At 42.7% G+C, this 50,939-nt stretch overlaps 2 protein-coding genes across 3 annotated transcripts in view; both read left to right on the plus strand.

Moving 5' to 3' along the window:
* The first annotated feature begins 634 nt into the window (after positions 1-634).
* RNF185 (ring finger protein 185) lies at positions 635-32,710 on the plus strand. Of its 2 annotated transcripts, XM_012731203.1 has the most exons (8): positions 635-726; positions 13,419-13,672; positions 18,851-19,067; positions 21,534-21,552; positions 23,962-24,074; positions 25,445-25,499; positions 28,260-28,377; positions 30,290-32,710. In XM_012731203.1, the coding sequence occupies exons 3-8, from the start codon at positions 18,898-18,900 to the stop codon at positions 30,385-30,387; spliced, it is 573 nt and encodes a 190-aa protein (XP_012586657.1). In that variant the 5' UTR covers positions 635-726; positions 13,419-13,672; positions 18,851-18,897; the 3' UTR covers positions 30,388-32,710. The 2 variants fall into 2 exon arrangements, with proteins under 2 accessions (XP_012586657.1, XP_012586656.1); XM_012731202.1 differs by lacking the exon at positions 13,419-13,672.
* A 5,022-nt stretch (positions 32,711-37,732) lies between these two features.
* The window catches only part of LIMK2 (LIM domain kinase 2), a 55,962-nt gene continuing 42,755 nt past the window's right edge, over positions 37,733-50,939 (plus strand). The window contains exons 1-2 of the mRNA XM_004690920.2: positions 37,733-37,796; positions 49,103-49,202. Coding sequence (XP_004690977.1) covers positions 37,781-37,796; positions 49,103-49,202 — 116 coding nt within the window. The 5' untranslated portion in view covers positions 37,733-37,780. The remainder of the gene's footprint in view (positions 37,797-49,102; positions 49,203-50,939) is intronic.

Consider the following 50,939-nt stretch of genomic DNA (forward strand, 5'->3'; position numbering starts at 1 on the left):
ACACACACACACACACACACACACACACACACCCCGAACCCAGGGGCCACCATCTGTAAGAGTCTTCGGCTTCAGCCACGGGTTACAGATTCACTTGTTTTTTCAAGATTACACCTCTGTAAAATTACTTTTTTTCCCTTTGGAATCAATAAACAATTTACTGTGTGATCATCCCGTTCCTTTAGTTTTAGCTTTCACTATCACTTTTCTAGCTCCACCATGTTTATCAGTTGGTATTCTATTAAAGTCGTATATTGCCTTTATTTATATCAATAGAAATTCATGCATTACCAGTCCAGAGTTATACTCTATTACACAAGACCATAGAGTTTGAAGCTCAATTGGGAGGTCTCCTTTAATGTATTCCCATCAGTCTTAATACCACCATCCTGGTGCCACAAGCAGTTTCAAAGTCTCATGGTCTTTTCCTTTCCCCTAGCTAGCTAATGCTTGAAACACTGACAAATACCATCATGTTCCTCGGGTGCTAGCCCGCCAGCGGAACCTTGACGCCTCTCTATTCGGTCGGAGAACAGCGCAGAGGACCAACCTTTTCCGGCTCTGGCCGGAAGTCCGTTGGAGGGGGGCGGTTCTGTGTCAGGTGATCGGCGTTTGCGTAGGAGGGACCCCAGGTCTGGCCGGACTGAGTAACCCAGTCGACCGGCTGGCTGACGGGTCGACGGCCGGGTAGGTGGTGGACCCTTCGGAGGCGTTACCTGAGCTGAGGTAGGTTCATGAGCGTTTTGAGCGGCAGTTACAGCCGGTTATGTTTGAGGGACGGGGGCGAGGAACCGGATATGTGCCTTCACCCCAACGGCGGGCTGCGATACCTGAGCGCACGGACTCGGAGACTACGAACCTCGCTCTGCTCTGGGCCCTGTGTCCCAGAAGGGAGATTGGGCTGGCGTCTTGACCTTTCATTGTGTGATTACAAAGGGGTGAAGAGGCCCCGAGAAGGGAAAAGGGTCCTACCAACTATCCTTTCTAGGCTGGTACTCGTCCGAACTCTTGCCGTCTCGCTCTTGGGGCCGTTTCTTTGATATGGAGGTGCTTCTCATGAGTTTGCCCCGAGTGGAGATCCCGAAGCCCAGAACACAGCTGAGCTTGAGCGTAAGACCTGGGTTCGAGATTCCGGTACCAACAGGGGCTGTGCGTTTGAGCGACGTGCTTTCTCGGTGCAGTGTTTCTCAAATGCCGTCTACTTTTAAGTGCCCTGGTGGGCATGTTTTGCTGTGCGACGCTCAAGTAAGACCTCTGATTTATAATCTGTGTAGAAACCTGGGAAACTGCTATTGGAAAGTCCTCCCAGGGCTCCTATACACGCTGGCATTTGAAGCCCACTGCGAGTAAGTGCTTTCCTGCTGTGAGGACTAGATTATCTGTTCTTTGCCTCGTGGCAGCTGGAGTGATTCAGAGTCTTTGAAAGAATGGGGATATTTAGCCCATAAAAGAGCACTGGAAAAAAATTTTCTTTACAAACTGAAAAAGGTTTTACATAGTCTTTGGGACTGAAAGTGGCAAATCTAGGACTACTAGAGGGATACTTAGGGGAAGGCATGATTTTTACTAAATAGGAGAATTTAATGCAGGTAGGAGGTGGCCAGCAGTAGATTGGATTGTCTCTAAAGGTAGTGAACTCTGTGTGGGAGGTACACGGGTATGTAAGATGGTCCTTTCTAACCTGAAAGTATCTGATTTTCAGTGAGACACTTGGAATCTTTCTGTGCTGACTCTGCCCTCAGAATAATCATGAATTCTTTTTCCTGCCCTCTTCTTAACACCTCCATCCTTTAGTTAATATCTAAAAACCTAGTGTAATCTCATTCTGCTGTGTACCACCCCTCCTTTCTAGGACTTTGAAATGGCCCATCAAATGAGGGGTCCTTAAATGTTTGCTGAGTGAATAACAAAGCAGGTTCTCTACCCAATTTGGTTGTAGCTCGTTTTCTTAGCATCTTCAGATTTTGTGTTTGGTGGGAAGAAGCGTTTGAACTCTGTATCACAGAACTGAGGCATCATAGTCAAAAGGGCCCCTTGTGGTTATTCAGAACAACCTTTCCTCCCTGGAACATAAAGCCCTCTTTAATCCTTTTTCCAGTAGTTTGTTTATTGTACAATTGTCATGTCTGAGGAGAGTATTTTTGTTGTTGACTAACTTTCAACCCAGCATATACAACTAGTACTTTATTTTGTGAACTTGCCAGTTCATCACTTTTACATTAATCTGCAGATGTTTCCAGCATTTTTAATTTTCTAAGTATCAGAGTTCTTTGTGATTTACAGAACTTCAGATAGATAATTTTTTTCAAAACCTGTTCGAATGCTTACGTTGCCATGTGGAGTAGATTATGAGCCATATTATGAGCCAACTCTGCTGACATACCTACCTATGGCCCCCAAAAAGAAAAGCCACCTGGGTTGAGTCAAGACTTCCTGTGTTTTCATGCCTGTTTTTATCTACTTGTTTGTGTTTACTAAAATTTTTTTTTTAAGTTTTGAAATGCTTCTTCAAATATCCAAATGTTAGGTAAAATGGTTTTCATTTGATGATATCTTTAAAGCTTCTTAATCTGAAATTTTTTTTAAAAAAAAAACTACCTAAATCAGGGTCTCCCTTATGGCCTAGGAGTTAAGTCTCAGTGCTATCATCTTTAAAGCCTGAGTTCAATTCCTGGCCAAGGCACTAATCCACATATGGTACATGCAGCAGAGCTCTCCTGTCTTGCCTGTTCTGCTCCCCACTCTGTCTCTGGTGAATTCTCTCTCACATACATACACCCCACCTCTGGCCTACAGCCCAGTTCTTCTATGTATGCATGTATATGCGTTACATTACAGGTACTAAGATGACGTGCAATAAGGAAATATGCCTAATCTTGTTACTGAGACTTGTGCAGCCAAATGCATTTGATTTTTTTTTTTTTTTTTTTGGCACACTGGCGAATTCTGACCTGAAACCGGAGACTGCAACCAGTGCCCTGGGGGCCACATCCGGCCCCAGTGCCTGTTTTTGCTTGGCTTGTGACCTAGGATTGGTTTTTATAATTTTAATTGGGAAGTAAATCAAAAGGAAGATGATTATTTTGTGATTTGTGAAAATTACTGGAAAATCAATTTTAAATGTCCATAAATTTTATTTTATTTTGGAATATAGCCTTACCTATTTATTGTTTTGGGTAATAGAGTTGGGTAATTGCCCCAAATACCAGTCCACAGTTCACTCTATGTATAGCTCTTTACAGAAAGAAAGACCCTGACCTGCATCATACATTTTTTAAACTTCTTATTTTTCATTTGCATTTTTTAAATTTATTTTTTTATGCATACAGAACTGGAGTATAGGCCAGAGGTGCAGGGGTAGTGAGAGAATTCACTAGAGACAGAGTGGGGAGCAGAACAGGCTGACTGATAAAGAACAGTGCTGAGGGGAGTAGCAGGCAGGTCGGGAGAGGTCTGCTGTGCCATGTGGGTCACCTCTAGGGCAGGCAGGGATGGAACTCATGCTGAAGTGGCTTTAGCTTCTTTGTGCTATGCTTTAACCTTCTGCGCTACCAAGGAGGGCCCTCATTTGCATTTATTTTATATTGAGGTAGTATTGCATCACAGCAGAAAGTTCAGGGGTATAAAATGAACTTGTATATAAACTACATTACATTCACTACTAAATTCAACTTTTTTTTTTAAGATTTATTTATTTATGCATACAGAACTGGGGTACAGGCCAGAGATGCGGAGGGTGAGAGGATTCACCAGAGACAGAATGGGGAGCAGAACAGGCAGATCGACAAAGTACACTGCTGAGGGGAGCAGCGGGCAGGTCAGGAGAGGTCTGCCACGCCATGTGGTCACCTCCAGGGCAGGCGGGGATCGAACTCATGCGGAAGTGGCTAAGCTTCTTAGTGCAGTGCTTTAACCCACTGTGCCACCAGGGAGGGCCTAAATTCAACTATTTTAATGAAAGACTATGAGCAGGATTAGAAGATGTGTCTTGATGGTATTTACTATTGTGGTTCCTATATTTTGTTTATTTTTATAGATTTTGGATATTTATAAAAATTCAGTGAAAAAAAATCTGTTCCAGAAATCCTGTTTTGAAAGTTTCTTAATTTCTGGTTTTTTGAGAGAGCTCCTTTACTGAGAAATGGACATTTTATAATTCTCTTTTTCTTTATTTTTTTATAGAATTGTTACATCTTTTTTCCTCCAGTTTTATTGATTTACCAACTATTTACTATATAATTTTCGGATTGCAGTGTCACACCTGCTAATCGTCTTTTACTTTCTGGCTTACTTTGTGAAGTATAACCAAGATTATCCATTTTGTCCTAAAAAACACTATTTCATCTTTTTTTAATAGCTAAATAATACTCCATTGAGTATATATGCCACAATTTCTTTACCTAATCTGACTGTAGGCAATTAGGTTGTTTCTGTGATTTGGCTGTTGTGGATAATGCTATGAACATAGGGTGCATAGATCGTTTTGTATTAGTGTTTTCATCTTCTTTGGGTAAATACCTAGCTGGATCATGTAGTATTTCCTTTTTCTTGAGGGAGAAGAAGAGGAACCCCTGTATCATTTTCCAAAGCCTGCACCAAGATAATTCCAATGACACTGCATGAGTACTCCTTTTTTTCCATATCCCCATCAACATTTGTTGTTTGCAATTCTATTTTTCAGTGAATCTATCTTAAAGCTTCAGCTTCTCTTGAAAATCTTTTTATTTTGAAATAAAAATTTCACAAGTATAATACACAAACTTCCTATGTACCTTCACCCAGTTTCCCAATGAAACATTTTATATAATCAGATTAAAATGACCTAAACAAGGAATTTAATATCAATATAATACTACTAACTAGACTACAGACTATTCACCACCCTGGCCAGGGATCTAACTCATGCTTCAGTGGCCGCAGGTAACTTCATAGTGCTGCTCTTTAAACCCCCTGTGCCACCAAGGAGTGTCCCCCTTGAAGCCCTTTAAAGTATCTAAGAATGAACTAAACTGCAGAATTGAGTTAGTGCTGATCTCTCTCTGATCTGCATGTAGTTGGGTTTAGACATGCCAAAGCACAAAATTGTTCATTTGAAATTGCTGACCATAAAGAGCTGGGTGAGCATGGTCATCCAAGCGGTCCTGCAGGCTCATCTAAGATGTGATAAGACCCAGGGGACCTGCATTTGGGAGCTATTCTGATATTTGTCTGGTCACAGGCAAGATGTAGGAGTTGGTGGTAGTTTGGAATGCTGGAGACTGGCCATAGCCTTGGGCAGCTGCCTTGATAGCAGACAAGCTGGTGTACCCAAGTCTCTCTTGACCCTGTAGCATTTGGCTGTAGCCAGACCATCTTTTACATACTATTTTTTTTTAAACAGTAACTTTATTTGTGAAAGTAATGTATGCCCATTTTAGACATTATGGAAAAGACAGAAACCCCCCTTTCTCTCCCATCCCAGACACCTTTAGATTCATTATTTAAAGGGTTTTTTTGTTTTTTTGTTTTGTTTTGTTTTTAAGATTTATCTGTTTATGCTTACAGAACTGGGGTACAGGCTAGAGGTGTTGTAGGTGAGAGGATTCACCAGAGACAGAGTGGGGAGCAGAACAGGCAGATTGACAAAGTATACTGCTGAGGGGAGCAGCGGGAGGATCAGAAGAGGTCTGCCATGCTATATGGGTCAGCTCTCTGGCAGGGGATCAAACTCGTGCTGTAGTGGCTTCAGAGAGCTTCGTAATGCAGTGCTTAAACACATTGCACTACCAGGGAGAAAACCTAGATTCATTATTTAAAGAAAACCTGTGTTAAGGTTGCTTTCTTCTGTTTCCTCCCACTATTATAGATCATTCACTACTTAGTTCTATATCTTTCTTTTTCCTGTAAACATTTAAATGCTAACATCTCCATGTCTCTTCTGTAAGCTTTACTGCTAATGCATTTACTTAACCATTCACTTATTCAATAAATCAATAAACCATTAATTCTTACTGTATAGATACAATGTATGTACAAACACCATGTTCTTGTAGATAGAAATACTGCTTTTTTTAAATAAGGAGAACAGATTTCAAACAGGAACTTACTGTGGTAAAATACACATAACAGAATTTACCATTTAAATAATTTTAAGTGTACAGTTCATTGGCATTAAATATTTACAATATTGTGCAACTATTTCCTCTTTTCAAAATTTTTTCATCACCCCAAATAAAACTCTGTAACCTTTAAGTGAAAAGTCCTCATTCTCCCCTCATCCTAGCTCCTGGAAACTGACAGTCTCCTTGCTATCTATGAATTTGTCTTACTTCTACAAGGGACTCATATGACAATCTTTTGTAGAATTGTAAGGCTCCCAACCCCCATTTAAAAATTGTGAAATACATGTAACATAAAATGGACTGTGGTAACTGTGTTATGTATTTTTACTAATAAGCATCCCTTTACTGATGTCACTACAAAAGGTGATTAAATTAGCAAAACAATGTAAATCAGTGACAGTTGCATTAAGTACATTCACATGGTCAGGGAGCCATCTACCTACCACCTTCCATCTCTAGAACTTTTCATTTTTGCAAAACTGAAGTTTTATGCCCGTTAACTGGTGCTTCCCTTCTCCCACCAACCCTAGACCACTGTTCTCTCTGTCTCTGATTTTGATTAAGTACCTTTCATAAGTGGAATCACACATATTTGTCTTTTTGTGGCTGGCTTATTTCACTTAGCATAATGTCCTCAGGGTCCATCCATATTGTGGCATATGTCAGAATTTTGATCCTTTTTAAGGCTGAATAATATTCCATTGTATGCATATGCTGCATCTTAGCTATTATGCATAATGCAGCTATGAACATGGGTGTACAAATAGCACTTCTGGATCCCACTTTCCATTACTTTGGGTTTATACCCAGAAGTAGAATTGCAAAATCTTATGGTAATTATATTTTGAGAAATTGCCTTTACTGTTTTTTTTTCCACAGCATCTGTACCATGCTACATTCCCACCAAAAGTGCACAAGATACCAGTTCCTCCACATACTTGCTTGTTATTGTTGAGTTTTTGATAATAGCCATCATAATGGGTGTGACATAGTATTTCATAGTTTTGATTTGCATTTCAGTGATAGTGATGTTGAGCATCTTTTTCATGTTTTTATTGGCCATTTGTACATCTTCTTTGGAGAAGTGTCTGTTTGAATCCTTCACCCATTTTTTAATCAGATTGCTTCTTTATTGTTGATTTTTTAGGAGTTCTCTGTTTTTGCTGGATATTGAGCCTTTATTAGATATATGACTTGTAGATAGTTTCTCCCATTGTGAATTGCCTTTTTACTCTGTTTAAGTGTCTTTTGATACATGCAGTTTTCAATTTTTCGTGAAATCTGACTTATTTTATATTTTGTTGCCTTTTGTTGTCTTTGGTGCATACCCAATAAACCATTGCCAGAAATACAGCTTATAAAGTAGGGAAGAGATGCTCTGAAGTGACCCTACTTGCTGCGTGACTAACAAGAACCCTACTTCTCTACTCCTCACATCTACTTGGGATAACATGGGTTTTCTCTTCATTTTGTTGAGCAGTGGGAGCAAAGTACCCCTGAGTTGTGTGCATTTGCTCCCCCACCTGACTTGAGAACTTGCAGAAGTCAGAAGCAGCTCTTCCACCTGATCACTGAGCCAGGCCATGCCTGCTGCTGTGCAGATAGCCTAGGGGACTAGCTTGCCATTCCACCCTAGAACCAGTCACCAGTTTGACTCATGGTAGTCTCTAAAGCACCTGACTTTAATATTCATGTTCCCCTTGTGCCTCAGAAGCACCTGGTGGTACAGGTATAGCAGGATTTTTAAAGATAGCAAAATCCGGGAAATTAATTTTTTCCCTAAAACTGTCCTCTCTGCAGAGGCATTTCTCAGTGTGAGGCACTTTTTAAAATAGCAGTTAAATTCTGCCTTGACCATGGACTCCTTTGAAGACTGGAACTAGAACCTTGTCTGATTTATTTATCGTTGACCTAGTTTTTGGCATTCTTAATGTTTCACAAACTTCACTGACAGTAAACAATGAATGGAGATGCACTGTTTTTTAAAGGTCAACATTAAAAATTATTCCAAAAATTGCTTTTTTTTCCCTTCAATTTTTTTTTTTTTAAGATTTATTTATTTGTGCATACAGAACTGGGGTACTGGCCAGAGGCTCAGGGGTGGTGAGAGGCTTCACCAGAGACAGAGTGGGCAGCAGAACAGGCAGATCGACGAAGTACACTGCTGAGGGGAGCAGCGGGCGGGTCAGGAGAGGTCTGCCACGCCATGTGGTCACCTCCGGGGCAGGCGGGAATCGAACTCATGCAGAAGTGGCTTTAGCTTCTCAGTGCTGTGCTTTAACCCGCTGCGCCACCAGGGAGGGCTTCCCTTCAATTTTTAACCATGAATGGGCTTTCCTGATGGCCCTCCTTGGAACCTCTTATTTACTGGACAAGTGAGATTGTTTTGTCAAACAGATGCTATGTTACTGAACTCTTAGAAAGTGTTATCCCTTGTTGGTGAAATCTCATCAACCTTACTAGTTTTCTTTTTTTAAAGATTTGTTTATTTATGCTTGTTTATGTTTATTTAAGAACTGGGGTGTAGGCCAGAGGCCAGAGACAGAGAGTGGTGGTAAGCAGAACAAGCAGATGTATTGAAATACTCTGCTGAGGGAAGCCGTGGGGAGACAGAAGAGGCCTGCTGCACCATATGGGTCAGCTTACTGCCTGGCCTGGGATTGAACTTGTGTTGCAGTGGCTGGCAATAGCTTGATAGCATTGTCTTTAACCCCTGTGCCACAAGGGAAGTTCTCATTTTCTTTTTATAATCTACTTTTGGAGTATTCTTGAGGTCTAGCTCAGATAAAATATGAATTAATGAGAATTCACTATGTGAAACAAAAGCAAAACACATATTTTGAAAACTTAACTGATAACCAAGGGAGGACAGAAACAAATTGTCCCTGTTTGCAGATGAAGACCCTGGTATAATAAGTGGAAGAGCTGAGCATCAGACTAGGTGTAGCTACAGATTGTTCCCCTCACTGGATTATGCTAGAAATCCACAGCTATTAACTGTGGAATGTAGCCAGTGTGAAGATCTTTCTTTTAATACAATGTTTTACCAATTAACCACCACTCATTAATATGCATTTACTGAAAATCTACTGTCAGACTCTGCTTTTGCTAACTTGAGTGTCTAGCTTGAGTAATTATTCAGTAATTATTCATCCTCCTTGTGAGTAGTGTTAGCTTCAGCAAAGGTGAGTACCGTTTGGTAAATTGAACCTTTTTCTAGTTGCAGATCCCTGATTTTTTTTTCATTTAAGAGTTTTGGACAATATTTACTTTTTTTAAACCACTCAAAAGGACAATGGAGATGGGAAAAGGCACAAAATGATGTAAAAATGAACTATTATAAAAAAATACACATTAAAATTTTTTTAATAAAATAAAATAAAAAATAAATAAATAAAAAATTACTCAACAGGGGCCTCCCTGGTGGCACAGGGGTTAAAGCACAGCAGTACAGTGATAGGCAGCTGCTGCAGCATAAGTTTGTTCCCTCTCCAGGGAGGGGAGGAGGCCCACATAGCCAAGTGGACCTTTCCTGTCTCACCCGCTGCTCCCTCAGCATTTTGGTCGATCTGCCTGCTCTGTTCCCCACTCTGTGTCTGATGAATCCTCTTACCCCTCGCACTTCTGGCCTGTACCCCAGTTCTTCCATGCATAAATAAATCTTTTTTAAAAAATAAAAATTACTCAACAGTAGTTACATAACATTTCTAATTCTGAAAAACATAATCACTGAAGGATGTCTTCAGTGACATAGGATATTGATTTTCCATAACATTATTTGATTAGATTGATTCATATTGAATTGCATAGTTCTGAGTCTCCTGGGCATCAGATCCATCAACCTACGCACATTTGTGAGGTGCTCCAGAGGTGCCTATCCCTGTGTTGAGTAAGTCACCTGGAAGCTGAGTTTTGGGCTTGAGACAAAACAGACAAATGCATCACTAAGCGCTTTGGCTTGGGAGGTGGAAGTTTTGCCTCTGACTGACTCTGTGACCTTGAGCAAGTGACCTAACTACTCTGAGCCTTAACATAATATCCCAGAAGTGATATTAACAGTAGAATAGTAGTGTTTACCTCAAAGGCAGGCAGTAAAGATTAAATGAAATAATTCATGTATGGGGGTGAGCAGATGTTACTCATAATGATATTCATAGTGATAATAAATATAACAAATGCCTCCTAATTTTAACACTTTTGGGGAAATTTTTTATTTTGCCTGCATCAAGCTTACGTGTGTTTCATTCTGGATTTCCTCATACATAATTCTGATGTCTCACCTCCTCTAGCTTCAAGGAACGATGTTCATTGAGAAAGAAAAGTACTGACTCATTACTCAACAGAGTAATCAGATGTTGACTGCTTAGCTCTGTGAGGAATATAAAAAGCAATGTACCTTCAGTTGTGCTCTGTGAGAGACGTCATAGTGGAGGGAAAAGTAACATTTCTTCAGCTAAGCACTTGCTGTTTAATCTCACAACTATCCTGTGAGGATGTAGTAAACCTCTTTCTCACAGATGAGTAAAACAAAGTCTCAAGAGAAAATAATGAGTGAAGTCTCAGAGTAAATGGCAGAGCTGAGATTTGAGCCCTAAGCCATAAGATCCCACCATCTCTTGCTAGTTTTTTTAGGGGTGGAAATCCCTAGGAAGTTGAGGAACACTTTAAAGCCACGATATTGAGGATGACAAAGATAGTCTTTTGAATGACTTAAAAATCTTGTGCTAGAGCTAGTTGAAATGCTGTTTTTTGAAAACCTGGTAAGTTAAGGAAAATGATTGAAATGTAAACACACAAAACCCTTTTTAACTTAGAAATAGTGGAAGTTGAAAATCTAGAAATAGCTGACTCTAGAATTCTTGTTCAAGTATGTACTTACATTTGGAAATTGTTCTCTAAGACCTAGAACAGTACATGGAACATCATAAATTTCAATAACTAATTAGTGGATGAATTAGTACATTTAAACTATCTTTACAAGTTTGCAAAATTATACTATCTTCCTCTTGTGACTTACATTTTCTTTTGAAAACATGTATGTGATTGGTAAGGATGTGGAAAATAAGCACTGTTATATATTTCTAATGGCATTAAAAACCTGGCACATCATTTCTGGAAGTTGTTTGATGCTATCTGTCAAAATGACAAATAATCATACCCTTTGACCCAGCAGTTCTATGTCTGAAGTTTGTCCTAAATTTGTATCAGTAACAGTGGTCTCCAGGGTAGGAAACAGGGTGAGTATGTTCCAGGGTTGAGACTTTTCCATCTCTAACCAAAAAGATGAGCAAAGATGTGAATTTTGTACAACACATATGAATGTTTGTTATTTATAAATCTGTAAAAAATCTCTGAGAGAATTATGCTAAGGATGATCACACCCTAGTGTGAATTTCCTAATCAGATTGTTTCCCTTTTTGTCATTTACCGAGATCTGAAAGTATGGGATCTTTAACATTTCCCAGTATTTTTGTGAATATTAATGACAAAGTACTTACTACAGAAAAAGTGGCAAGTACAGATAAGTATAACAAAAACATTTAAGAAATTTATTCAAAGACTACTATACTTCTATTTTTGGCCTTTTTTTTTTTTTTAAGATTTATTTTGCATACAAGAACTTGGGTATAGGCCAGAGATGCAGGGGGTGAGAGGATTCACCAGAGACAGAGTAGGGAGCAGAATAGGCAGATGTACTGAAACACACTGCTGAGGGGAGTAGCAGGGGGCAGGGGTGGGTCAGGAGAGGTCTGCCACACCGTGTGGGTCACCTCTGTGGCTGGGGATTGAATTGGTGCTGCAATGGCTGTGATAGCTTCGTAGTGCTGTGTTTTAACCTGTTGTGCCACCAAGGAGGATCCCCTTTTTTCCCCCAAAATTTTCAGTGTTCTTTATCTGTTGATATTATATGTATGTTCAGTTTTATATCTTGATTTTTTTTCATTTTTTTCATTACTTTCATATTATGTAATTAAAATTCCCATATTTCTCTATGGAAATATTTTTAGTGACTGTATCTAGCATGTTGGTTTATATGTTTACTTAGGGGGTGGGACTGAATGGAGAAAGGAAGACTTTGATTTTGGAGCTTTTTTCAAGGTTTGGTGCCGAGCAGAAAATGCGAGCCCAGCTGATGAGGGTTGAAGGGCTCCAGGACCACAAGACCTTCCTGCATCAGCGTCAGCTCTTACCACCCCTAAGATACCACCCCTAAGTCCAGCAACAATGGATTCAGCCAGTGAATTGTCCACTTGTGTCTACACCCTCTTGTGTGTCCCCTGCCCTCACACTCACTACACAGTTCTGTCAGTGCCCCGCACACTGGACTGCCTTGCTAGTCTGTCTGTGTGCTGTCCTTTAGTCTAAAACCCATTATTATATCTGTATCCAGAATGTCTTGCAAACAGGATTGTTAAATCAATCTTTGAAGGTAGGAGGGTGTTGGTTGAACAGATAATGAGATTATATGATGCCAGTGAAAAGGACCAAGGCAGCTCCCAGGAAAATAGACCATTCTTCTCTTTTGTTCTCTTAGATCCAAAAGGACATGCATTCCCTTGATCCTGCATTTGAGGGCCAGGCCTCTGTGAGCAGAAAACAAATGAACACCATTGAGACTCTATAACTTTAGAGCTGGGTTTCTCTGGACTGCAAGTTCCAGTCAACTTACTCAGATTTCTTTCCACTCCAGTCTTCTGTGAGTGTGATGTAGGCATTCTCGGAATGTGGGTTCTGTCCATGTGGCCCAGGCACAGCCCAATAAGCAGCACTGACAGGCTCAGGCAGGCCAAGATAACTGGTAGGAAACTTCTGTTTGAGCAAGCATGTGCCCACAGGAATAAGACCTCTTTTGGGTTCCTCCCTTCAATCGTGCAAGTTTTTTGTCATCCAAATTTATGATCTTCATAAGTAGGATTAACATTTCTTAGATGCTTCTGTGTCCCCTAGCCCAGGATTTCTTAGAGATAAAGCAACAGAGAAGGCAGATAATACCAGCAGCAGATACTGTAACACCTGCCTTCTCTAGAACCTGAAAACTGAACTCAAGGATGTTACAAAGAGATTTCTTCATGGGGTCCGGCTCCTTCGTGGTTCCTGCAAGGATATGCATCTCTTACCTTCACTTCCTTGCTGAGTTCCTGTGAGGTTGCTGGTTGATTAACTTCAGGTGTCAAGCCCTGCATTCCTGAGGGATCATTACGCATTTCAAATCTCCTTAGTCCCATCACCATGTGTCCCACCCTAGGAACTCAGATTTAGTAATCTTTTTCAAAGCTGGGTGTGAACTTGTTTCCTAATTTGTCTGCTCTATTCCAGGTGGACCAGGTGCTAGTGGTTTGAAATCTTAGCAGACTTGTTCCCCACTCCACCCCCATCTCCAAGTTTATCTGACCTCTGCCTACTCCCTGTGGACTGTAACTGAGAACTGTGCATTCTGAAGGACAGTCTCTGGGGTTACTGACCCACCTGAACTCTGCACTGTGCTGTAACACTTTGTGTTTTTGAAAGAATTTTCCTCTTCAAGAGCTGAGTTTCTAGAACTCTTCATCAGAGACTATCTGGAGTGAAAGGTGAGGATGCTTACCAAAAAACACAGTTTTTTTTTTAAACATTTACTTATTTATTCATACAGAACTGGGGTACAAGTCAGAGGTGCAGGGGCGGTGAGAGGCTTCACCAGAGACAGTGGGGAGCAGAACAGGCCGATTGATGAAACACACTGCTGAGGGGAGCAGCAGGCGGGTCATGAGAGGTTTGCCACGCCATGTGGTCACCTCCGGGGCGGGGATTGAACTCATGTAGTGCTGTGCTTTAACCCACCTTGCCACCAGGGAGGGCCAAAAAATATAGTTTCTTGATGAAGCTTTGGATCCTATGTAAATCACTGAAAGGGCCTGGGAACCAGAGCCATGGGAAGGTGCCTCGTTTAGGAAATACAAGCAAGTTTGATGCTTTGAGTCTTATAATTACCCATGTGTCTTCATAATCTCCTATTCTGACTCTAGAAACTAAAACCAACCTTGCTCTCCTTTGTAACCCCTACCTACCCCCCAACCTCAACACACACAGTTGGTAGTACTGGACCTTAAATGTAGTTGGTATTGAAGATCTGTTTGGTTGAATGAGTAAGAAAATGAGTGCTGTGTTTGTTCTTTACTTCAAAGAACATAAAAGTTTCAGCATTGCTTGATGTATTTGAGGGAAAACAAAGACCGGCTGTTTAATTTTGTAAGGCTGTATGTTAAAGGGGTGATGTGTAAGAGTAATAAGGATGGTGATAATGTATTGGTAAGTCTGAGTTTGGCACAATGGCCTTGGGCAAGTCCTCTGACCTCCCTGGCCTGATGTCCTCGTTTGTAAAATGGAGTGGGGATCAGAATTAGTAATAGGAAAAAATGTGCTTTTAAAACTGGAAAATGGATTCGTGTCAAGTATGAAGAATGGTCAAGGGCAGGGAACAAGGTTGTGCATGGTCAAGTCCCTTAGCCTTATAGCAATCTGAAAAGATTTCAGTAGGATGCCAGTGTAGGCAGCCCATGCTCAGGACACGCTTCCCTTTTACTCTTTCCAGTTCCTAGACCTACTGGTCCTCTGTCTTCTAAACCATGATCCCCCTCCTGCTGGTCCCATGAGGCTGTGGCCACTTCTGTTTACATGCTTAATGGACAGTCCCCAAGAAAACTGCTCATCTCTGCCATTCTGCCCTGGTGTGGCGAAAGGTTCCTTTGTATGAGAGTGGGAAGATGAAAGCAGGCTCCAGGGATGGCTTTGCAGCTCCAAGGCCCAGGAAGTATTGCAAAAAGAGGTTTGTGACTATGCAACCTGGGAGTTGGCCAAAACCAGTCGTGCATGCCTGCACCCCCCTCACTCAGCAAATAATTGAATGCCTACCAGGGTGTCTCTAGAGTCCAACTAGGGACCTCTGACCACACCAGGGCAGTTTTCTTGGGGACTGTCCTTTAAGCATGTACACAACAGAAGTGGCCACAGCCTCATGGGACCAGCAGGATGGGGATCGTGGTTTAGAAGACAGAGGACCAGTAGGTCCAGGAATTGGGCAGAGTAAAAGGGAAGCGGGTCCTGAGCATGGGCTGCCTACACTGGCATCCTACTGAAATCTTTTCAGATCTCTATAAGGCTAAAAGACTTGACCATGGTCAGTCTAGTAAGAATTAGAGTGAGAGTATGTGGTCTGCCTCAAGTTACGACAAGCAGGCCTTTCCTAGTTTCTGACCAGTACATGGCTGCTGTTAACGCTGATCTCACCTATTACTGTCCCCTTACCATTCTTACCCTGATATCTACCTTGACCCTGATTGTCAGTCCCCTCAGTGATATGTCCCCTCTATAGATAAGAGAACCTTGATGGATCCAGGAAGTAGAGAGGGCAGGGGACCACAGTTAAGTGGCAACACAGTCCCTTCTTACCTTGCAGGCCCTCCAGGTCACTATGTTATCTCACAGGGCTGCCTACACAGCTCTGCAGGGCTCATTTACCAGGTGAGAAAAGAGATTGCAGCTCTCAAGGGATCTGCCTAGGGCCATGTCACTAGTTAGTGGTGGAGCCAAACTTTTCAAAATTGAAAGAAACTGCAATACTGGGGAACCATTTTTAAATGTATTATTATTCTCTTGTATGATTTCAAAATTGCAGTTTTATAAATGTGAAGGACTTAGAAAGGAAAAGTAACTACTTCTAAACCCCATCAATACAGAGGCACTGTTGTAAACAGCTTGGGGTATGTTTTTTCACATGCCAAAAAAATTCATTAAAAGAGATTTTCTTACATTTTATTCATTATCAATATAATATTATACATACATGGTTATAGTTTCCTTCTTTTAAAACCTTAATATAAAACTAACATCTGCTTATCATAAAATATTAAACCAAAGTAAGAATATAAAATTTGAGTTCCCTAACCATCATAATCCAGAACTAGTTGTTAATAGTTTACTTTGTGCCTTCTGAACATTTTCTTTGTGTGTATGTGTATATTATATATATTTTGTTTTTCCCCAGATAAATCCATATACATATTCTTCTACAATCTGATTTTTTAAAAAGAGATAACTTTTTATTATGGACAGCTACAAGTACACACAAAAATAAACTAAACATTGAGCTCTCATTCATCATCCAACTTCAACAACTTTCAACTTCACAGTTACTTTTCTCTCCACTTTGACTTTGTACCCCAGGAGCATTTTTTTTTTTAAAGATTTATTTATTTGTGCACACAGAGCTGGGGTACAGGCCAGAGGCTCAGGGGTGGTGAGAGGCTTCACCAGAAACAGAGTGGGGAACAGAACAGGCAGATCGACAAAGTACACTGCTAAGGGGAGCAGTGGGCGGGACTGGAGAGGTCTGCCACACCATGTGGTCACCTCCGGGGCAAGCGGGAATCGAACTCATGTGGAAGTGGCTTTAGATCCTCAGTGCTGTGCTTTAACCCACTGCGCCACCAGGGAGGGCCCCCCAGGAGCATTTTAAAGTAAATCCCAAACATCTATCACCCCTTCATAAATGTTTATGTATCCCTAAGCAAAGAAGAATTTATTTTTAATACCACATAATGCCATTTTATACCCAGTAAAATTATCAGTAACTTCTTAACATCATCAGATACCAGGCTAACTTCAGTTTTTGTCAAGCTTCTCTCTCAAAAATGTCTTCTTAGAGTTTTGTTTCAGTCTGGTTCCCATGAGAGCCACACAGTGCCATAGCTGGTAAGCCTCAGGTTTCCATCTATAAAACTCCATGTCCTATATATACCTTTTCTTTTTTTGAGAACTTGGATTAGTATATCAGAAGTCCCACGTTGTAGATTTTCTGATTGTATCTGCAGCCCCTTGGCATTGTTTAACACATGCATCTGTGCACTATATTTTCTATGAACATAGAATTTGTGTTAGAAACTTTGTGGATTGGTATGTTTCAAGAGTGCTTCCTTGTTGGCTCTGTGTGCTTCCTGTTGCATCATATCCCGAGAATGTCAGTAAGATTGATCCATGAACCTGATTGTCTTTATGTTATGTTTACAGTTGACTTTCTACATTTGTACACAGTCCTTAATTTTTTGAAGTGCTTTGGGGTTTTATTATTTATTTGTTTCTCTTGAACAGAGGTGTCAGGTACTTAAGCTGGAACAATAAAGAATAATGCAGCCCTTAGAAGCAGGCTAAGAAGAAATGAGCACATATGTATTGAGAGAAGGAAACTCTGGGTCAGGGGGACGGTCTTGGAGCCAAGGCCATCAAGACATTGGAGCTGCCAGCAGCCAGCTGCCCTTCTGGGACATTATGTAAAATGATGTAACAGAGTGAAAAAGTGGCGGTGAGCCGGCCTTCTCTCCCTGCTCAAGTCTCTGAGCTGCTATTGTAGAGAGGGATGTTCATGAATCCAGAGTACTCAGTAGGTAGGAAGGCTTCTTGGTCTGAGAAAACTGTCGTTTTTTGGTCCTTACCTTCCCATATTTTGGAAGCTGAAGTAAGGGGGTCTTCTGAGCTGCAGTGGTGAGTCCAGACTTGCGGGAAGGGAAGGGCTGCCTGCTTTGGAGAGTGGGTGAGATGATCTGAAGCAGCAGTGTCAGAGCTGGAAGGGGACACCTAGGAGAACATGTAGTCCAGTACTTTAGTTTACAGATAGAGAAAATTGTGGCCCAGAGAGGAAAAGTTTCCATAACCATCTACCAAACTGAAAACTACCATCCAAACCTCTGATTATTTGATAGTCAACCAGCATTTCTGGTTCGGAAATTCTGCAGAGGTGAAGGTGGCCAGATCAACCTCTTGACAGATTCTTAGTCTCCACCCAGAATTTCTGAGTATCCCCTGGAGTAGCTCTTGTCCTCTTTGAACTCCTGGTGTTTCTTTGATTTTGGGTGGTAGCAAGCAGTAGGCTCTTTCTTCCAGCATTTGGTGGCCAGCATGGTCTGTTGTGCTCTAAATACAAACTGGATGACTTAAATCCCAGTCTTGACTCCACATTAGTTAGCAGAGAGGTCTTCGACTACAGTTTCCTACAGAGATTGGACTAGGATCAGGTTTGTTCAAAGCATGGTCTTGATGTGCTAGGTGATTTCAGGGGGTATGAGGAGAAATAACTCTTCCATCATAGCATTTTATATTTATCTTTTATTTATAAGTAATGCTGTTTTTGTTTGTTTGTTTGTTTATAGCAGTGTTAGAAGTCCCTTCTGTAAATGTTATTAAGGCTAAAAGTTGGTAGATCAGACAACATAACACAATTGTCAGAGGGAGGAATGCAAAAGATTGCAATCTGGAAGACAACAGAGCATGTGGCCTTTCTGGTCCTTCTGTCCTCCATAATCTCTCACATCTATAGGGTTTTCCTTATTTCTGATAAATACCAGTCAGAATTTCCTGACCTGAGCAGATTCACCACCAAGTAGAAGCTGTCCAGAGTCAGAGGACACCCTGTGAATGCTCAGTTTGTTTGAGGCTGTGTTTACCACCTGGGGTGGTTTCCTTGGGAGTCTGTAAGGACAAGAGAGACGGTGCTACAGCTTGTGATTTCTGAAGTACATTCTGGATGATGTACCTAAGAAGTTTTTGAGTCATTTGCTTGAGTCACTGTGTCATTCTCTGCAGACTCTGGGACCTGTCCTCAGGAGTTGGATCATAATCTGAACTTCAGGAGCTAAGGACAGATGGGGCTTTTGGGCATGGACTCTGTGGGGAGTAGACAGCAGAAATGGGCAATCAAGGACTCTCTTCCCTTTTAGGATTTCCCTGGGGAGAACCTTCATTCAGAGTTTGCTGACAGCCAAGGATGGCGAGCAAGGGGCCCTCGGCCTCTGCATCCCCTGAGAACTCCAGTGCAGGGGGGCCCAGCGGCAATGGTGCTGGAGAGAGTGGAGGTCAGGACAGCACCTTTGAGTGCAACATCTGCCTGGACACAGCCAAGGACGCCGTCATCAGCCTGTGTGGCCACCTCTTCTGGTCAGTAACCCTATCACTGTCCCAGAGGAGATACAGAGGAATTTTAAAAGTCTCTGGCCCTGAGCAGTTTTGGAACAGATAGTTTCCCACCCACTTTAGGATCTTGATTAACTCAGATCCAAGAAGCAGGAGACCTGGGTTCTTATCCCAGCTTGATGAACTAAGTGACCCTGCTCAAGACTTGTCCTTATTTTGGGCTCTAAAGTAATGATACCCACCATTTAGTGAGTACTAACCATGTGCACTTGCTGTACTGAACCAAGAAGCAGTATCACACAGTAGTAATGAGCAAGGACTGTTTAACCAGACTGCCTTGTTCTGAATCCAGGTTTTACCATTTCTCCACTGGATGACCTTGAGCAGATGATTACACAAGCATTGTCTCATTTTAACAGAATTGTTTATGAGCATTAGATGTCTCAAATAGGTAAAAGAAGCACATCTAAATAGGTAGAAGAGCACATACTATGAGTAAATACTATGTGTTGCCTGTGATCCAAATAACTGTCATCATAGTTTATGTATAGCAAAATGGCAAGATCAGTACCAGTGCAGTCTCCATGGTTTTGAAAATCCCTCCTGGTCCTGAGAATGTGGGTGGGTGGATGTTGAGATTTGATTTAACTTTTCACTTTGATCTGTGCCTTTAAGGGTGAACTGAGTTGACAGTGCCAGGAGTGGTGAAGAGCGTGTGTGAACTCAGGGCGGGCAGTTGCTGGGCAGCATACGTGCTGTTGGGCTCCTCTGAACCTTGAAGCTACCCTGTATTCAAGAGTAATGGCACTCTGACTGGGAACCTTTAATAAACAAGAATGGCTATAAGGGAGTGTTGAGCCAGATGATCAAACCCCAATTTGGCTGAGTAGGAAATCAAACTATGGAATAATCTTGAGGAGAGCAGTGATGTGAAGAAAGGGTCATTTAAGGGGAGTTTAAATTGGCAACAATGAAAAAGATAAATTTGTTGGTGAATGAATAAAATAGGGCAAAGGTTTCTTTTCTGGAGACTATTGCCCTAATTATTAAGATTTCTACAGAAACTCCTAGAAATTGGATATATATTCTGGGGTATCATAAAACCAGGACTGGAAATGAGTGACAAAATGAGGAATTCAGAGTCATGATACCTACCGTAGGAAAGAACACAGACTCTAAAATGAGAGAGTTGCTGACAGTGGCATGGTTTTTCCCTGGGCAAATGTACTGTGACAGGGAGATAATTGCACTTTCTCAGAGCATAGCACAACTGTTTAGTGATATTAACAAATGAAGGTATTCCGCCTCTGCTGGCACATAGTAGCTGCTTGATAAATGGTAGTAATCACTATTATTGTTACACTCCTGGACTTCTCCTCCTAAGGTGAAGTTACCACTGCTTCTCCCCCACATCCTTTGAGGAGAGTTGCCAGTGGAGATCCGCCAAGCTTTGGGGGTGTACCTTTAGCTCCATTTTAATGGTATTACATGGTTGGAGTTAGATGCCAAGTGTATTGTTTCATCTCCAGGGTTTTCAGACCTGGGTTATGAGGCAAAATTGAAGTTTAAGAATTAAGAAAATAATTCTCCCCCCAAGTCTTAATTTTACTCAGTGAGAGTAGAAGAAGTTATATGAGGGATAGAAACCATGTCTACCCTTCCCTCTGTCCTGGCACACAGTAAGTTACAGTAGGTATTTATTAGATGAGTGAATGGATAAATCAATCAAGAATGAAAGAAAAATATAACTCTGGAGATACGATGAGGAACTTGTACTTGAGTTCTGTATATAACATTTTTGCTCCCAGTACTGGGTGATAAAAAGAGCAGTAAACTGGAAATCAGGTCATTTAATTTTTCAGTTCTGGTGCTGTAGGCAAGTCAGAGTTTTTTGAGTTTGGATTTCTCGTTTGAAATATGAGAGATTGGGCAGAAATAGTATAACTCATGAAGCTGAAGATAGCACTTTCTGACAAGCAGCATCCCAGTCCTTTGCATTACTGGAAGATTTTTTTTCCAGTGTATATGAACTTTTAAATTATTTTCTACTAGCATAATTCTCAAAGCTGAGGATAACTTAGAGATTATTAACCTTGTTAAACTGGATCAAGATCAAGACCAAGATCTGGCACCACACAGTCCTTTTGAACATGAGGAGGCTGTGAACCCAATGAAATTGAGTCAAATAGTACACCTATATGCCCCCACTTATTTTTTGTGCACAGTCTCCTTACTGGATTTCTCCAGAGACCATAACCTCACAGAAGTTGACTTGTGGAGAAGCTGAGAGTGATTTTAGCCCAGTCTTTTCAAATTTCTGATGCCAGTGGCCCTTCCCACAGACCTGTAGTGGATTGTAGTGCTTCATACTTTCCCTATTTTCTGCTCCCACTCTACCCTCTACCAGTGTATTCTGCTAATGAAAGCATTTTTTCTTCCTCTCCCTTTCTCTTTCTCCTTGATGACTGGCTGCCCTGGGGACTCTGGCAGTTGGCCGTGTTTACATCAGGTAAGATGTATTTCACTTTACTTTGTCTTTCATCAGCTATGATTGCACAAGACACCCCTAACCTCAGGAGACTGCTGTCAGAAACTGCAATCTCTCCTGCTTGGGTTCATTTACTTACTGTCCCCCAACCCTCTTTACACACCTGTTCACTGACAGGCACTTGATGAAACAAAGGATCAGTGGCGGCTCCCCAAATTCTCCTGACTGCTACTGATGGCTTTCAGAGCTTTGGCAGTCTACCACCTCTCCGCATTTCAAGTCCTCGTTTGCAAATTGGGTCGGATTTGATAATAGGTTAGGTTTTATTTTTGAGATTTTGCCTCTATAATGACAGGATTCCTATCATGACAACAATCCGCCTATCCTTAAAGATCTTGAAAATATGTCAAGAGGCAAACATTTTTGGTCTTTTGCAAAGGGAAAAAAGTATGTGTTCCCAGCTTTTGATTATTATGAAAACCACTTATTACATAGTCAGCATCCAGGGACCTGCTTGCTGTGAGACAGAGCAGGGCCTGACATTTACAGCTGATGTGAATAATCACTGTGAGCGGACTGTCCCCACAGTTGTTGGCAGTAGAGCCCCATATGAGTAGGTGGCTTAGGAATGTGGGGGAGAACAAGAGTTCCCCACCAACAGAGCCTCAGAATCTGGGTGGGGTAGGAGAGACAGACAACAGGCTTCCTGTTATGTTCAGTATTCTGACTCCAGTAGAACCTGGTAGAACATAAACATGTAAAGAGCACATGACACAGAAATTTTGGCACTTTAAGAGTAAGATAATGGAAATAGTGTATAAAATTCTTAAATACTCTAACATAAATGTTGAGATCTATGTACATATACATACATACACATACTCAAATTATTTAGTATCTGTAAAAGCAGTATAAGCACCTTGTTTTACCATTTTAGTCTGTTTTTAGAAAAGTTAAATATTTTTAGAATAACCTGGAAAATCCAAAATAGAATTGTGATGCTTTTAATATTGAAAGAAATAGTAGAATCCAAAAAATAGTAGAAATTACATTTTAAAATCTAGCAAATTTAGATAACAAGCAAAATCTATCCTTTAGCATATAGTAAGTCAACAGAAAATGGCCAGCCTTGTCTAGATGTATGGAAAGTGCTTTTAAAAATGAGAAATGGGCCCTCCCTGTGGCAACGGGTTAGGATGCAGCACTGCAAGTTAGCGGCAGCACAGAACTATGAAGCTACCCAAAGCTACTGCAGCTTGAGTTTGATCCCCAGCCAGGGAGCTGACTCACATGGCACAGCAGACCTCTCATGTTTTGCCTGCTGCTTCCCTCAGCAGTCTATTGCAGTAGGTCCACCTGTTCTGCTCCCCGCTCTGTTTTTGGTAAGTCCTATTGTTAAGTAAGGGGAAGGATGTCCTAAAAGAACTCTACCACTACTCCAGCTTTTTGGATTCCACCCCCTACTCCAGGGATTGGAAACTACAACTCCCAGCAGTACCAAGGAGAGAACTGTGAGGACCTAAGGGCAGAGCTAAGCAGGAATTCTGGGACTTTGGGAGATAAAATAGTAAGCGGTTCTCCAACTGTCACTCTGAAGAGGTAACGGTTCTCTCTCTCTGGAGCAACTGCTCTCAGACCGTGTGACTGGGGCTAGCAGCCTTAGTTTGGGACTAGAGCTCCAAGTTAGCAGCTCCAAGTTTACCTCTCGTGCGTGCGCGGGTGAGGCCCCACAGACAGGCAGCCCAAGTCCACTCTGTAACACTATCACCCCCCAGCTCTTAATGCATAAATAAATAAATCTTTTAGTTTGTTTTCATTTTTTTATTATTATAATGGTTTATTTTTACATCATTTTGTACCTTTGTCCATCTCAGTTGTAATCCCTGTGGACTTATCCCCGTGGACTTAGCATCGCCTATTCACCCGTGTGCCATCACCATAGTCCCATGCATCCCCCCTCCCCACCATTTTTGATCCCATTCCACCCCCATAAAATGTCTCTGGTATATAGTTGTTCATTGTTAAAATAAATAAATCTTTTTAAAAAAAAAAAAAAGAGAAATCACAGAAAGAAACAGAAGACATCCAAAAAAATTTGTCTTATTCATCAGGGAAGGTGAAGATATAAAATTTGTTATATGTATCTTAAAACTTAAACTGAGACTGGGTTTGTTGACATAACCCCAGGCTTATAGTTCCTTCTTGTTCTATTGCTGAGAGAACGAAGCATGAAGTCTATTTAATTATGGTAGGATTTGAAGGTAATCTTTATTTCACCAATATAAATATTATAATGAGTGCCAGGAAAAGGAATCAAATTCAGTTCTTTGAGATTGTCCCTGCCTGTGCTGCTGTTTCTCTGTCTGTTGTTTGCCTGATGGCTCTGTGGTGGCCTTGGGCCATTCATGTGTTGTGTTCTCCTTTTTGCAGTGGTTGGAGACCAGGCCTAACAGACAGGTGTGCCCAGTTTGCAAAGCCGGCATCAGCCGAGACAAGGTCATCCCACTCTACGGCAGAGGCAGTACTGGGCAACAGGACCCAAGGTGAGGCCTATGGCACCTCTTATACCCATTCCTCCCCTTGGATGTGAACTCACTTGCATTCAGCATCCACTCCCTGCTCTCTTTACTTAGTACTTGCAGACCCTTAGTTCTGAGGCAGTTGGAATAAGGAAAAAAGGGAAACAAATCATTATAAATCAGTCAAGTTGCCTCTTGCTGGATTGTATTACAGATACCTACATGTCTGCCAGCATGCAGGGGACTGCACAAATGACATGAAGTAGCATGTCCAACAAGCAAGTCTGTGAGGATTGGGATCAGAGCAGCAGTGATCCATAAAATGTGGGGGTAGAATGGTGAACAGAGGGTCTGAGAGGCTTTGTAATTTGAGTTTTCTAGAAAAGAAGGTATAGATGGTCTGGTGTTTTATGAACATGAATACTAAGAATCATTTTATGATGATCTAGCACCTCTTCTACTCTAGCAGTGAGGTTGCCTTCATGTTACCTTTGCCAGCCTACCCCAGCATACCCTGTACATGTTGGACACCTAAGACATAATGAAGTTCTCTTTAAAGGGACTTAATCCTTTCACATTTATGAGGCCTTGTAGTTGCTATCCTCTGCTCGTCCACCCTTCCCAGATCTGCTCAATCACTTCCACCTCCTTTAACTTCTGCCTATCTTTAATAAGCAGCTTTAAAGTACCTCCTCCCTAGAGTGGCATTTCTTTCCTACATTAGTTGCTCTTACATGTCCTCCCGTGACATTTAGTTCATACCTCTTTAAAAGAAGTCCCTTCCCAAATGTATCATGAGTGATTGTAGTTCCCTTTAAACCATGAACACCTCAAAAGTAGGCAGTCATCAGTTTTAGTTTTTGTAGCATCCTGCTAAGTGCCTAATGATAGTCCAGAATTTGTAGGATAAGTGATGTAAGGGGTCAGGGCCCAGACGCAGAGAGAATAGAATGCCTGCCCAAGAGTAGTGGGAACTGAAGCTCAGGCAGTAGTAGCAGATCAGAGAAATATTGACTCACAGCGCCCTACCTGACAGGGCATCCTCTGTTTCAGTTTGCATTTAGGACTTTTTCTTTAATCGGTGACCTCTGCCTCACACAGTTCCGACAAAGGTGTCTGGCTGGGAATCATAATCATTCTGATTAAAACCCTCTGTGAAAGAACTAGGCTATCGTGTAGTCTGGTAAAAATCTCATTACAAGCTGATTTTCTCTAGCTTTCTATAGTTGGGAAAAACGTTAATTGCTGGTAGATGAGTAAGTATTTGACTTAATTTGGCATAGGTGCTGTACAGGAAAGGGGGCAATGGCCTGTTGGTGAAGAGCTTCCACTCCACTCAAGGAGCAACTCAAAGCATTTTGTAATAGATTAATTTTACACTGTTTCTGTTTCAGAGAGAAGACCCCACCCCGTCCTCAAGGTCAGAGGCCAGAACCAGAGAACAGAGGGGTGAGAAACATTTTAGAAGAAACAGATATGAGCCCAAGCCTTTAGAAATGTCCCTCTTTGATTAAAAAGTAAAACTTATAAAATACAGAAAGGAAAAAAGGAAACAAATCACAATCAGACCATCTAAGGATAACCACTAAAAACATTTTGGTCTGTTTTATTTTCTGTCGTGAAAATTTTGTAGATCTATTTATTTGTGTGAATTTTATAAATAGGTACATGTGTATACTTGTGTTTTAATTAAGCAAAATATTTACCCATAGTACCATATCCTAAACAATTATATTTTCATTTCCTCATTTTTATCTTTGTTTGTCTATATGCATTTTTATATAGCTATCACTATTCGTTTGCTTTAAAACAGTATTTTCCATGATACCCTGTAGGGTCCTCTTTATTTTTAAAGGCTACCATTTAGTCTGTTGAATTTTGATAATTGAGATATTCCTAAGGACCTTTTAGTTGTCTCCAGATTTTGCTGTTATATATAATGGTGCATTGATTATCTTTGTATATATATATTTCTTTCTTATTTGAATTGTGTCATTTCCTTAGGACTCCCAAGGGCAGCATTATTAAGTTAGGGATTGTTATAGAAATAGAGGGTCTCTTCTCCAGATTATCCTTAAAATAGCACTTATTCATGATCATTACATGCAAAAACTATATGTTAAGGACATTATAGGCACAATCTGTTTAAGCCTTACACCAACCCATTTAACAGAAGAGGAAAGTAAAGCCCAGATATCTGAGTCACACAGGATTGAAACCCAAATCTGACTGGTAATGAAATCACTGCTTTTGGCTCACAAGAAATACCACTTGACCCGCCCCAGACTCCAGCCTTTCTCTGAATATTAGCTAACCCCAGCATAAGTAGGGACACAGGGAGCCAGTGTCCCTGGCCTTGAGGCACACCTCTAGTATGTGTGGGCACTTGCAGCTGCCACTGATGCTTTTCACCTGCTCTGCCCCTGGGAACATAAACCCACTGAGTGTGAGGACTTACACATTGAATAGGTGTTGCTTAGGTGGTTAGGGGTCAGTCCTAGGACTGCACTGAACAAAGTGGTGCACTGATGAAACAGTTGCACCTTCCTGGGTAAGGTAGCCTTGGTCCCAAGAGCCCTCAGACTCCACCACTATAGTTCTGAGTACAAGGCATTTCTGCACTAAGGAGATGGAAACCAGTTGTTTTCCTTCCCTATAGGTTTATTCTTATTAAGCAGTTGTTAGGCTTTATAGGTAGTGACACCGAGGAAGTTGTTCGGAGCTAAAGTCAAGGTTGCTTGGTGTGAGATAAGAAGTTACCAATTTCATGGCTAGCAAAGACTCACAAGTGAAAGCCAGCCAGCTTTGTGGAAAGCAGTAGGCCCAATAACATTTTAGTATTTCTTTTTTTTTTTTTTAATGATTTGTTCTAAAAATCTACCCAGGGACATGAGGAAAGACAAATTTTTTTTTGGTAAGATACACACAGTAATAAAAGCATTGGTTTTGGATCATAGTGACCTGGTTTTAGATCTAAACTCTACTCCTTATTGTGGTCAAGTCATTTCACCTCATTAAGCCTCAGGTTGGTCCTCTCTGAAAATGTGGGTGATGCTAATGGAAGAATTAAATGTGTCTCCAGTATCCTGGTGATTAATACAGTGTCTCGCCTAGAACGCACATTTAGAAAATAGGCGTTACTTATTCACAATTTATGATCCTTCATGAAAGATGATGCAGTGCCAAACATGTATGGGGGAGCTGCTGATTGTAGTCACCAAGGGAGAGGGGTGTGAAGAAGTGGGTGAATAAGGAAACACAACCTTCTGCCAATCTCCCTGTAATGTGTGAATTTCTTTCAACAGCATATTTACTTTGTAATCAGAATAAGATAAAAGTGGTTTTGAATTTTTAAATTTTCTCTATTAAAAGAATATGTCAAGGGGCCTCATTGGGGTTAAAGTGTCAATGCTATCAAGTTATAGCCAGTGACCGCAGCATGATTTAGATTCCCAACCAGGGAGCCGACCCACATGTTCCAGCAGACCTCACCTGTCTCACCCGCTGTTCCCCTCAGCAGTGTGTTTCAGTCAGTCCGCCTATCTGCTCTCCATTCTGTAAGAACTGGCCTACACCCAGTTCTTGTATACATAAATAAATCTTTTTTTAAAAAAGAAAGAAAATATTGAGGGAAAATACCTACTTATTGTCATGTACTTGTGACTGTAGTGTTCAAACAGTTTTGTCTGATGATGGTCACAGGGCTTCCCTTTGTGACTTCATAATCAGTGTCATGGTTCTTTGAGCCTGTGTGAAGATTTTGATCATGACCTCTTGTTGTCTAGTTAGGGTCTCACTTTTTGCTATTACAGGTAATGTGTTGCTTGTTCTGACATGCCTTCATCACTAGACATTGGAGTTATTTGCCAGTTTTGCTGTTACAAAGCATATAAGAAAATTTACTGGCTAGTGTGAGAATTTGGGAAAGGACTTAGAGCTCTAAGAACTCTGACTTGCATCAACAGAGGGTTTAGTTTGGGTCAGAGCCAGTTCTTTCTAACATTCACCACTCCTTCACTGGGACCTCTGAAAGACTGGAAGCGCAGAGGGTTCCTCTGCCTTGGAGTCAAGATGAAAGGAAAAGATGTTCCCCTTAAAAACATGTGGCCCAAGGTAGACTGGGGAGGTGAGTGCCTTAGGTATGATGACATGTTTGACAGTTGCAGGAGATATCTGTTTGTCAGTCTTCTTAATTGATTTCTTCCACAGGGATTTCAAGGTTTTGGATTTGGAGATGGTGGCTTCCAGATGTCTTTTGGAATTGGAGCATTTCCCTTTGGGATATTTGCCACAGCATTTAATATAAATGATGGACGGCCTCCACCAGGTGAGACCCTTTTCCCTAGTAATCCTGCTTGTGAACTTGGAATTGGGCAGTATATAGGTTATGGATAATTGCCATGGCGGGGATAATCAGCTGTTTCAAAATGTGCTGAATTTTCAGAATATTAGTATTCCTGATCATAATATTCCATACTTACCATATAGTAAGCATGTTCAGAGTGTCTTTCAGTACAAACTCGGATCCTTACAACAAGATAGTGGGGCAAGTGTGTGATTAAATTCTACTTTTCAAATTGGAAACTGTTCATTAATGTTACCCAAGACATACCCATGCCCATAGAATTAAAAAGTATAAACCATACCCACTTGAGGGACAGCTCCCTGGCCAGAGATCATACTCACGCTGCAGTGGCTTCGGATGCTTCATGGTGCAACCCCTTGCACCACCAGGAACCATATATATATGCACATATATCCCCACTTTGATTAAAGGTGGGAAAAAGGGGCAAGGTGACCAACAGAAAGTCAGTACCCCTCCATTCTCTGGTGCATCTGTCTTAACTTCCAACACCCCAGCAGCCCTTTGTGAACCCTGCGTAGGTCTCCCAGCTGTATTGGGTAATGATAAGCAGGGCAGTGAGGTGGGAGCCTATATTCTTTATCACTGGGCCAAGATTCTTTTTTTTTTTTTTTTTGACATATTTATTTATGCATACAAGAATGGGGGTACAGACCAGAGATGCCCTGGGATGTGGGGAGGTGAGAGGATTCACCAGAAACAGAGTGGGAAACAGAACAGGCAGATTAACTGAAATACACTGCTGAGGGGAGTAGCAGGGGGTAAGACAAGAGAAGTCTGCTGTGCCGTGTGGGTCAGCTCCCTGGCCAGAGATCAAACTCACGCTGCAGTGGCTTCGGATGCTTCATGGTGCAACCCCTTGCACCACCAGGAACCAAGATTCATACCGTAGCTTGCCAAGGTGCTAATGCCGGTTGAGCTCTGCTTGCACTCATTGGAGCCTTGAGTGCTGGCTGTGTGGGGTACAGATTATTCAGCGCACAGTTCTGGCCAGGACTTAAACTTGAGGGAAGAAGACTTCTACTGGATTATTCCAGTGGTTTCTTGCACCATCCTGGTGCTTGATGGTTAGCAGGCAATCTGTAAGTCTTTGTTGTTTGCCTTCCTGCATCCATCTTCATCCCTAGAACAACAGTAAGACACTGCTCTTCCTTACCTCATCTATCTCAAAAGTTTTTCTCCTTTGTTTCTGAGAGGAAAGAGACCCTAGAGTACAGAGTATGTCGTGCTCTATTAAGGGACCTCTAAATAGTAACTAAACCAGAGAGGTGTAGAGACCCAGGTTCTCCTCCTACTTCTGCCTCTACTTTGCAATGCAGGGAGGGAGAGAGATCATATTTCCTGTCTAGGCCGCAGTTCTCCTCTCTGGAAAAAAAAGACACTCCATGTAGTGACCTTTGAGGTCCCTCCTGGCTCAACAGAGCCAGAACCTACAGGCTCCTTGGTTTAGGAGGCTGTGTGCTGACAGATGGAGAGCATGACTGTGGGGCTCTGCCACTAACTTATGACTCTTGTGACCTTAGGCAGGCCACTTCACTTACTGTATTTAGGTTTCTCCTTATACAAAATGGGAATAGTACCTACCAAGTAAAAATTATACATAACACTTAGCACATGGATGATGCTTAGGAAATAGCATTTCCCTGCCCCTCCCCCAATTTCTGTCTTTCTTGCACTTGTAAACCAAATCCTCTTAGGATAAGTGGTCGATTTACAAAATATGACATATGAAGACAATTCCATTTTTTTTTTTTGCTGATGTCATTTGGGATTTAGACATCTTTATAGTGTCAGGATACAGATTGATGCTTTTGACTTCTGGCCTGAATGGACAGTTGCAGAGCTATAACAGTCTTTTTCTCTCCTGTCTCTCCAGCTGTTCCTGGAACACCTCAGTACGTGGATGAGCAGTTCCTGTCACGCCTCTTCCTTTTTGTGGCCCTCGTGATCATGTTCTGGCTCCTAATTGCCTAATGCTGGACTCCCAACCTGCATCTGGCAGGACCTCTGGACTGGTGACATGTCACACCCACATTCTTGGTGTTCGGCTTCCTGTCTAATCCTGACCCTGGAATCAGTGGGGTTGGTAACACATTGAGGAGTCTTCTTCATCAGAGCTTTGGGACTCAAGAGCAATTGTTGAGGACCCTGGAGCATGGATACTGCTATAACCTCAGGCCTTGATATTGAGTTGTCTTTCATGGATGACAACATGAAATACTGTTCCAGCAAGCTCAGCAGGTTCTGACCGCCCAGGGAAGAGGCAAGAAGAAGAACACTGTCAGAATACAATTTCATCTGAGTTTAAATATCACAAAAACAGGGATGAACCAGATGACACTTAGGGAAATTCACATCTCTTTAACTACACCTTGGTAAAATGCCTAAGTTGGTGGGGCTCTTCTGCAAGAGGTTCACCTTCCAGATCCCAGCGCTGCTCTTTCCTATTTCCTCCTCCTCCTCGGCAAAGAGGCAAGAAATTGCAGCCCTGTAAAGATCATAACTGCAGCAGCTGAAGCTGGAATTGCTTCATGAAGTTACCAGACCCAAAGATCTTTTATTGACTCTGGACCATGCTGATTGTCTTTGGCCCCAGAAAGTTGTTTGAATGACCTTCTGGTTTCTTGGCATAGATTATCCCCAGAGACATGTGACTTTACTCACAGATTTGTCATTAACTTTCCCCCAGAAAAACTATCTGCATCCTTCTCCTTGCCAGAGGGCACACAGCCTAGATCACTGCTGAAGCTGAGACTGCTGCATATTAGCAAAGACTGCAGGCAGGACTCCTGCGGAATTTGGACCTCTGATGCAGAAACAAATAGCCCTGCCCCCAAGGCTACAGAAGCTCCAAATGCATCTCCCTCCACCACCCCCACCCCTCCACTCCCAGATTTGCCCAAAAGGAACTAGGGGCTTTATACGGTCAGCCCAGTGCATGTTGAAGACTATCCTCCTCAGAAGCCAAGTTACCCTTTATCAAGAGGCAGGATTGTAACCCTGATTTTCATATGGCTTGATGGACTCCCCTGAAAACTCCTTGTATGTGTGCTAGAACCAGGGAACCATGTGATTGCAGAGCAGGCAGTCCCTGATGACTTGTAAAGCCAGGCAGCAGGGCCTGGGGAGTCCCAGCATGATGATAAGATATGGTCTTCCTGTGGAAGTCTTCCCCTGGAAATTCCCAGGGGGATCATTTTTTCCCAAGTCCTTGATTTGTTTTTTGATTTCACAAGTTTCTTCTGATCTGATAGAGGCAACGTGGTGCCAGGCAGAAAGACAGTTTACTTCATGGTGTAGTTTTCACTTTGCAGGTCAGGCCTCTTCCAGAAGACCCCTGTGATGGAGGAGACATACTTCTTCGGGGGGGTGGGGGAGGCCTCTGTCACTATGCCACCTAGTGCTTTTTTCAGATATGGCTCTGTTTAGCATGTGGAAACCAAGACTGTGAGGGTGATAATGGAAATCGTCCTTTTTCATAGCCCTCATCCCTTCCCCTTTGTTCTGGTCAATGCCAGAGTTCAGTATTTAAACAGACAAACTGTAAGTATTGAATAGGTGGTTCATTTCCCAAATCCATTTGATAGGAATACGCCACCAGTTTTCAGTGTGTCTGATGGATTTTAAACATTCTTGGGGCACCCACTCGAGAGTGCTCGATTGCCTAGAAATCTCAGCTCAACAGGATTAGTAGGATTCCTCAGTGCAGTGGCCCCCCCTCGTGGGGGGAGAGAGGACTTCAGATGGGCCCAGAAATTTCAAGGGCTGGGTGGAAAGACAAATCATTTGTACTCTAATGAAATGGAGTGAGCACAAGAGATCTCCACTAGTGAAGGTACCCCAAGAACCTGTTAGCAAAGTCAAGTTGGCCATGCACCCTTTGATTTTATACCTTGTAGCTCCCCTTTCCCTCTGCCAAGAGCTGGGGCAGGGAGCCAACTTGGGACGGCTGGCCCAGTCCCAACAGGAAACCCCTTTCCCACCACCCCTGCAGGCTCATCACCTTTACCCCTCTGTCAAGCCAGTTCTCCTTTCTTTGTGTGTGTGTGTGTGTTTGTGTGTTTTCTATGCTCTTGGCTTCCACCCCACTTGCCACCTTTGTGGATTAGGACCAGGTCCCAACCACAGTCAGAAAATGGCACCATGTACAGTGGCCCACCTTGACCAGTCACTAATTTTCACTGTTGTGAAAGTGATTTGATTTAGAATTAAACAAATGGTTTTACATTACTGTAAGCTGTGGGCTTGTCTGTGTCATGGGGGAATGAATGTTGGGGAGGAGTCACTTTTATGGCCTCTGGAAAGCCCTGTGGTGTGTGCATCCTTGAGAATGTCACCATGAGGATGAAAGTCTTCAGATACCATGTAATTAGAGATGAGAAGTGTTGGCTAGGACCTGGCTCAACCTGTGACCTAACAGGCAACAGGCAGCCCAGTCCTGATAAGCAAGGATACCTAGGCTTGCAGGCAGCCACGGTAGAGTTCAGCTTGTGACTAATCAGAGCTTTGATAACTATCAGAGGTTATTTGGTGTCCTTACCTCTCCAGGCTATGAGCAGGTGGACCGCTACCTGGAGCATGGGGTGTGTGACTCACTAAGGTACCTAAGTAGCACAGTATGTGAAAGATACTGGTGAGGTTACAAAGTTGGTCCAGCCTCAGGCTCCCCAGAGCCACAGGTCATCCCTCTGAAAGGAGCTCACCTACCTCTTACACTTTGACCTAACCGTTATCAAATTGAATAGCACCAAGATACACTGGGAAATGCAAAGTTAAAAAACTCTGAAGTTTCATAAGCCCAATATGAGTATAGGGTTTTTGTTTCCATTGGAAAATAAAACATACACAGAAGTACAAAAAGTAAGAACTCCATATACCAACTGCCCCACACCCATAGCCATCAATCCTGGCCCAGTACTGTTTAATCCCCTCCCTCATTACTGCTCCCTTGTCTTCTCCCTGGTCTATTTTGAAGCAAATCCTAGTCATGTCATCTATTAAGTATTTCAGTATGCACCCCAATGATAAGGGTCTTTAAAAAACAGCCAAAATACCTTAAATACCTTTTTAAAATTAATGATATTCCTTTAATGATATATATCCAATCATTGCTCAAATTTTCTATTTGTCTCAACTTTTCTGTATTGTTTGAAATAAGGTCCATATCACATCCATACATTGCCGTTGGTCTTCTCTGAAGTCTCTCTCCATCTATCCCTTATCTTTCCCTTGCAGTTTGTTAAACCAGCTTATTTGTCCTATAGAGTTTCCCAGTTTCATTTTTGCAACTTGCATCACTGATATTATTGGATCACCCATAAGTTGTTAGACTTAGAGATTTGACTGGCTTCAGACCTGATTTTTGTGTCGTGAGACCATGTCATAAGTGATAGTACATATTTCTTGTTGCAGCATATCAGGAAGCACATAATGTCTGATCCCTCCTTGTGATGTTAGCAGCCATTACTGATTGTTGCCTAAACCAGCACTACCCCACAGAATTATCAACAGTGATAAAGGTGTTCTCTATCTGCACTTTTCAGAGTAACCACTAGCCACATGTGACTATCAAGCAGATGAAATGTGGCTAGTGGACTGAGAAACTGAATTTTTAGGCTGTTTCATTTTAAGCAGCTGCAAGTATTTAATTCATAGGGGTTGTAAATTGATGTAATTGAAAATTGTAAGTATTCAAAGTTTAGAAACATAACTATGTCTGAGGTCTCCCTGGTGGCGCAAAGGGTTAAGTCTCAGCACTATGAAGCTGATGGCAGCACAAGTTTGGTCCCCAGCCAGGGAAGTGACCCACGTGGCACAGCAGACCTCACCTGTCTTCTGGCTTCCCTCAGCAGTGGATTTCAGTAGATCTGCCTGTTTGGTTCCCACTCTGTGGTGAATCCTCTCACATCCCACACCTCTGGCCTGCACCGCAGCTCTTGTATGCACTTCTGGGCAGAGTAATGCAACAAGATTACAGAAGGCATGGTGAGAAGTAAATGGTAGTGACAGTGATATAAGGGCAGAATGTATTAAGGAAAAAGCAGAGGCTTATAGTTAAAGACTCGGCGAGAAGGCTGCAAGGTGAGATGTAGGGGGCCTTTTCTGGTTTTTAATGTTGAAGAGCTGCTGAACATTTTCAGCAGAGGTGATGAAACTTAATTTTGGAAGAGTAATGTGGTATTTTAAAAGGTATGATTTCAGGGAGGAGAGAGACTAAAAGCTCAGTTTGAAGTAATTGGAAGTGACAGAAGGAGAAGGTCTGGCTAAAGATCCATAGTCCAGTTCCTTCAGGAGGGCAGCTATTGCACCTTAAGATGGTCTTCAGATCCAGGTTCTCATCTATAGGTCTGGACTGCTGAGGGAGAGTCAGTAAGATCTGGCCTCATGACTGAAATAGCAACAGTCAGATAATCAAACTGATTAAGTGACTTGAGTGCTAGAAACCCAGAAGGTCTCCCTGCCTAAGCCTTTTCTGCCCTCATATATCCCCCTCCAGTTCACAAGTGATTTTGGAATAATCTTAGGCCCTTACTAGAAACAGATCTCTTGATTACATACATAATTTTTACAGACTTACTCTCTTTATATTTCAACTTGTATTTCCAAATTATCTAAACTTTTCTGGGAGGGAATTGGGGGGAGTTGGTTATACCCAGTCACACTGGTAAAGACCATGAGGTTGGACTAGGGCGGTAGAGAGAGAGAAGAGACCCGAGTGCCTTGCTATCAGGCAGAGGAAGAGGGAGCTAACCAGAGGACTTGGTACTAAGGCTTCCAGTGTCTAGATGCAAGAGAAAGAAAAGTGTAACCTCTTTTCACGTGCAGGGTCAATAAAATATTGACTGTTATCTGGCTTGTCAGGGGAGTCTTCTGGATCACCATCACTTTATTATTTTTTAAAGATTTATTTATGCATATAAGAACGGGTACAGGCCAGAGGTGCAGGGGTGGGATGAGAAAATTCAGAGACAAGAGTTGGGAGTAGAACAGGCATTTATATGTACTGAAATATACTGCTGAGGGGAGCAGTGGGCAGATCAGGAGAGTCCTGCGGCGCCATGTGGCTCAGCTCCCTGCTCCGGGATCGAACTTGTGCTGAAGCTGCTGCGGATACCTTCATAGTGCTGCGCTTTATCCCATTGTGCCACTAGGGACGATGCCACATCACCATCATTTTAATTCATTACACAATCTGTGGTTACTATAAGCAGAGCAGAGGTTTCCTCAAGACTTTGTAAAGCCAACTGCTGAAGAGTTTTCCCAGGAATTAAAGTCAAGTACAACTTGACTGTTCCTGCCAACACTTGCTGCACACTCAGGACGACAGGAGCCACCTGCCACACCCAGAGAAGAAAACTGACCTGCATCCAGGTTGAAGTGCATAGTCAGGGCAGGAGAAAAGAAAATTGTGTTTACCTTTGCTTATACAAATGTGGCTAGTGGACTGAGAAACTGAATATTTAGGCTGTCTCATTTTAAGCAGCTGCAAGTATTTAATTCATAGGGGTTGTAAACTGATAATAATTGAAAATTGTAAGTATTCATATTAGAGCAGCCGGGTTGAACTTTGTCCTTTTGGGGATGTCATGATCTATTCCTCCAGCCCCATCCCTGTCCCCTCCTAGTCAAATGGACACTTTTCCCATGACCTAAATCTGATCTAAGGAAATAACAGTTGCCAAAGACCCAGCACAAGAGAATTACATAGAAGGGACCTCAGGGACCAGTCATTATGACCTACCCTTCATTACCCCAATTCCCTCCCAAATTCAGAAGGGGGAGTGGTTTTCAAGGCTGCAAGAAACAAGTCAGCTACCCTTATTTCCAGTGCTCGCTCCTCCACAAAGAAACGTGCAGGGGAAGACCAATTCACAGGCATGTTTCCGTTGGCCTACATATCATTTTCACAATATTATCAGATTTGTAAAAAAAAAAAAATTTATGCATACAAGAGCCAGAAGTGGGGGTAAGGGAGTGTGTGAGAGGATCCACTGAAAACAGGAGAACAGGCAGATCAAATGAAATAGGATCTGCAGCAGTGGTTGAGACAGGAGAGGTCTGCTGTGCCATGTGGGTCAGCTTCTGGGATCCAACTCATGCCTTAGTGGCTGCTGGATAGCTTCCTAGTGCTGAGACTTAACCCTTGCACCACCAGGGAGGCCTGTACCAGAATTTTTTTTTTTAAGATTTATTTATTTATGCATACAGAACTGGGGTACAGGCCAGAGGTGCAGGGGCGGTGAGAGAATTCACCAGAGGCAGAGTGGGGAGCAGAACAGGCAGATGGGCGAAGTACACTGCTGAGGGGAGCAGCGGGCGAGTCAGGAGAAGTCTGCCACGCCATGTGGGTCACCTCAGGGGCAGGGGTCGAACTCATGCTGAAGTGGTTTTAGCTTCTTAGTGCTGTGCTTTAACCCGCCTGGCCACCAGGGAGGGCCCTCCTACCAGAATTTTTTTTTTAAATAACAGTTTATTTTTACATCATTTTGTACATTTTTTTTCATCTCAATTGTAATCCCCGCAGGTTTCCCATCACCAAGTCACCCATGTGCCATCACCATACTCCCGTGCACTTCCCCCCCACCTCCAACCCCCCGTTTTTGATCCCATTCCCCACTCCACCCCTACAAAATGTCTCTCTACCAGAATTTTTAAAAATTTCACATAAATACCAGGGTTTTTGACTAGTCCTGAAAAGTTGGACGATCTGGTGTGGTGGGTTCATTTATATACCAGTATGTCCTCACTAATGATCTGCCTCGGGAATGCAGTTTGGGGTTGCATTACCGCCATAGCATTTTTGATCTAACGGCAATGTGAGTGTCAGTTGACTGACAATGGTACAGAAAAGCAGCTTCTCTGGGCAGGGAGCTTCTAAGTGAAGCCCACTCTTAGTCCCCCAAAGCTTGTGGCTTTGAATAGGGAGAAGCCCTATTCTTACAGGGAGTCAGGACACATGGTTCCCAGCCAAGTTTAGATCCTAATGAACTGAGCCATTTGAAGGTAGCAAAACTTCTCTCTGTTCCTCAATTTGCCCACCTGTGAAATGGATCTCCTGTGTCGCGACTTTAGCGTGTGTACACTCACCCTTTCCAGCTCGATCACCCAAGGAGACGCCGCGACTCGCACTTGGAGGCGCCAAGACTGACCCAGAAGGGCATGTTGGGGGCGGGGCGCCGAGGCGGCGGGGCGGGGCGGGGCTTCGGCTCCGGGTCACGGTTGCCAGGTGCCGTTTGGTCGCCCCGGCGCGCCGTAGGTGGTGCATCCCGCTGGCTCCGGGGGCTGAATTCGAGCCTGAGGCGGCTGCGGTGGCGGAGAAGAGCGGCTCGGGCCCCAGCCTCCTCGCCATTTCCGCGCCCCCCGGACTATGGCGGCGCAGGCGGGTAAGCGAGGGCTGTGGCGTTCGGTCCCACCGTTAGTTATCTCGGAAGCTGGGGCCCAGACCCCTGAGGGGAATCGGCGGCGCCTGGGGTCTTTCGAGTTCTGTGGCCCCTCGCGAGCACAGCACTCCCAGGAGACGCGGACGTTGTGGGGCTTGGGGACCCGAGGGGCGGGAGAACTGGGGTCGGCGGGGCACGCGGGTCGGGCAAGTTCCCGCGAGGTCAGGTCGCTGGGAGGAAGAGATGTTGGCCCCGCCGGGAGCGGGGGCAGTTTGTTGGGAACCTGGTAACTGGGGGACCCCAAATTAAGGAAGACGAGGGGCCTCGGTTCTCTTCGAGTGAGAGTTTTGTGGAGTTTGGGGAATATGGGACTCTCAGACTTCCATGCATTTAGGAGGGGATGAGGGTCCCCCGGGTTCTGGGTGTGCTGTGTGGGAGTTTAACTTCCCCGATGGGATCCTAGTCATGGTGGGAATCTGCTTGCCGGATGCATCCCCGAAGGCTGTGGCAGGACTTGGGAGGCAGTGGGCTTCCTGGGAGTGGGGAGCGTGGGTTAGTGAGGGAGCGGTTGGAGTGTTGTAGTGAAGGTAGGACCCCTGGGCTTCTGGACCCGCCCATGGAGCCGGGAAGGTCGGACCTTCTGGACCTCCCGAGACTTGGGAGGGGTGTGATTAAGCACCTCCTGAAGGAAGAGTGGTCGAAGGGTACACTAGCCTCAGGTCGGGTTAACGGGGCCTGCAGTCCCCTCCCAGTCAGCTCTCACATTCACATCTTGCTGCAATTTCCTGCCCCCTTGACTGGTCCCCCAGCACTAGGCCTGTGTTTTGCAGCCACCTGTGTGGGTGACCCAGCTTCTGGGTCAATGTCCAGAGCCTTCTAGAGGTGGCAGGAGGGAAGAGTGGAAGAGGGAGGCTGTCCTGGATATCTGCCCCCACTTCCTGGCTTTCAGCCTGTGGACAGTCATTTCCTCTATCCTGAATACAAGGACCAGGCCACCAGTGGGTCACTTCCTCACCATGGGAGCCTAGGATTTTCTCCTCATTCTTGATTATAAGCTAATGGAGAACGAGGACAAAAGATAGAAATGTTCCCTGTCCCGTTCTGTTTCACGTATGTTTTCAGTTTAAATGATTTCCAGTGACTTCTTGTTACCTCTGTAACATAGCTTCCCTATATTGAACCTTGATTCTTAGAAACTTATGAAAGATCTTAGACTGCAATAGTGCATAGCAGACTTTCTGAGTGAATTAAAATGCTGTCTAGAGGCACTAAAGCCTCTAAAGGCATTAGTTTATATATTCATCCTGAAGAATATTTGTTGGATACTTCTGTGCCATGCACATAACCAAGTGCTGAGTATAGTGATGAATAAAAGGGACACAGTCCCGACCTTTGTGAAACTTAAACAGTTCTAGATATGAACAGTAAATACAGGTAACAATTAAGATAAATGCTACAGAGTTTGAGATAACAAACATACATTTGTAGAGGTGTTAATGTATACCCCTAAACACAGTGTTGTAAATCAACATTTCCTCAGTAAACATAATTTAAAATTAATAATTGAAACAAACTATTGAGATTAAGTGCTGTAAGAGTGCATCAGAGTTAAGGGAGTGCTTTTCTTTTAAAAAGTAAGTTATAAGCCCAAAGGGATTGCAAATGAGGTGGGAAAATGTACAAAATGATGTAAAAATAAACTTATATATTAAAAAAATAACAAGTTACGCTGGGCCTCCCTAGTAACCTAGGGGTTAAGTCTCACCTCCAGGCAATGGCCCTCCTACTGCAAAGCAACCCCAGTTCCTCCCTCAGTTGGAGTTCCTCCCTCAGTTTTTAGCTAACCCTTAAGGCACAGCAGACCTTTTCTGCCTTACCTGCCCACTGCTCTCCTTGGCAGTGTGGATCTGCCTGTTCTGCTCCCCACTTTGTCTCTGGTGAATGCTCTCACCCCCCACACCCCAGTTGTAATAAACAAAAATAAATAATAAATAAAATAAAAATCTTCCAGTAAAGGAATAATTCTTTTTAAAAAATTAAAATAAAAAGCAATTTATGCTGATCCCCGAACGTAAGTAAAAATTAGTCCAGTAGGGAAAAGTCAACATTCCAGGCAAAAGGAATATCGTAAACAGACCCAAAGTCAGGAAGTGCCACTATGGCTTTTATGGGTATGAACATTAAGGGTCAGAAATGACTTGGTCGGGTTTCCATATCCAAATAAATGCCAGTGGTCAGAATTCACATTTTCCAATTTTAAATCAGTACTTCATCCTCTCTTTATCACAAACACCAGAATGAGGTAGCCTGTGGCATCAGAGAATGAAGAGAGACCTAACCTTTTACTTGTTCTCTCCACACTGTGTTCCAGGACAACTCAAATTCCTTTGTAACAGGAGAATCAACAAAGAAATCAAATATTTACTGAGTCTGTGATGTGTAAGACACTGGGCTGGGCCAAGTTTTAATTACAATTTTAACAGATACTAGAGCCAGGAGAGACTGGAGATAATGTAACCTCCTCATTTTACATATGAAGTTCCAGGGAGGAAAATGGCTTATCCAGTGTCACTTACTAGTGATATAGCCAGGACTAATGGCTTGGTGTTCTTTCAGAATTTAGGAAATTCTTTTCAGTATTTGGGCTGCTTCCAACATATAGGGTCTTAGCACATTATCGGTAAGCCCTTAATAAATGTGGAAATGAATATGTGCCTACTTGAAATCAACTTTATTGCGAATAATTAAGGAAAAAGGGACAAATCAAAACCAGATTTTCTAAGGCCTGTATGTGATAACAATATGGAATTTCAGAAGTGAGGAAGAACTATTCATACATTCATTCCACAAATATGTTGAGTTCCTAGTATGTGCCAAGCACTTGTGGGCCCTTGGGGATATAGCAGAGAACAAAATAGACCAAATCTTTTCCCTTGTGTAGTGTATATTCTGGTGGCTAGAGAAAGAAAGTAAATACATGAATATCATCCAGTGGGGATAAATGCTCTAAAGAGAAAGTAGGATAAGGACATAGGAACAGTGAGAAGTTAGGGAAGCCCTATTTTTTTTTTTTTTCCCACAGAAGATCTGAAGTATAGGCCAGAGGTGGGGTGTATGTTTGTTTGAGAGGATTCACTAAAGACAGAGTGGGGAACAGAACAGAAGGATTTACTGAAATACACTGCTGAGGGGAGCAGCCCGCGAAACAGGAGAGGTCTGCTGCGCCATATGTGGGCTAGCTCCCTGACCAGGAATCAAAAACTCAGACCATAGTGGTAAGAGTATTGAGTCTTAATCCCTGGGTTGTGAGGGATGCCCCTGGAAGCCTTTTTGATAAATGACATCTAAGTAATGAAATGTAGAAGGGAATGAGCCATGTGGCTATCTAGGAGAAAAAAAGGGAATAAAAGAAAATGAGCAAAGACCCAGGTGCTTGGCATGTTTAAGGTCCTGCAAGGTTTCCAGGGTGGCTACTATTGATGGACAGGTTGTACTGGACAAGGATAAGGTGGGCACCAATGTGGAGGTGGACTCCAAACGGAAGTGTTAGTGATGCATCACTTCGGCATTTCAGTGACCTGGAGCCATTGCAATCTCTTTCAAGTCTTATCTTTCTCACCCTTGACCTTCCTTCGTATAGTTATAGCAAGAATTAGACGTTCTTACCTATTGGTTTCCATTCAGCTGTAGCTAAAACATGAAACCACTGACTGTTTCTATTAAAGTCTACCTTGGTGTCTACCTTGTGACTCTCTTTTGTCACTTCCTTCACCTACAGTTCATTTTTTCAGGGAAAAAAAAGTGTCTAAAATGAAGTCAGAGACACAGACTTTGGAGTTTGGCAGACCTATAATATGCTTCCAGCTCTAACATTTGTTAGCTGAGCATTTCAGTTCCCTCTTTAGTAGAATGAGGCAACAATAGTCCTTCTATACTAGTCCTTCAATCACGGGATCTTTATATTCCATAAATTCATGTTTGCATAACACTTAGGACACTGCCTGGCACATAGGAAGGGTTCAAAGTAGGGGTGTGTTTTTTTTTTTTTTTCTTTCTAGCATTAGCAATGGATAAAGACTGCCATCTGGGAATTCTGAACTAATTAACCAGTTAGTTCTCTGATAGAGGTTCTTTTTTAGGACTTTCCCCAGATTAGAAAATGCCTATTCATTCACAGTTGTGGCGGTTGAAAGGCAGAACCTGAGTGCCCTAAAGCCCCAGGAGCCGTCCATCTCATTTGTTTCTCTACCCAGTATCTTGTTACTGTGCTAGCTAGTCTGACACCCGCACTTGGTGCGTTCCTTTCTGACATGTTCTTTCTCTACGTTTCCTTGTCCCTCATGAGTATTTGCCTTCATACCCTTATAACCATGGCAAATATTACCTTAATCTGTGTCTTACAATGGGCACATAGAAAACGTTTGCTGGGGGCCCTACCCGGTGGCGCAGTGGATTAAAGCCCAGCACCATGAAGCTTGCCACAGCTGCTTCAGCTCAAGTTTGATCCCGGACCAGGGAGGTGACAAACATGGCGTGGCACACCTCTCCTGACCTGCCCGCTGCTCCCCTCAGCAGTTTACTTTCTTGATCTTCCTGTTCTGCTCCCCATTCTCTGTGAGAATTCTTTCACCCCCCCCACCTCTGGCCTGTACCCCAGTTCTGTATGCATAAATAAATCTTTAAAAAAAGAACACGTTTGCTAACTCCATTTTGAAAATATTCCCTTCAGATTTTAGTTTCAGGTATTCCGCTCTGCCTGCCCTCTCCCCCACAAACTCTTTAGACATACATTAAAATTTAGAATTTAAGAAAAACTACTTATAATTTACTTGCCAGCTAAGTGCCAATCACTGTGGGAGGTAATTTCACATATATTACATTGTTTCTCTTAACCCTTTCAGTAATCCTGTAATCCTGTTGTCCTCATTTTAAAGACAAATTTAGAGAGGTTAAATAACTTATCCGAGATACAGAGTCAGCTTTCAAACCCAGGTTTGAGACTATTTCTTCTGCTCCATCCTTCCAAATTTTTCCTAATGAACTAAAGGGCAGAAGAAAGACAGCAAAAATGAAACCTAAGATGCCTGTGTCTGTGCCTTAACTGGACAAATGAGAGCGCTCCAGTTTGGTGTACCAGGTTCTCAGAGCTCGAGAGAATCATTTCAGCCCTCCCTCTTTGAAGGAAGAACCTAAGATCCAGAGATGCCCAAAAGTGATCTAATCCGGCCCTCCCTGGTGGTGCAGCGGGTTAAAGCACAGTGCTAAGAAGCTTAAGCCACTTCCACATGAGTTCGATTCCCGCCTGCCCGGGAGGAGATCCACATGGCTCGGCAGACCTCTCCTGACCCGCCCACTGCTCCCCTCAGCAGTGTACTTCATCCATCTGCCTGTTCTGCGCCCCACTCTGTCTCTGGTGAATCCTCTCACCCTCCGCATCTCTGGCCTGTACCCCAGTTCTGTACGAATAAACAAATAAATCTTTAAAAAAAGGTGATCTAATCCTTTTTCTTTGGACATTCCCTTTGGTAATATTTAGTGAACTACTGAGGAGGAAAACCTTTTGGGATACAGGTGAGAGTATCTAGAGGAATGTTAATCATTACTACTAGTCTTGTTAGCAGTCACTTGGTTGAACTGGTTTTTTTCTCTGTTGGCTATTCCTTACCAGCTGCCGCCCTGCCCCGCTGCTTCCTTCTTTATCCTGGAGCAAGTGAGATTTATACACTTGACCTGCCAGTTCCCAGGGGGCACAGCAGGCACATCATACTTGTTGTTTTGTGCCACACTGAATTGGGCGGGTTTTGTTCCTGGTTCTCTTTGTCTGGTGGAATATGAGAAGCATCAAAGATTGTTCTCAAATGAAAGGATAGGTTCTGTGCAAGTTGGTTCAGGCTAGGCTTTATCTTCTCATGAGTTCTTAGCACTTGGGGATTTCTCACCACTTTGAAGTCTGAAAAGGACTAGTTTGCAGAAAACCGGCTCTTAGCCTAAGATTAAAGTGAATGTTAGTGTCTTGTGGGAAATGTACTGGCTCTGAGCTGAGGACTCGAGCTACCCCTCCACTGAATACCTGTGTGGAGGGAGCAAGTGCCAACTTGTATGAGATATAAAGAATAATAAAAATACATGTGTCCAGTAGTCTGTGAACTTGGGTTTGAGCCCCATCCTAAGTAGCTTTTACCAACTGTGATGGCTGGGAAACTTGGTTTTTCCTTCTCTAAGCCCATATCTCGTTCAGAAAAATAAAATGGTTGGGTTAGAGTAAATGATTATTTTTTTAAGCTATAAATTTTTTTAAATTTATCTACGCATATAAGATCTGGGGTATAGGGCAGAATTGTTGGGGGTTGCTGAGGATTCACCAGAGTGGGGAGCAGAACAGGCAGATCTACTAAAATACACTGCTGAGGGGAACAGCGGACAAGACAGGAGAAGTCTGCTGTGCCATGTTGGTCATCTCCCTGATGGGGATTGAACTGGTGCTGCGGTGGCTGCAGATAGCTTCATAGTGGTGAGACTTAACCCTTGCACCACCAGAAAGGCCCTAGAGTAGATAATTCTTAAAGGCTCTTGCAGCCTTAGTACCCTGCCTTTCTAGTGCTTGTCCCAGTGGATACACAGATTATTTGAGTCACATCACCAGTTATTAACTTGGGTGAGAGAAGCACATATAAACTATATAAATTCAACAGATCCTGAAGGTGAGAACCTTTGTAGTGAACCCTTTGTTAACAGTTTTCACCTTGTTGGCATAGTACTTCCAAATTCCAATACTAACTATGAAGTCACAGTTTTCTAGTTATTAAACCCCTTATTGTTTAAGGTTGCTGAGGGCATTCTCTTAACCAGGCTCCCATGCTGGATTCTGATGATCTATAACTACTGTTGATAATTCTGCAAATATAGGAGGTAAACACTGTAGAGGGAGAAGGTGGACAGCCTGGTACAATGAGGTATTTTCCTAGAGGAAAAACTTCCCAGAAAAACTGAACTCTGGTTTGGTCTCCCATTAGGCCTAGAAAAGTCTCCAAGATACTTTATTAGGTTTCTCACATTCCCTGAAATAAAGATTGTTAGAGAGTTAGGATCATTGACTTTTAGCACTGTAAGGGAGCAGAAGAAGCCAAGTGTCTTCTTTTTTTCCCTCAAGATTTATTTATGCATTTAAGAACTGGATGTAGGCCAAAGGTGTAGGAGGGTGAGAGGATTCACCAGAGGCAGTGTGGGAAGCAGAACAGGTTCTGAAGTCCACTGCTGAGGGGAACAATAGGCAAGACAGGAGATGTCTGCTGTGCCATGTGGGTCACCTCCCTGGCAGGCTGGGGATTGAACTTGTGCTGCAGAGGCTGGTGATAGCTTGATAGCATGGCTTTAACCCCTGCCCCACTATAGAGGCCTCTCACGTGTCTTCTTTTGAAGAATGTCTCAGTGTGAGAGACTTAAGACTCTAGAAAAATATCCTTGTTTGAGTACTTAATAACCAAAAAACAGACAGTCCTGTGCATCTACATGTGACTTTACTCTAGGAACTTCCCCTGGGGGCCAGAACATTTATTACAGGGGAATTACCGTGACCGTTGGAGCTTATCTTCGGAAGTTAGCTTTGTAACTGGCTGTTGAATCCAGTTACTCTTTTGGATTTGCTACACAAAGGAATATCTGTTTTGCATCAGGATTTCTGCTAGGACCTGGAAATTTGAAGATGATTAAAATGTAGCCTTTGACCTTTAGAACTGTGGGAGAGGGTGGGACTGAAGGTGATTACAACATAATAAACCGTAATTATAGAATAAATAGTATGAAACAGGTATACACAAATTGAAACAAATACTACATACTTTCAGGAGACTATCAAAGAAGGATAAACATTTAAGGGGATAGGTATATAAAGTAGCCTTAACATAGAGAATAGCTTCAAGTATGAATGTTAGGATACAGGACTATGAATGTTTATGACTGGCATAAGAAATAGATCAAGATATGACGAAAACATTCCTTTATGAGGAGTGAGTTATAACTTTCTTTGGGGCCATCTTGTGGGTAGAAGGCCATTAGTTATTTCAGTAATATTTATGGAGGGACTGTAGTAGGCCAGAGACTGGTCTTGGTTCTTCAAGTCCTTTGGAGCCAACAGTAGCTAACTCATGATGTATAAGTAGCTTGTATTCCTGCCTCAGGATCTCCATGTATCTCCACTTCTTTATTACCCTTTCCTATTCCTTTTTGCTGTTTCAGTTTATATGTACCCTTAAAAGGTCAGCCTGACAGTTACTTCCTTAAGGAATACTTGTTTGTCCTACCTCACCCCCAATTTCCTAGTTATGAATGTGATTATGTCCTTCATACCACTTGCCCCAATTACAATTAAAATAATTATGTTTAAAATTATCTTAATATCTTTTCTAGCTTGATCTCTCATTTGCTGCTCTTTCACCAGTACGATGTTAAGTACATAGTTAGCATGCAGTAAATATTTGCTGAAAGAATGACTGAACCACATCCATTGAATTTAGCAATGAGCAGTCACTGTTGACCTTTGTAAGACAGTTTCAGAGAAACAGTGGGTGTGGAAGTCAGATTGCAGACAATCATGCAGTAACTAGGAAGTGAGGAAATGAGGGCAGTGATGGATAAATAACTCCTTAATATACCTGACTGTAAGGGGGAGAAGCCAAGATGGTAGCAATAGGAGACAATCGGATTTTTTTTTTTTAATGGGAAAGACTTGCGTTTCCGTACATGGTAATTGAAAGGAATCCGTGGAGAAGGGAGTGGCGGCAGCGATACCTGAGAGAGAGTGCACGTCTTTTGAGAGGAAGGATAGGATGAAGTCCAGAACAGGAGTGCATGCTAAGCAGTCCTCTTTAGATACTGGAGTCTCTGGGTGAGCATCTAAGATTGTGCAAAAGTGGGAGGAAAAGAAGCCAGAGACCTGCGGCATGGCTATAGTGAGGGACAGTCAAGGCTTGGAGAGGTGTTTGGGACATGGAGCTAGGTGAGTATGAGAGAAAGGCATCTGAGTCTTGATTTTGTGCCTCAAGTGCCTAGCACAGAGCTTGTTAGCTAAGCGGGTGTTGAGTGAATGGCTTTCAGTTTCTCAAGACCGGAGAAAACAGGGCAGGCTCTGGAGGGTGTGGCAATAACAAGTTATCTCAGATATCTTCATAGTGGAAAGTCCTCCTTCTTTGTGAATTTTGGAAACAACCAGAAATCATGCAGAGCCAAGATTTTGAATTGCTGAGTGAATGGGTGTTCAGGTTAGAGACCTCTCCTTTGGGTTAAAAAATAAGCAAGGTATGGCTTCAAATAGTGAGATTTGTTGGGAGTGGGACACTGTAGCTCACAAACTGATTCTGAAAGCCCTTCTGTGAGGAGTTATAAAATTGTTTCAAACTGGTACCTCAGAATTTAGAAAATTCTTTAAGTGACTGTTCATCAAAAAATCCTCATTAGTCCACTCATACTCACTGTCTATAACCCACCAGACTTTAAGCCTTGGTGTGAGAATGATGTGAGAATGATGATGTGTTCTCTGCCCTCTACCACCTGAGAAACAAAAAATGCCTTCTCAGAGTCTGAGAAGTTGATCTATGTCCTATCACTGTGAAGCTAGAAGAGAAGAAGGGGGAGGGGAAGCTTGAGCTTTCCAGACCTGCCATCTTGTTTTGCTCTCCTCTGGGGTATGAGGTATGAGACAGCTATCTGTACCCCGACTGCTGAACAATCTTGAAGTGCCTGGATCCTTGCATTGTCTATTCATGGGCCCTGAGCCTGTAAAACCGGACTCAGTGACTGTCACTGTGGCAGTCTGGAGTCACCCTGAGAAAACAAAGCCGCATGCATGGAGCACACAGGGAGTTTTGTAACAACCTTGTCCTGTTTTCTCGGGCTGAATCAGGTACCACAGATTGATCTCAGCTTCTCAGCTGCTCTCTTTTTTTTCTTCAAGAAATTGGCATTAAGCCATACTAGGATTACTGTATTTTATTCTTTTTGGAGCCTATACAGCTCTTCTCCATCCTTTCTCAGCCTTTGGTAAATCTTCTCCATCCTTTCCAAGCTCAGGTCAAGTGTCAGAGTTTCCCCTACAAAGACTTTCCTGGCTCCCTGAGTGGAATGAGTGGAATTAATATGGTGGGATGGAAAGAGCGTGAGTTTTAGAATAAACCAAACGAGTTCAGGTGCTAGATCTGTCATTTGGCCTGATTTCAATTCTACCATCCATTAAGTGAGCATAATAATACCTGGGTCACAGAATTGTTTTGAGAACTAAGTAAGATTAGGTCATGTAAGCACCTAGCGTAGTTCTTGGTGTATAAGAAGTATTCATGGAGTGTTCTTTCCCTTCTATACTAATAACTCCTCTGAGCTAAGATATAGAATGGTACTTTGCCTCGACCTCTGAAATAAGATCTAAGTGAACATTTATACTCAGAAAAGTGTTTCTTTTCTAGTGGGTTTGCTTTTTGAGCTCTAAGGGTGATGTTATCCAACAGTCTCCAACATAGAGCTTTATAAAATCAAAAAGATGCTGGTTGAATAAATGAGCTTCTGGACAAGGTCATGGAAAATCTGCACAACCAGAGCTCTTGAGGAATAGGAAAAGGCAGTGTTTTACCTAGAGAGGAGATGTTTCTGGTGTTGACTGGAAACAGTAATAGGAAAAGATGACATTGAAAGAGACCTTGTTCATTTCTTGTGCTCAATGCTGTTAGCAAAGGCTGAAAGTGCTAGGAAATGGCATGTTTTGTTTCAGTAAGAAAAGGGAATAATCAGAACCAGTTTTAAAAGACAGTATGAGACTACTTTTCAGGCCATGAATTCCCTGTCCCTTGGGAGATGAAGAGGCTGGGTAAGTGTAGACCAGAGATCTAGATCGGAAATGATGCATTCAGCAGAGAGTAGGCTTAACTCTTTCAATGTGAATCTGTTAGCTCGGTCTTGCTCTACACAGTAGGTAGTCCCATTCTTCTTCTTTTAAGATTTTTTTATTTATGCATACAGAACTGGGGTATAGGCCAGAGGTGCAAGGATGATGACAGGACTCACCAGAGACAGAGTGGGGAGCAGAACAGGCAGATTGATGAAGTACACTGCTGAGGGGAGCAACGGGCGGGTCAGGAGAGGTCTGCCGTGCCATGTGGGTCACCTCCCTGGCGGGGATTGAACTTGTGCTGAAGTGACTGTGGCCAGCTTCAGCTTCATAATGCTGCGGTCCAGAATCTGTTGCACTACCAGGGAGGGCCCGGTAGTCCCATTCTTTTGCACCTGTTACTTTGGAACTCTGAACCCCTTACTTTTGTATGCAGGTGAAGACGTCTGGAGGTGTCCGGGCTGTGGGGACCACATCGCTGCATGTGAGAGGTGGCATAGCTTTGCCAACAAAGTCTGGCATAGGTCTTGCTTCCGGTAAGTGGGTCTATCCTGCCTTTTCCAGTGTACCGTTTCACATTCTAGAAAATACAGAAACAAGCTTCTGACTTGAGAATTCCCATTTTGTTAGGAGTAAGGTGGGGCAGGGATGTGTGAAGAGCACATGAGCAAACACGAGGTGTAAGTACTCTGCTCTTTGATCCCCACCCCATGCCAGATGAAAGTAGAGGAACCCCAGGTGGGCCCTGTGCATTTAGAGGTGGGGTGGGGCTGGTAGGAGACCTTTCCAGGATGTCTCAACACTCTCACTTTGCAGGTGAGGAAACAGTCCCAGAAAGACCACTTTCCCATGATTGCACTCTTAATTATGCAGATGCCTTAAAGTTGCTTTTTTTGTTTTGTTTTGTTTATGTTGTTTTTTTTAAAAGATTTATTTATTTATGCATACAAGAACTGGGGTATAGGCCAAAGATGTGGGAGGTGAGAGGATTCACCCAGAAACAGTGAGGAGCAGAACAGGCAGACCTGCTGAAATCCACTGCTGAGGCGAGCAGCAGGCGAGACAGGCGAGATCTGCTGCACCATGTGGGTCAGCTCCTTGGCCCAGGGTTAAACTCATTTATGGTGCTGTGGCTGGCAATAGCTTGAAAACGCCAATACTTAAACCCTGCGCCACCAGGGAGGACCAAGGGTTGTTTTTATTATATTTGGCTGAAGCACATCTTCACAGGATGAGTCCCTAGTTTCCTGCTTTTTGTTACTAACTTTTATTATAACTTTTAGATGATTATTTGGAGAAAATTTAGTTTGTTGAAAATAACAGACTTTAAAGTCAGATTATTTCCTACTGTCTCAGGCTCAGTTTCCTCATCAGGAAAATAATGAATGTTAATATATCTGCCTCTTAGACTGGTTAAGATGGCAGGTACCACTGAATTTATTCCTTTGCCCTGTGCAATTGGAATCCTCAAGAGTGGGAGCTTGTTTTGGTTTCTCTAAAACTTTAAAACAGTGCCTGGGCATTTCTCAGAGGCTGGGTGGGCATGTGTGGGCTCCTGGTCTGAAGTGGGGGTGCTCACATCCTGAGAATGAGACCAACTAGATCAGCACTCTGTGCTGTGGATTCCAGCTCCCACACACAGCTCTTGTTGCACATCATCCCCCGTGCTGATATCAAGTAATTTAACTGACCTTTAAGCACTTGCCACCACCAGGAAACTATGCAGGGGATTGGCCTGGAGAGTTTTGGCTTTTGGAAGAGTTGGAGAAGAACCAGCATTTTTCTGATCTTTCAGCTCTAACTCACAGTTCTCCAGTCTTCTCTATGAATCTGATTACCTTGGTTCCTCCACATCTTTACCTTCAGGGAAATCAATTCTGCCCTTTCTATGCCTTATAGTAAGATAGGCGCTAATATGTCAAGGACCTTAGAGAAAGGGCCAGATGACTTTACCTTTCACTTAAAGGTAAAACTAAGGCGCATCATCAGCACCTAATGATTTAATGGGTCAGGGCTTGCCTTGGCATCTAACTTATAGGGTCATATTTGTTCCTACTGTTCTCCTATTTGTATGAATATTTTTTATCCAAAATGAGCAGGACAGAGTTGAACAAGCTAATCTTTGGAATTCCTGGATTGTCCTAGAACTAAAGAACTTTAGAACTACACAATATTGCCCTATACATGATATAACTCTCTTCACTATACAGATGAGAGGCTTGAGACAAAAGACAAAATATAACAGACAGGCTGTGTGTGTGTGTGTGTGTGTG

Source organism: Condylura cristata, unplaced genomic scaffold (genome assembly GCF_000260355.1).
Source record: "Condylura cristata isolate star-nosed mole 26May11 unplaced genomic scaffold, ConCri1.0 scaffold00029, whole genome shotgun sequence".
NCBI lineage: Eukaryota > Metazoa > Chordata > Mammalia > Eulipotyphla > Talpidae > Condylura > Condylura cristata.

Bases quoted from the DNA above. Each gene is read 5' to 3' on its own strand.
- RNF185 (XM_012731203.1), top strand. From the start codon at position 18,898: ATGGCGAGCAAGGGGCCCTCGGCCTCTGCATCCCCTGAGAACTCCAGT. The intron at 24,075-25,444 runs GTGAGGCCTATG...TTTCTGTTTCAG, and splicing joins ACTGGGCAACAGGACCCAAG to AGAGAAGACCCCACCCCGTC. The intron at 25,500-28,259 runs GTGAGAAACATT...TTTCTTCCACAG, and splicing joins CAGAACCAGAGAACAGAGGG to GGATTTCAAGGTTTTGGATT.